Source organism: Dermochelys coriacea, chromosome 3, assembly GCF_009764565.3.
Source record: "Dermochelys coriacea isolate rDerCor1 chromosome 3, rDerCor1.pri.v4, whole genome shotgun sequence".
NCBI classification, from domain to species: Eukaryota; Metazoa; Chordata; order Testudines; family Dermochelyidae; genus Dermochelys; species Dermochelys coriacea.
The window spans coordinates 67635006-67707094 of NC_050070.1; the positions used below are offsets into that span (position 1 = coordinate 67635006).

The 72089-nt window shown below is 42.2% G+C and overlaps 1 protein-coding gene across 1 annotated transcript; it reads left to right on the plus strand.

Annotated features, from left to right (window-relative positions):
• Positions 1–9883: 9883 nt before the first annotated feature.
• On the plus strand, positions 9884–53094 carry HTR1E (5-hydroxytryptamine receptor 1E). The gene is made up of 2 exons (XM_038396430.2): positions 9884–10305; positions 51483–53094. Exon 2 carries the CDS (start codon positions 51663–51665, stop codon positions 52755–52757), a length of 1095 nt encoding a protein of 364 aa, XP_038252358.1. The 5' UTR covers positions 9884–10305; positions 51483–51662; the 3' UTR covers positions 52758–53094.
• Positions 53095–72089: the final 18995 nt, after the last annotated feature.

The window sequence follows — 72089 nt, forward strand, 5'->3', positions numbered from 1 at the left end:
CAAGGAGTGGGGGGAGTTCCTACCAGGGGTATGTTACCAGTTTGCAATTTCTTCTTTAAAGGCTGGCCAACATTTGAAGAACACAGCAGTGTTCAAGGTACCAGAATAGAAGAGAGGTGACTTTCCAGTCCTCTGGGAGAGAACCGGCAATCTATGCCAGAGGAATGTTTCTGTTAATGGTCACCCCTCTACGTACTGGTGAATGGAGGGGTTTGGTCAACTATGAAGATAGACCAAGCAGATTTGCACTGCCGTTGAACCTCAAGACCTCTGTTTTGTCTGCTACACCAGAAATTTGCTGAAATATGCTTATAGGACTGGGGGGTCATTCAACTGGAAATTGACTATATTCTCAGCTAGCATAGAGTTTCCGTGCAAAGGGAAATGTGAACCAAAAAAACAGCGCACCCCAGACCCACGGCATTATTAGACAATCATGCCCTTGTGTCTAGCAGCGGTGAAATGGACAGGGAAAGAAAGACACCCCCCAACTTTATTTCCTCCCTGATGTGTCAATAAAGCACCACAAGCCCCTCACCTCTCCACACAAAGGGACACCACACTGTGTTTATTCAGCCTCCAGACTGGATCCTTCTCCCACTCCTGTTTCCTCCAGCTTGTGCAGCAAGTCTAATTGTGGGGAGAGGGCAGACACAAGGGGCATGGACAGTAACAATGTTATAATCTTCCAAGGGAGAAAGGATAGCTATGACTAAACTTTCCTCAGACAATCAAAGTTTTCCCCTCCCCTTCCCGGACTTAACCTATACCCTCCATCACTACCCCTGTTCGACATGGCTCCCATTTGTAAGAGGATAGTAAGATAAGAGATGGTGGGTAGAAGCACTGAAACTGTAATCTTCCAAGGGACAAAAGACAGCTGTTACTAACTTTCAACAAACTACACGTTTTCTATAACTGTCCCATCAACATCCAGGACTTTGTCACCCACCCCTTCCACTCCCCCAATCCGCACAGCCTGGGACCTTTGCTACCTGTCTGCTGGCTGAGAAATGTACAGACCCAGAGACACAATGATTGTTCATTAATAATCTGTTGTATAGCTTCTGCCCCAAGCATAATAGTGGTTCATGGGAAATCAATAAAATCATTGGTTTATAGCAGTGTCTTGCTCAGAGATCCTTTAAAGGTTGAAGCAGAGCAGGGACTGGGGTTAAAATCAGGAGCAAGAGGGAACATTAGAAAGCAGTGTGGTACCCATTGTAATGTACAAGCCTTGGGTTCTGGTTCCCCAATCAACTCCTCCAGGCAGAGGTTCAGAATCATGTACTCCGCATCCTCCGGGTTTTCTGGGGCTTCTTCCACCATCCCTGCTGCCTCCTCACTTGCCTCATCAGCATCCCATCAGACAATGAGGCCGGCAGGATTGAGGATGGGGTCATGGGCCACTTCAGGGTCTGTACTGGGAGCCCTTGACTGCACCTGGGCCAGCCCATGGTAGAAGGGGCATATACAACGAGCCCTCCGGGAATGACTGTTTGAGTCTTTTTCCCTCCTGTACAGGATCTTCAAGTACTTGGTGTATTCCTGGCACTGGGCAGGTGTCTGTTCAATGCCCACCTTCTTCAACCTCCATGAAATTTCCCAGCACAGGTAACTCTGGGAGGAGTCAAGGTAGATGGTGTGCTCCGACCACACATTGATCAGCACTCGGTTGTGGTTGGTGGGCCAGGCGGCTGCTCTCAGAGCCGGATCCACGTTCACCTGTACTGATCAAGAATGCAGCAGAAAGCTGTTCTGAACCAGTCAGCTCAGCTCACTACTACCAATGAAACTACTACTGTTGAAACTTGAGCCTTGATACATGCCCCTTGCCCTCCTCCACACTAGCAGGAGTATAGGGCCATGCCACAGTCTGAGGCATGTATTTACCCACATGCCTCTGGCATCCTAACTTATTCACCTTCTACTTGCTTTCAGACATGTGCTTCTGGGGTTTGTATCTGGGGAATAGAGAGGTTATGGCACAATCTTATGCATGAATACATGTACAGTTGCTAGTGCAGCCATAATCAAAGATAATCGCTAATTGTTCCTCTATTGTTGTGTTGTGAAAAAAGTTGATGTGTGGATAGAATTTAACCATGTTGGTTGCAATCCAATCTATCAAGAGTGTCAAACTATTTACAAGAACACCGACTTCCCATCAAGTACCACATTCTTGACAACTTTCAACTTTCAGCTGCTTTTGCTATAGCACCATTAAAAAAAAACACTTTTCCCACTGTAAAACTAACTGATTCTTTTTTCCCCAATATCCCATATCTTAAAAATAAAACCATCTTTGTCACAGACCTCCACATGGAAAACGTCAGCCAAAAGTGAGCGTTTCTGAAAGGCACGGGCTTGTGACTACTGGATATGATACTGGAATCTTACATTCATACAGCTTTAACTATAGTAAGCATGAGCAGTGCCTACTGCTCCAAATACAACGAAGGAAGCTGTTTTGTTAATTGGCTTGTGGAACAGTGAGTGGACAACAGTAAATTATTAAATGCTGAGGGTTCACTATTTCTAGATCATTCTTTTACATTAGATAACAGAGAACTTCTTCTAACAAAGAAAACTGAACTGAATCCTAGGATCATTCTGATTAAAGAGATGTGACTACACAGGAACATAAGAACTGCCAAACTGAGTGACAGCTGAGGTCCATCTAGTTCAGTATTCTGTGTCTGACTGTAGATGACCCCAGATGCTTCTGGGGAAGGTGCAAGATACCCTGAAGTGGACATTTGAGTTAATCTCCTCCTGCTGAAGAATAAGATTCTGAGTAAGAGAGTAAACTTTTGGAGATCACATAGTATATGTATCGTATCCATGCATACTATATGTATGTGATCATGTGCAAATGCATATTACATTGAAAATGCTAGAATTTTTTTGTACATTATTTCTTTATCCCATCTTCTTTCAGAATTTGGTTTAACTTGCTAGCTCAACATTCCTCTTATTCACTAGGAAATTGTAAAGGGGTTCAGTTTTGTGCTAAGTTACTGAGTTATTTGATATGCAGTAAAGTTCCACTGGAATCTAGTAATCTTTGATAGCTAGTGACTACAGCAATAAGTTACAAGAAGACTCCCATAGATTAATCGAATGACCTTTGAACTATAGTATGTTAATCTGCGAACATATATTAAGAAATTAATAAAGGCCAACAAAAAAAAAAGAAGGCTGGATGAGTCAGGACATTGGAACTTGGATGAGGAATATTAGGGCTTTCACTTAAAGGTTATGTCTATATTGCTATTTTATTTATTTCTAGTAGTGCCCACAATGTGCTAGCTACCAAAATTAAATGTTCAATAGAAATGATATGGTTGTCTCAGTGCTGTTTATAGTACAGCATCACATTTAACAATAGTTTGGCACCCTTGTTCGTAAAGTCAAAGGATTGAATGAGTATGCAGAATAGAATAGCCTCTTGCCCCTGGAAGTAGTCCCTCCTAGTTGGGGTTTAGGCACAGTGACTTGCTGGAGAAGAAGCAGCAACCATGAACACAGAAGAAGGGAGTGGGATGGGAAAGGAACAATGAAAAAATAGAGATAAAAAGAGAGTGTGTGTGTGTATGAGCGCACGTGTGTAAACTAGAGCCATTATCTCTTTGCTAGATTTTACCAGCTGAGAATTAAATGGATCTAACTCAGAGGTTGTAGCCTGAAGCTCTGGAACCTCAGTGAATAAGATTAGCATAAACCCAAGTACAGAAGACAGCACATTTTCCATCCCCCTCATATCTGCCATGGATCTGCCATGGTGGTAGCCTCCAAGTAATCTATGACTGAATGAATGCCTGAATCCAAGCAATCTTATCTGACAAGGAGATTTCCCTTCATAGTGAGAAACACTTTACAGCGTATCTAAAAGAAGGTGCCTCAGCTTCACCACGTTGTCCAGCACCCATGTACAAATTCACTCTGCCAAAGACTGAATATGCACAGAAAACAAACGAGATCAGGTTTAGGGTACATTGCTAGGGCTATATAGGAATGGTTTGCCAACACTGCCCATCTAACATGTGGTCCTCATTATTCTAATATCTGACTGCCTCACAATAATGTCTTCATTCTCACAACAACGATTTGAGGTAGGGAAGTGCTATTATCCCCATTTTACAGATAGAGAACTGAGGTGCACAGACTGAGCAGCTTGTCCAACATCACACAGGAAATCTGTGGCAGAGCAAGAGCATCAAACTCAGGTCTCTGATGTCCCAGCCTAACATCTTAACCACTGGTCCATTCTTCTTCTGACAGAACAAGAAGCAATGGTCTCAAGTTGCGGTGGGGGAGGTCTAGGTTGGATATTCGGAAACACTATTTCACTAGAGGGTGGTGAAGCACTGGAATGGGTTACCTAGGGAGGTGGTGGAATCTCCATCCTTAGAGGTTTTTAAGGCCCGGCTTGACAAAGCCTTGGCTGGGATGATTTAGTTGGTGGTGTTCCTGATTTCAGAAGGGGATTGGACTAGACGACCTCCTGAGGTCTCTTCCAACCCTAATATTCTATGATTCTTCTGTATAAATGTGATGAGAATTGACATCCGATTTCAGTAACTATAGCTGTCTTTCCAGCATCTTTCATAACAACTGAAATTCATTTAATCTTTAAAATGAAGAAAGGATAATTACAAGACTTAATTGGTTAATGATGCTTTCTTGACAGCCACTCCACTGTAGCTGTGAGATGCTCTTACCCGTACAGCTCTGAATGACTTGATATTTATTCCTTTCACTGAGATTCCATTGTCTGGGTACAATGCTTCCTTGAATACTTTATTTGCTTAATATTGCTCTTTCACAATCAGGTAAGTTCTAAATTATATTATAACTATATTTTATTGTCCACCACTTTGAGAAGTTTGGCTTGAAGGCTCTCCAAAAGTAAATGATGGGTGAATCCACATACCATCCTCTAAAGTAGTTAGACTGAATTGGGTTGAAATCATTTATTGTAGCTGTACTTGAAATATGACTTGGGAGGGAGGGTAGGATGCTGTAATCACTACTTGGGAAAGATGGTATTATGTAATTCTATGACAAGCTGTCTCACTCATCCTAATGAGCATCTAGATAAATATTACCTTTTAAATAGATTATTATTTGTATTTAGGTAGAGATAAAGGCCCCAACTGAGACTGGATCCCCAGGTGCTATGCACTCTGAAAGAACATGGTTTGAACATTGGTCTGCTAAACCCAGGGTTGTGAGTTCAATCCTTGAGGGGGCCATTTAGGGATCTGTGGCAAAAAATTGGGGACTGGTCCTACTTTGAGCAGGGGGTTGGACTAGATGATCTCCTGAGGTCCCTTCCAACCCTGATATTCTATGCAAGTATCTCATTGTAACATAATATGAAACACTCCTAATCCCCAAAAGTTTACAATCTAAGTAGACAAGACAGAAAGTGCTGTGAAAAGTACTGAATGTTAACTTCATAAACTATGTTGCTAATGATAAAAAAAATAAAGAATATTTTCCAGTTTAATGAAAACAAATTGCATGATGGAATTTGCTTCTCAGCTCTCACTTGGTGTCACAGGAAGAAAAGGCACCTGAGTTGGATACTTGCTTATTTATGAGTTATTTTTTTAAAGAGGTTCTCAGTGAAAGAAAGGAACCAGTTCTCAGGCTGGGGCTTGGAGCCCAGGCTGTTAAGGGTGCCACAGTCGCAGAGCTAGCTGCATCTCTGACAGAGCCGGCGCTAGACATAAGCAGACTATTGCTTAGGGCCCGAAGCAGCTCAAAGGCCCCACCCATTCACTTTTTTAGTATGTATGGGAGGGGCGAAATATTCTTGCTGAGGGTCCCCAGTGGGGTAGCACTAGCTTTGACCCCATCTATAGGCTCTGGTGCACTCCCTCAGGTCTCACACCTTCACCTCTCAGGGTGGAATCCCACAATTCTCTCACACTCAGACTGCACCCTAGGCTACAGTACCCTGTGTATCAACTGTTCTTTCCCTTCAGGCCTGACTGGGTTCAATATCTGCAAGTCTTCCCTTTGGGAATCTGTGACCAGTGCATTACTGTGACCCAAAGCAACCTTCTTAAAACAAAAGTATTATTTATTTAACTAAAGTAACAAAGCACAGCAGAAGAAAAAAGGATTTTAAAACGAAAGGTTTCCTGTCAGAGGAGGGCTCACCCCTTTACATGAAGCAGGTCCAACTCCCCTGGGCTAGAACAGGTGTCCCAGTTTGGCCAGTTAAGAGGGCAGGGCAGCTGGGGCTATAAAGAGCCAGGCAGTCAATAAGCAAGGGGCAGTAGCGGCAGGGAGTTCCTAGGGAGAGGTGGCTAGAGGTCCCTGGGAGGGGGAGGCAGTGGGAAGCTGCTGTGGGGAAAGGGCCTGCAGGGAGAAAGCCCTAGGAAGTGGTGTTCACTGAAAAGGGCAAGAAAGAATCATTCAGTAGGCTCTGATGCGGGAGGGACTGAGAAAAGCAAAAAGGGGAGAATCCTCTGGGAGCTATAGCCCAGGGTGGGCTGAGGGACTGGTGATGTGCCTTGCCCATGTTTGGAAAATAAAATTGTGCCTGGAAAGAGACTCTGGGTGTGGCAGTGGGTCCTTTATTGGCTGGGTACAAACCAGCTCCATACATCTATACACACCTCTGTTTTACCTATATTCTAATCATCCTCCAGAGAGGGACCCCCAGTAGGCCTAGCTTCCCTCCATATTCCCACAGCAGGCTTTGGGGTCTCCTTAGCCCCAAACCCTGTGTGACTCCTGGAGGGAGTGTGTGTCTCTCTTTAAACCCTCCTGCACCTTTTTTACTGCCTTCCCACAAGGACCAAGTCAAACAGGGGAAACTAGTCTGGCAGGCCCAGCAGGGGGCTGAGCCAGGGCATCAAAAAGTGAATGGTTCTTGCATTTTCTCGAAGGTTGCTCGCTGAGGAGAGTCTATAAGGATCTACTACAGCTCTCTCTTCCTGGGCACATTTCCTAAAAATCCTGCTGTTGAATTAACTCAATAGAGGCATATGGTAAGCACCACAAGAAGTCTCTAAGGTGCCACAAGTACTCCTTTTCTTTTTGCGAATACAGACTAACACGGCTGCTACTCTGAAACAAGAACTCAGTTACAGTATCCGTATACCATTACAGGCCCCTCCGAAGCCATCACAAGGGGACCTGCTATCTTACTGCCTCTGTTCTGGATCCCTGAGAACAGAGCTTTAAAGATACATCTACACTTCCAGCTTGAGCAGACATACCCGGGGTAGCTCAGATCGAGCTAAAGTTCTCAAAACAGCGGTGTAGCCGGGGTGGTACACGGAGCAGGAGGGTCTAGCCATCCAAGGAGGATCCTGTCTGAAATCCTCAGTACATATTTGGATAGCTAGCCCCTCCTGCAGCTGTGGCTACATTTCTACTTTTAGCATGTTAGCTCAATCAGCACTAGCGTGCATATGCCTACCTGAGTTGGGAATTGCACCTCCAAGCTCCAATGTAGACGGACCCTTAAAGCAGCCAGGCTAGCTCACTGTTACCCTCTGTGGGGTGTCTGGAACCCTAGCAGGAGCAGGGAGTGTCCAGCAGAGACTGATCTTGCCCGGATTGAACTTGCTTTCACCACCGCCTGGGTATGTTAAACCCACATGGAGGTTACAATGCAAAGTGAAGATGCAATGAAGATTCCAATTGCCAAATGGCATTCTCAAAAGAAAACAGAGTTCATAGTTTGACCCAGACATCCCCACAGTCTGTAACTGTCACAGATTTCTCTAAGGTACTCCTTCTCCCACCCCTTCCATGCTTACTGTCCATATTTGGCTATTATTAGAGCAAGTTTCATCCCATCCATCCCTCACAGTGGAGAGAAGGCTATGGTCTCATATCTTCTGTCTGAAATAAGCATGACATTTCCAAACATTATTATGTATATAAAGAGCAGAATGTCCCTAACACTGTTTCAGCTTTCTCCCTGATTTCACTTGGCAGTATACCATTGAGATATGTTTAAATTTCAGACATTATGGTTATGAAACAGAACAAGTAGAACCTGGGCTGTTTATCAAAGGACAAATTCTATCCATAGCTACATAAATGTTGCTCACGCTGACTTCAATAGGAACTGCACATGAGTGCCCATCAGCTGACTATCATCCTAAAGTGTTGTTATAAAACACTTTGACAATTTAATTGTTTATATCCATCAAAACATGATAATTTCATCACAAATTCAGATACATCAACTTGAAACAGGTCCTGTAATGGAATGGTAGAAAAATCACTGGGTAAGCAAGAGTAAGCCAAAATGTCTAGACACATAAAAGTATTAAGAAATTGATCAAACTACAAACACAACAGATGTAAAATAAATTAAAATAGCCCCTAATCATTTTTTTAGAAAACTGGACAGGAACAAAAAATATGCTGAGTAAAACAAAGCAAGCATTACTCATTGGTTCAATTAGAAAGTAAAGGGGCACTTTTGTTCCCGATACAGTTTTTAGTCTTATCAAAGATGAATACGTTATTTTCTTATAAAACTTATTATTTTGGTATCTATTGTAAGTACAGCTATGTTACCTAATGTTCTTATTAATCTGATCTTTCCAATCTACTTTTTAAAAAATTATAGCAGACGCTAGTCCAGGAAGGGTCTAACAAGGTTTTTTAGGTGCTTTAGCCTGGTTTACACACTGACCCTAGAAATCCTGTTTAGCCAGTGCTAGTAGAACACATTTTTAAAACAATATTGGGCCATATTCTCAAATACAAATCAACTTCCATTGATTTCACTTCAGCTGAGCACAATTTCTGAGTCCTGTCTTTGCTCATTTCCCTTCACTCACTCAACCAACCCTCCAACTGAACTGTTGTCTTTGCCAGTGATATCATTTCGTACCTAGACGAAAATCCTGGAGGATTAGGAATAGCTGCATAGATACCAAATTTAGATGGTAAAACTGGGGAGTATGCAGCCAAAAATCAGCTGAATTCAGCAGGATACAGGTGCCAGATCAAAGTTTCCAGGATGGGCCCAGGTCCAGTTTTCTGTTTGTTTTGTTTAATAGTAAAAGCAACACTTGTTCTCAGTTTGATAGTTCAATTTACAATGTCCCGGTATGATCCAAATTTGGCAGGATCAGGCAGATGCCAGGTCCAGGTTCTCGTGGTACTGCTCTGTGGAGGGGGGTCCGGGTTTTTAAGATGCAGTAGGGATGGCTAGAGACACAGTCTGTGGCTTAGGCACGCCAATTTGGGGGAGGGAGGTCAGCATCTAGCGGGACCCAGATAATGCATTTGTGTGCAGATCATGTAGCTGGAATAAGAGAGGCTAAACTCGTTCCCCGTTGAAGCAGTGGAATTGGGGAGAGGGGAGCCCTAAAGTGGTCAGGATCCAGCTGCCACTCAACCATGGGTTTGCGTCGGGGGGACTGGAGTTGGTGGGCGCACAGCTGGCCTGTTGCTGACTTAAGCCATGGAATCTGCGGGGCTGGGGCAGGGCCTGGGAGGACCCTGCTTTGATCTTCCCCTCCAACCAAAAATCTCCCTCGCTGTCCGCGCTGCTCAGAAATAGTCCATAGGTTATAGCCCAATGTTTATATTTCAGGGCGATCCACTTAGAACTGGGATCTCGGTCCTTATGGCCTCAGCTTCCCCTGGATGAAGCCTCAAGCAGATCAGAGATTCAAGCGGCAGCTTTGCATTCCCTGCCCCCGGGGCAGCCCCGCTCTGTTGCAGGCACCGGCGCTGGCCCTGCCGCTCTCCTCCCACCCGTATTGAATGGAAGCGGTGCCCCCTAGTGTCCACGGTGGGACTGGCAGCAGCTGGTACCGGCTTCCCTGGCGGACTTTTCCCGGCAGCCGGAGCAGCGAGAGAGAAGTCAGACCAGCGGCTGCCCAGCTCTGGCACGCACATACCTGCACTACCTCGCTCTTTCCTCCTCCTGCTTCTTTGCCTTTCCGCGCCCACCCATGCCCTCTGTCCCCCTCCCGCCCTGGCAGCTGGCTCCCGTTTCAGACCGGGCTTGGGATCCGGTTACACTGTGCTTCCCGGCCCCACTGCTCCTTCCCAAGGGGATGTAAAAGGCATCCAGAAACCTAACGCGCTGGAGGAAGCTCTACCAGCGGCTGGGGCTGCTCCTGCGGCGGCTGCAGCATTAGCAGAGCCTGGGAGGTCCTGCTCGGAGGGATCTGGCTTTGAGAGGCTTGAGCTGAAATCGGCAAAGAGAGGACACGTCACTTTAGCGGCCGAACGGATCGTGGCGTTGGGATGAAAGCAGCGCGGCTCAAGCCAGCGGGACCCTTGAAGAGCCTGGGCTTTTCGGAGGTGAGTAACATGCGGTGTGTGCAACGTCAGGCAGGGTACTGGGAAAAGCTCGTGGCTTAAGCAGCTGACACAGCTCTGTGTAATCAGGCAGTGTTAGTGCGTGTGCTGCTTGTCTGGGGAGCCTTCACGCATCAGACATTTCACTTGCCATAAAGTTCCTTTTGCTCGTGGCCTTATGCCTTGATTTGTGAGGCAGGATTAGTGGAATTAATGTGGCATCGAAAACTCAGCCGAGAAAACGCTGCTGAAAGTGTGAAAGCTTCTCACTGGCAGGGAGGGAAGCTCCTTGAGCTAATAGGGTTTGTCTTTTCCCACCTCGAAAGTCAGAGGCCCTGTGAGATGGGAGGTGTGAGGAGACTGCACTTCGATAATGCTGAATTTGTAACACCCGTAACCAAAAAGAGTCGGATAACTCCAAGTTAAGAAAAGGAGTACTTGTGGCACCTTAGAGACTAACAAATTAAGGGTGACACTGAGGTCCTCTTAACTGAGTCAGCCAGGAAGCAATGGAATGTCAGGTCAGTTTTACCTTGCAAGAACATGCAAGGGCACATGGGTTAAGGATGGTTTGTCAGCCTCAGGTAATTATACTGGAGCGGGGCCACTATCATCTTGCTTCACTTTGAGAGAATTTTTACAAGATTGTTGAATATAAGGTTGTTAGAAGTTATGAAAATAACGTGCTGGATCTGTATGTACAAAGAGAACATCCAATAACTATATCTGAATCATAAACTAACACATGCAATTCTTATACTGTACTCATACTATATATTTATCTAATAGAGTTGATACATAGGATTTCAGACAACATAGACACTTGTATTTGGAATGGGCACAAAACCAGACAATAGCTGAAATTAATATAAGGTGGAAAGAGACAAAAAATACTGCAAAATTGAATTTTGCTCCAAGAGGTATAAATGGCTTTGTTTATTATTCTCATCAAGGGGTTAGGAAAGAAACGCCAGGAGAGGATAATAAAGGCATAGCTAATGGTCGCACCTTTGAAACCACTGTGAAATTCTCTAGCTTTGCATCCATTCAGCTGCTGCAAAAATACTTCTTTGGTCACAAACTATAGGGGACAAACTATGAGTCCATTGTTAGCCCACAGGCTGCATTGCAATTTCCTTTGAGCAGTTTTTATTCCATTTTGTTTTAAAGTGGTGGCTTGCCTATTCTTATACCTAGATGTTGTGATTATTCGATTTGAAAAATAAGTGACAGTTTTCCTTTAATTGCACATCCCTACCAGCATTGGGACCTAGACAACAAAAGTGAAATAGCTGAATGATGTGCACCAGGTGAAAATATTGATACCATTGCTCTAAGTACTTTATGATCCATATCGTCCACTTGAGCCATGAAGGAATACGAAGATGAAGAATGACATGCAAAAATGATCCAAAATCTGTTAAATCCGAAGGCCCAAAATGAGCATCATCCCCCACTTCCTCAGACACTGTGGGGATCATTTCCTGGTAGCACAGAATGGGGCAGAGGGGAATCTGTGGATTTAGCAGGACATGGATGTATAGGGCAGAGTCTGGACTGGCGACAATTTGTTTTACATTCAGTATTGCCAATCCTGTATTCACAAATCATGAGTCAGGCTCCAAAAATCATGAGGTTTTTTTAAAGGTAATACATTTTGGTTTCTTTGTATTTGCCTTCTGGTTTTTGAGCCCTTAAGGTTCACATTTTCAATCTTTTCTGACACTTTTAAAAAAGAAAGCTGAGATTATCATGTAGTCACATGACTCCAGGAGCTGGGGCTTTAAGAAAAACACCAAGTATCACAAGAATCATAAGAACTGGCAACACTATACATCATCCTATGAAAAATCCACAGGGAAATACTTCATGCCTAACGTGTATTTTAAGTACATGTACATTAAGCACATCCTTAAGTCCTATTGACTTCAATAGGTCTGCTCACATGCCTGAAGTTGAGCATACACTTAAGGACTTTGCCTAACCAGGGCCTGAATCCTAATCCTATAAGCATTAGTTCCTACTCCACGCATTCAGAAGCTCTTGACAGACAAACTAAAGACTAGGCATACATGGGACAGTATTGCCAGCCTGGTTACATATGGAGCAGTACTGTCAGAGGTCCTAGGAACTGGTATGAAGCAGCAAGCCGTCAAAATAGATGCTGTGGATTTTCCTTGCATATCTTAGGACACATGAGGGTGTTGAGGACCATGCTCCTGACCACTCCCTGGGGAAGAAAACATTATCTCTATCCCCACTACTACATGATTTCTTGCTGCCAACAAGCAAAGCCAGCAAATTGTTTCCTGCATGATCTATCCCGGTAGACCTCTTATTTCATAAAATTAATCTTCACAATAGACATACAAATACCAGCCATAAGTTAATGTCAACAATCTAAATACCTGACAGTTAATTTTAAAGGGACACTATCAAAGCTGACTGGCCCAAAATGTAACATTCATTTCTAAATCTCCTGATTCTGAAAAGAAAGCTATAAGCCCCTCTAAAATTAAAATTGGAACATTATTAACCTGACTTCTTTTTTCCCACTCATGAACAGTATGTCTGGGATCCAGAATACATCTGTGATTCCTTCCAAGTCTCACCCCACTTTTCCCAGATGCTCCATTTTGGGGATCTGACAAGATATTAAAAATCAGAAATATTGCAGACTGAAACCAAAAAAGAAAAAAATTTCTAATTTAAAGCATTTCACATAGAGTTAAAAAAAAATACAAGTTAGAAATAAAAGCAGTTCGGCCATATAGAAATGTCATCTGTATAAAAATATCCTTCTTTTTCTTGGAAATGGCCAAGATACTCACTGAGACAAATTCACTATTAGCCTTAGTGTGTGCAACATTTTCACTCAGGGACCTCATCTTCTTAGTGTCTGTAAGTGTCTCACACACATTTGGGTACTTATAACAGGATGGTCTTCTGCTGTCTCACCCTGTTAACGCGTGCCAGAAGAAACCTGCATAAAGCTACTGAAATGTTGATGACTGACTCATTGTGGCAAACACAACTCCATCCTCTCACAGAGGAGAAGGGGAAGTACCAGATGGAAATCCTAGGGCCAGCCAGGCTCAGGGAGGAGGTTTAGGCTGAGGTTTATATTGTGTTATTGTTTTTGCATTCCTGAGGAAGCCAAAATCCAGAAAGGGAGCAAGTTTAGACACTGATTCAGGGGAAAGAACAGGGATTCAGTCCATTCACAGCAGTATATTAATAACAAGAAATATTTTTATTATGCCAAGAGTGAATTTGGCCAACTACATCCCTCTTACCCACTTCACAGCTGCCGTATGTGATTTTGGGTTTGCTCCTGCATGCTTGTGCACTCAGAATGTTCACTGGAGCCAATGGGTATTTTGGCAGCTCTAAAAATACTGGAGTGAACTATTAGTGCATCTTTAAAGGCAGCTCTAAGAATGCTAGATTGAATTATTCGTGTATCACTGGAAGAGGACTAAGCTATAGCTAATTATATCTTCCCTAACAGCTTTACTTACATGGCTATTTTTATAGATCTACTGGTAAGATTATTAACTTGTTTTTTTTAATATACTGTACATCTTTTCTTATAATTTGGGGAGTTTAGATGTATTTGGGCCCAAGCTCTTTCAGGTCTATTCAGATTTCAAGATCTTGTTGCACACACTTTCACTGACAAGCTCATTTTCCCTAGATTGCAAAGATCTGATACAACCTACATGTCCTGACAATTAATATACCAATATCCATCCCTCACATGTGCCTCCACTGATGTGATATGGTTTAGACCAGGTGAAGTCAATCCTGCCTTCCCCTGTCCTACACCTGTGAGCATGGAGGGCCACGACTACTTCTTGTTCCACTGAGCAACATTATGTTGGGATCCGATACAGGGAGCCCACAACCCCGCTTTTTCACAGAGTGCCGGGGGGTTGCATGTGCTCCAGCTTATAGGAAACTAGAAAGGAAGGTAAGTGGAGAAAGAAAGAGGGGCCAGCACACCTGTGATTATGTGGCCTTGGAGTTTATACTCTATTGTAAAGCAAGCTTAAAAAGAGAGTTTAAAATGAGTTTGTGTTATCTCATTTTTTTTAATGTGCAGTGCAGCTTCATTCTACCTGTTCCCCTGTGGTTTCTAGTGAAATGCATGTTCTAACCAGCTATTTTATAGGAGATTAAGTGCCAAGATAAAATAGTCCTATCAGAGCTAGACTTGTAGCTGAGAGCCTTCTCAGCAGCACCATGTCAGGCAATGATTTTAATAAAAGGCTGGCATTTACAGTAATAGAATTTCCATAATTTCACATCTGAGCTTTTGTTTTGCAGCTAGGCATCCAATGGGCATTATACTAGGAAAACCAAAGGATATTATAGGTCTCATCTTAAAACCATTACATATTGTGTGCATGCGATATCTGTTCTTTAAAGAAAGGCTGTGTATATTTAACCCCAAGCAGATGTTGCTATCAAAGCCTGTCTTCAGTCTATTATATGTGTTCTCTTGGAAACTGAATTTTACATTGATAAGTGCTACCTTCAATAAGCAAATCATGCAAGTAATTTTTATTTTGGGTCTCTTAAGCAGATTGTGCATAAGCTGTCAGTGCAAGAAAAAGTCACATTTTATGTATTGGCCTTTGAAGAACCTTACTAGCTAGTACAGCTATAGCAACAAGTTTTCATTCTCGGCTAGATACTAGATACTATCTTAAGTTATTGGTGAGGAGAAGAAAGCTTCTATGTACATTATGGCTAAATATGTATCCCAGGGTAAACTAATGCAGCATGAATTTTAAAGTGATCCTGAAAATGTATAGGCTCAAAGTTTCATTTACTTCGGAATTGCTATAGTCTGATAGGGAAAGGCCACTGGATTTTAGGAGTCAGTTGATTTCAAAAGAAATGTGGGATATGCAAGGAATGCAGGATTGAACCCTAAATTGCTAGGACCCGATTCTCCTAGGATCCATGGGAGGCTAAGGCCATTAGCCTGGAGGCCCTGTATGCTGGCAGCCTCCTCTTTCCCCCAGCAGTGTAGTTCCATTGAGCCATGCTGCCAAGAATTCTTCCTTAGCTATGACGGCTCTGAGGGACCAGAGGTGAACTCAGTGGAAAAGTTAATACAGCCTTCTACCTGAAAGAACATCTGTGACGAAGCTGGAGGTAGGACAAGGTGCATGTGCCCTCTCCTCTGACCTGACTCTACCCCTTTCTTCTGATGGAGCCTGGACCTTACCGAAAGCTCTCTGCAGGGGGCAAAGGGGGTGAAAAGAGGAGTGGATGGGGCCTCAGCAGACTCTCCTGTAGAGAGGAGGCGGGGTACACATATAGAGGACTCCTCCATGCAGAGATCAGAATGAGCACAAAAGTGCTGCTTTCACGGCACTTCCATGCCATTTCAGAGAAACTGCCAAAACTGCCACTAGATTTAGGGGGGAGGCCTTAAAAACACGTTTCTTTGTATCCCGTCTTCTGGCTCCTTAGCAGTTCAATGCTATTCACTGCAGAATTTAAACAGGTATTTTCACAAGTTTCTCCAAAGTGCTCGCTCTTCTGAAAATTGTTTATCCAGCTTTCTATCTCGCTGTCAGCAGTATGATGAAGGAAGAGCTCTATCCACATAAAGAAATACTCAAGAGCATAGTATAAGGGAATATTTATAAAACATGCAGTTACTAAACTACCTTAGGTATCTGGACTTCACAATAACCCCTTCATCTTCAAGTCTCCATAGGAGCAGTGGGGGCACAACTACCAGCTGCAGAGGGCACTTCTCCAAAAACAGCTCTGTAATCACCTACCACTGCTCACTGGGGCAGGGGGAGACAAAGCCATGGTTCCACGTTACCCAGACACCCCCTGCTAGGTCACTGAGCAGTGCTAGTAGCACCTTCCTTGTACTCAGGTTGTTCACGCTATGGGTGAACATGCAATAGCCCACTCAGACCAGCGTCAGCTACAAGGCACTTGATAATTTAATCAAAGTAAGGTGTGCTCCACTAATTCTTGTTAATAGCTGGCTTGTTGACACAATCATGGAATTCAACTAAAACCTCCCTCACTGAAACAGTGGGAAGCATTCCTTGTAAACTGGTATCCATAAGGAATTAATAGAATTAATTCACTCTCCTGTGGCCATACTCTCTACTTAAAACCCAGCACGACAGATTAGCCAGCCCATTGTGACATATTCCCATGACCTGTGGATGCTAACTCCAATTTGTATGCTAGTTTTTGCTCTAGAAATGTTGCTGCTGTTTCCCCTAACTCCCACCAGGAGAGAAATAAGGGCTGACAGACAGACACTTGAGAAATGAATGAAATCATTCAGGTGCTGAAGTGGTGACAAAACGAAGACTTGTTCCTAACAGAAAAACTCATGAGCAGTTTTCAGATGTTTCGTTTGGTACCAGCATTAGTATCAATTATCCTCCTTTGTTGGTAATACATCTTTTAATAAGGTTCAGTAATGTCATAATTTCTCAATACTAATCTGACAAGCAAAGGCCTCTTCAAAAGCATTGTCTTGCCACATCAAGATTTCTAACATTTCAGGCTGTCAATTACTGAATGATATCCCATATAGACAATTCCACTAATCTCAAGTGTCTGTATGTCAACTCTTTCTCTTTTGGTGGGAGTCTGGGATAAAAGCAACAAATGTTTCCAGAGCTAAAAAGTATCATTATGCATCTTAAAGTCCTCAGGTCAGAGGAGCCATGTCAAAGTGTGCCGAGTAATCTGTGGTGTTGGGCTTTAAGGAGCAAGCATGGCTGCAGGCAATTGAATTCATTTTCAGGAAAGAATTAACACTGGGTCTGCATCAAGACTGCTACTGCTTCAGGTCAGAGCCACTGTTCTAAGCACTGAATTGCCCATCCTCTTTATTTCCAAAGGTGTAAGATTGTCATATTCAGTATACTAAGGTGCAAAGCCTGCTGGTTTTATAAGATCTGAGTTGTAATCCTAGCACAAACTTCTTTGGATATTTAACAAGACCTAGCACTCACTGGGACATTTGGTTTTCCCCATGCTGAAACAGGCTCTTGCCAGCTTATTCATGGTATGAGCTCACAACCTCTGATGCCCTTGGTCAGGTATTAAAATCCTTGCTTCGCTTCTGACTCAGCCTCTTCTGAGCTCCAAGTTCAGTTCCTTAACGGATCCTCCCAACTGCATTGTACCCAGTTTAACAACCTCCAGCTGGGATTTACAAAGCTGACTGGGGAATTTAGACACAAAAATGTATGTGTCTAAATCTCTGAAATGGCTTTGAAAATCCAGTCTCCACATGCAACTCTAGTGATTTTCAATAAATTCATAGAATCATAGAACTGGAAGGGACCTTGAGAGGTCATCTAGTCCAGTGCCCTGCACTCATGGCATAAAATAAAAGCAGAATTTTAGTGGCACGTTGCAGATGAGAACACCAATAGAACAAATAAAGTGTGAGTAAGCATAACTATATTTACTCAGTGGATGTTTATGTAGCCCTCTCCTTGAGCAGCCCTCCTCTCCAAGCCTGGTAGAGTCTACTTGCTCCTTTGTGGCTCTGTGGCCCATCCTGGCAGCAGTGGGCTTCGGGCTCATTGTTCACCTGGGGCTGATGGCAGGTGTTACTCTTTGCTTACTGACCATTGGAACTAAACAAAATTTTTAGTGTGTGCTGCCTCCACCTAGTGGCCAGACTTGCAAAGGTATTTGTGTGCCTGGTGTGATTTTCAAAAGCGCCTAAATGAGATAGGCACTTAACTCCTATTGATATCCATGAGAGTTAGGCACCTTAACTACTTAGGTGATTTTGTAAACCCCTACAGGCACCCATCTGCAGCTCTAGGCATCTAAATATCTTTGTAAATCTGACCTTTTCTTCTGTCTCAGGCAACTGAGCAGACAGATCTCCCAGGCCCTTCTCTTCTCTGGTATCTCCGAAGTACCAGGCACTACACTACTACCCCTTACTCGGATGAAAATATGGAGGCTAAATTATGTTGCTCCTATTGAAATTAACTGTTGGTTTCAATGGGAGCAGAGTCAGGTTGACAATAAGCACTTTTGAATACTCCATCCAAAGGGAATAATGCATATTATCTTAAAATTCACTCCACCGAGGCACTCCTTTTAAACGCCTTGTGATGGACAGCACCAGTGCAGATTGCCAGCTCTTAAGTCAAATAATGCCCTGTTGTGCAATGCAATACAGAGCCTATATGGGTTCTGTGGTTGATGGACTTGAAACCCTGTGCTACCTGGTAAAGTTCTCAAGACTGTATAACATATATTTTAAAAGGTTACAAAATCCTGCATTTTTGCATAAAGTCCAGATGATTGAAGGCCCTGTAGGCTGGCACTGAAATCCTGCAGGAGACGTACATCTGATATAATATCACCAGCAGAGTGCACTGTCGAGGAGTCATTCAGAGTGTGAGCTGCTACTACACAATGGGCTTGGGTGGCACAACAAGAAATAGAAAGGTGTGTTTAAAATCAATTGCGTGCTGAATGCCCCTTCTGATCTGATTATCTGGAGCATTCAGAATGTAATTGTGAGCTTTTGGTAAGGTTTGGGTGCGGGAAGTTACTGAAACATTTGCAGGTCACCTTTAAGAAAGGCTGAAATATCCTGAAATTTACTTTACAAGCTTTTTAGTGGACTCTGTGTCTTCTTTATCCTGTCACACCGATCATTTGGTGTAATGATGAGCAATGGAAAATGTCAAACGCTCCCAATAACAACAGAAGTTTTCATGTGATGCACAAAGATGCAATTCAATTCATTCAAGATGCAATTCAAAATCTGTCCTGAAAAATAGGTTCAGGGTGTCTGATCACCTGGGATCTGCCGCTACATCTCCTGAAGGACACACAAACGAGATTGGAAGGTATTTGGGGAAAGGATCATGTTTTTCTTTATACAGCACCAAGCATTACTGGGCCTCATCCAGTAATCTTTGACATTTCCTCCCCTCAGCACAACTCATGCCCAGTTATAGGTTCAGCTTCAGCAAGGCATTTAACACATGCTTAACTTTAAGCATATAAGTAGTTCCATTGACTTCACCTGGAATTACTTGCACACCACAAGTTGAGTACTTGCTTAAGAGCTTGCTGAATTGGGGCCACAGTGCAGTAAAGCTCTAACCCAAAATTCAGTGAAATCAAGCAGAGTCTTTCCATTGACATCTGTGGGCTTTGGACCAGAGCCCAAGAGAATATATTAGGGTGACAAGGTGACCTGCTCAGCATTTCTGAAAATCATGCCACTTTTTTGGAGGTGCCTTAATATGAATTCAGGTGCCTAACTTTAGGTCTCAACTTTGAAACATTGTCTTAAGTCACTTGGCCCATGTTACCCCATAAGTCAATGACAAAGTTGGGAACAACCCCCTAATCCGTCAGACTTCATCTGCCTCCACTAAAAATGAGCTTGGATGGCCAAAAATTAAATTCATCATCCCTGGTTGACTAGTAAGCTCTAATATTCTTCCATTTACATTCTGTAAGTAGTTTTATGTTGTCTCATTTTCTTGTTCCTTTGTTCTCAGAAATTGAACTTCTATGACAGAGAATTGGAGTGGGGAGATTAAAGACATCATAGTTCCCAGCTTCTTATCACTGACAAGAGAATTTGAACAGACTTAGATACAAGTAAAAATTAGGAGTAACTTGCGAGTCACAAGGTGTGGCTCCACTAATTAGGTGCCTGGACCCTGGGGAAGACACACATGTAAGGTGAGGTGGTGGCCTTGGGGGAATAGGGGGCAGTGGGATGAGGGGTTGGGGGGTATTTGGGACGTGTAAGGTTGCGGTGTCCAGAGAAAGAGGTGACTTTCCCCAGCTCCAGGGCTGCAGTTGCCGGGGAGAGACGGCCCTCCTTCCCAGCCTCAGCTTGGGGGCTGCTGTGGCAGGGGAGAGACCCCCTTCCTTCCCAGTCCCAGCTCGGCGGCTGCCATAGCGGGGGAGAGAGGGAGAGACCTTCCTCCTTTCCAGCCCTAACCTGGGGGTTTCCACGGCTGGGGAGAGAGGACACATCCATCACATTAGTAAGGTCAGACTACTGATATTAAAATATGAGTTGTGTGCTTTTATTTGTAGAACAAAAAAAACCCTTTAAATATTAAGGGTTTTTAATATATTTATATATATAGTGCTTTTATCCAAAGTGCTTTACAATAGTTAGCTAACAGTACAAACAATATTTGGAAAGATCATTAAGTGGTCCACCAAGATTCTCAGCAATTTTCAAATGGTTCGCAAAAAGAAAAGTTTGAGAACCACTGCTTTAGGATAAAGGGGTCTGTTCAAATGAAACCAGTGCTGGAACATCCCATGGAAGTGCACACGTACTACATCACAGAAGACAAAGGGGCCACTCAAACTTTGAAGGTATTTCTATGCGCTTATTAAACTTTTTGAAAACAATTTGATAACACAGTATATGAAAATCATCAGAATTATTAACTAGCGTTCTGTATGTGATCATGCAGGAATCATGAAAAGTGACTTCTTCAAGAATGAGATCAGCAAGGAAACCAGTCCCATTTGTAAGATGGTATGAAAATAACTAACAATCTTGCAGATTCTTTCAAGGTGAGTACTACCTAATTCATACGCAGTCAGGACTCCATGGGAATATTAGGAGTGGTACAGCTGTTCATGCTTCCAAAAAATATTGTTAATGTAATAAAAGCACACAAAACATCATGACTGGTCTCCTGAGGTGCCTAATATTTCTGTTACAGATGATTGGCCTTTTGGCCTAAATAAACATTCGATACTGCATTCATCACTGAAGGAAGAATAAAATGGGTAAAAATTCCACCAGAGTGAGTATATAGCCAGCATACCATTACTAAGTGTTAGCAATCACTGCAGCATTCCTTATTCTCACTAAGCAATTCTGTTTTAACAGATCACCAGACTGGAAACTCATTGAAGTGGTTTGGAACAAGATGCACCACCTGCATGCACATATTAAACTACTCCACAGGGTGGTTGGGTGGTATCCACAAATATGGGAATACAATTTTAACTTGGGAATTTGTAAACAAGTGCATGGACCTAACTGACAAAGAACTGCCAGCAAAAATCTAAATCTATTTCTCAAGAATAAGAAAATATGCCAGCTGCTTCCCCAATGTCTAGCTTGTGTCTCACTAGTCTCTTCCCGCCCCCCCCCCCCCGAACTATTGCAGCACAGATTTTGTTATGCAGCCCAGAACACAAAGCCCAGTGGGGGTCAGGGGAGCTTTAAAGTACCTTTGCACCCTTCTATCTGGGCTGCTGCAGAGTTTGGTCCCCAGAACATTTTGGGTAGCCCTACAGGGCTGCCTAAATTATGGAAACCTGTCCCCAGCTGCCTCTGGGTGGAAGCACCACCAATATTAGCTGCAACACTACACGCTGTAGTCTTGGCCTTACTTACATCCGAAACACCCCTCCTGGCCCAACCCCCATGCCTGATATACCCCCATGCCAGGGGCCTTGTTGGACAACATAAGCTGTTGTGTGCAGAGCTGAAGCAGGGGGATTTCTCCCTTGGCCAGATCCAAGGCTGTAGAAACCCAAAAGGGTCCTATCAGTGGGAGGATCCTTTCCTGTGTGTCCTGTAGCATTTAACAATTAATATAACCACTTATCTGCTAGTCTAAAGCTGTGGCTCTCAACCTTTCCAGACTACTGTACCCCTTGCAAGAGTCTGATTTGTCTTGAGTCACCCCAAATTTCATCTCACTTAAAAACTACTTGCTTACAAAACCAGACATAAAAATACAAAATTGTCACCCACACTATTACTGAAAATTTGCTTACTTTCTCATTTTTGCCATATAATTATAAAATAAATCATTTGGAATATAAATATTATACTTACATTTCAGTGTATAGTATATAGAGCAGTGTAAACAAATCACTGTCTACAAAATTTTAGTTTGTACTGATTTCGCGAGTGCTTTTTATGTAGCCTGTTGTAAAACTAGGCAAACAGCTAGATGAGTTAATGTACCCCCTGGAAGACCTTTGCGTACCCCTAGGGGTACGTGTACCCGTGGTTGAGAACCACTTATCTAAAGGGCTTATTATTAATGTAGCATATAAAACTGCTTATTATGACTTTCAGTATTTAACTTATTGTGGTGGCTAAAGGTTATTGAATCGGGTATTTCAAACACACTCTTTAAAATGTGGCTCCATAGTCTATGAAGAGCAACTGCATAAATGCAGTCAACAGGCCTGCTCCCTGTAGCAGTTATCAGCTGGTTGTGAAACTTCACCACTATTCCCAGCTTGTGCCTCTCCAGGAAAGGGTTAAACCACCCTTCACACTTTTAAGTTCAGAAAAAAGTGAAGCCACTCCAAGGACAAGCTGAGGGAGGGGACTGAGGAGTCTCATGGTCAGCAAGCTTTGGGCAAGAGCTTTGCTGACAGCACCTGCAGAAAGTACAAAGGATGAGACACAGAAGCCTGAACTGTCAGTGCGTAGCACGTCCTCTGGAAAACTGCTGCAACACAAACCATAACACAGCATTGGCTTGGCAAAAAGCCCATTCCTTGGTGATTCCTCAAGACAAAATGTTCCCTGTGACATTTCCCAGTTTGTAAGGGATATGATTCCCTCGTCCCCAGCAAGCCCTCTGTTCTGCATGTGCCTCGCTGACAATAAGACAGGCAGCAATTCACTACTGCTGGGGCCCAGGAATAATGAGAATATTCACTCTTCAGACAGGGTGGGGATTCACTAAGTCCCTATGATCAGCTGAGTAGGATGTTGAGTGCCTCACTACCTGGGAAGGTGCGGTGGCAAAATCGTGATTCTTGGGTTAATTGCACAAGGCTGTAAGTGACTTGGAGAGAGCTCATTCCGAAGGAAGAGTTTGTCTGCATGGGGACGTTTTACCAGTTACTCTGATATAGTCATAACCCCCAGGGGACATTTATTCTGGTATAAAAGTAGCTTTTTGCAGCTTAGCTTAAACCCCTTCCCAAGGGACATAAACTACACTTGAAAAAAGCCACTCTTCTAAAAATAGAAAAGAAGTACTTGTGGCACCTTAGAGACTAACAAATCTATCATCTTCTACAAATGTTCACCTGGGGAGCTATACCATGTGGGAGAATGCTCTCACTGCTAGCATACCTCCTCAAGGCTGGGTGTGGAGTAGCAGACTCCTTGCCTAGTGCCCCCTGCTGACTGCTGGCCCAGCCCTGCAGTTGTCTGCCTGTTCTCCTGACTCAGCCCTCCACTCAGATCATGTTTAGTCCCCAATTGGGGTAAACTAAGAGTCCAGTAAACTAAACTCAGCAAAACATAACTCTTCAGCCCTAGCCAGACTCATTCCTCTGCAGACTATTCATCCCTTCCCAGGCTCTGCAGGGTTGTCCTGCTCTTGCACAGAGCGACACCTCTCAGGGCTTTCTCCCAGGTGGCCCAGCTCCAAAATCAGCAGTCCTGCTTCTCCCCCTAGTGTCAGCACCACTTTTCTCAATGGCCAGTAGGGGAGCCCACATCCGTCCTCGCCTCTGGGTGCCCTGTGGTGAGCAGCTACGCTCTGCTCTCCCTGACTGCTCACTGCCTCCTTGGACTTCTTCCTCTCTTGGCTTTCTTTCAGGCCCTTTCCCACAGCTCCTCCCAGGGCTTACTGTTCCTCTGCCTCTCTCTAGGCCTTTCCTCCACGCTGTAGCAGTCAAAGAGGAACTGCAGACTTCTTCCCTTTTCTCCCTGAAGCCCCATTCTCATCAAAGCTTTCTTCCCTTATGCTCACCACTCAGCTCCTCTCCCAGTTGGGAACTGTCTTCACTTGGGCCTGGCCAACCCTCCAGATACAAGCAGGTGCCTTCATTGAGCTCTCTAGCTCCAGCTAAGCCTTTTAGTGCCACTGTGGGGTATATACCCCTCATACACCAGTACAACTGTAGCAGCTGGAACTCATACCTTAAGTTTAATTGAAAAAAACTACCCTGTGTAGACAAGGCAAAAGACTTTGTTTCAAAATAAGATCGGGATGGGGATAGTTAGTTTGAGATAACTCAGCAGCTTATATATTTTCTCAATACATGTGAAAGTGACTGTCATGATTATTTACCTGTAAGCTCAGCGAGCTCAGAGGAGAGCATGTGAACTGGGACTCACACCCTGAGCTTGTAGTGTACACATAACCATAGAGGGCACTGCAGAAGCTCTCCTATCCATTTTCCCATGTAAGCTAATCAGTTATTACAAATACCATACAAAATATTCCTAAATCTTCAGCCTGTTAACCCATGTTAGTCCAATCAATATTCCCCCAGTGGTGTGTCCCATAGCCTATTATGTGACTAATATAATCAAAGACCCTCTGCCTCCTTTGCATATAGGGGAGTGGCAAGAGTGACCCAGCAAGAGAGAGGAGGACAGCAAATAGGGAAGGATTCGAGGAGCACAGAGTATGGTCATCTTATCTCTGCATTTCCTGAGCCTTGTGGGTTTACAACTTTAATGCTGTAGATTGCAGGATTGAATTCACTGTTGTAGAGGTCGTCTGACACCGAAGGCACTCCATGTTCCAGCACAACTTTTCTACATCCCAAAGCCTTTTTAGAAGTGTATTCCTAGGGCTGTACCTTTTCAAGGGTTACCCAATTTACCCCAGTATTGAAACCAAATTTCAGCTACTGTATGTTGGAAAGTAACAGTGTGTAAAAGTGGGTCTGTCTCAGCAACAGCTAAGTGCTCTCAGGACTTTTATTGCAGTTAGTAGCATCCAACAATAATAAACTTATTTGCTTGTTTACTGGGATGCTCATTATTATTATCGCATGTAACAACTATGCTGCATATAGCATGATTCACAGTATTTTACTTACTAGGCTTATGTTGAAAGGTGGTTGAAACAGGTGTTTCATACATGCTTTTTAAAATGAGATGACTGTGAAAAGGACTGTGTAAAAATGGTACCTTTTTACTCCAACCCATCTGCATCCTGAGAGTATTCAAAGGGATATGTGTAGACTTTTGATAGCAAAATAAATTGTTGTTTTTTTAAATTCCTCTTGCATTGCAGAGATAACACAGCTAAGGGAGAGTGAGCTGGACTCTAGCCCTTCATATGCATCAATAGAATTGTTTTCTCAATTCTAATCAGTCACACCTGTGTAAACCCACTGCTGGCAAACGGGGTTGTACAGGTGTCACTGAAGGCACACTGATGTACGATTTCAGATCCCAGGTGCAGTTTGCAGGGTAGGTAAGAAGAGAAAATCTCTTCCTGTGAGCTGAGCACATTTGATATGGAAATCAGTGAAAGACAAATATAGAACCTGGGGTGCTGCTCTTATCAGAGTTAGTCAAATAGACAAGTGAGGCACAAAATTATCCAGAAAAAATAGTCAACATTTGCAACCAATTATTCAGCTGGCTCTTATCTTTATAGTTAGTTTCCAAAGCAAGACTACTCTTTCAGTGTTTAAAAAAAATGAGTGAAAAGTAATAAATGTATTTCTATTAGTTTAGAAATCTAAATAAATAATCACCGGGTGCCCATCTTGTGCTCTTATAAAATTTAAAATTCACATGATATATAATATATGCAGGTAAGAATGAATCATGCAGACACTTCACAGAGGTGTGATTTCTAAGGCACACTAAGGTGTTGTGCATTAATGGGCCCATGTAGACCCCGCTGGTGTGCTTTAATGTAGTGCTGTTTGAACCACTACTACATTAAAGCTTTAGCGTGCACCAGCTGGGTCTGCACAGACCAATCAATGCACAACTCATTTGTGTCCTTTAGAACTCAGACCCCGATAGAGCACATTACCTCACCATGTAGATAAGCCTTAAGACAACCCCACCATTTTTATGACATTCTCATTCTTTTTAGTGCCAATATTTATTTTCTGTATTCTTTGTTTTTCAATATTAAATACACTGTTCAAACAGAGTCAATATTGCCTGTTGTTTATTTACTTCAGAAATAGCCCAGCTTGCTATGGAAGTCTTGGATTTGTAGAAAAAACATTTTTTCTCTGTGTTCTAAATCCCTTTATACGTGGGTATACACAGATGGGGTGAGATGCTGTACCTCTAAGAAGCGCAGCACCAATCTTTCACCCCAAGAGGGGTGGGCCATAGTGGCTTTAAGCCACTTTGCATCCCCCTGATCCTGAGCTGTTCTGTTGAGTGGCCCCCTGTGAAACTTAAGACAGCTCTGGGGTCAATGTAAGTTAATGCAGCTGCTCCCCAATTGGCTATTAGGCAACAACATTGCCCACAATGTCCACAGTGCTGCACGCTGCTCTCCTGATCCCAACATGCCCCCCTAGGGGCTTCTCATAAGACAGCTTTATGATTGTCTTTCAGAGTGCATCTGCCAGGAGAATTTTCCCTTATTTGGAATTTGGGGCTTTAAGGACCCCTTGCATGGCTCCCTCCCAGAATAACCAAATGTATAATGATGCATTTCTAACCATCAGAGGAGTAAAGTTCTGGAACAGCCTTCCAGGGGGAGCAGTGCAGGCCAAAAACCTAACTGGCTACAAGACTGACCTTGATAAGTTTATGGAGGGGATGGTATTATGAGAATGCCTGCAATGACATGTAGTCAATCTGTGTATGCTAGCAGCAACTATCTCCTGCCACCAGTGATGGGACACTAGATGGGGAGAGCTCTGAGTTACTACAGAGAATTCTTTCCCAGGTGTCTGGCTAGTGGGTCTTGCTCACAAGCTCAGGGTCTAACTGATCATCATAGTTGATCAGTTAGACCCTGAGCTTAATTGGGGTTTGGAAGCAATTTTCCCCCAGGTCAGATTGGCAGAAACCATGCAGGTTTTTTGCCTTCCTCTGCGGCATGGAGCACAGGACACTTGCAGGTTTAAACTAGTGTAAATGGTGGAGTCTTTAACTTGAAGATTTGAGGACTTCAGTAACTCAGCCAGAGGTTAGGGATCTATTACAGGAGTGATTGGATGAGGTTCTGTGGCCTGTAATGTGCTGGAGTTTAGACTAGATGATCATAATGGTCCCTTCTGACCTTAAAGTCTATAAGTCTAAAGGGGGGAGTGAGAGTGAGGATCTCACGCTTATGTATCATAGCTTGATCCTGCAAACGCTTATTCATGTGTTCACAGTTAAGTATTTGCATAAATATTTGCAGCATCAGAGCCTATATGGATGCATGATAAAGTGAAATGGAGTTAATTCAGATGTACACTAGTTTAAGTGGTATTAGTGTCAGGCCCAAAGTGTCTGCTAGTAACTTACCCCTATCCAGAGGGCTTGCCCAAGGCCTATTCTACCACAGGAGATCCACTTAATCCCCAATTTGAGGAGGTGATCCTTGGTTTAAAACTAAAAACAACTTCAGTATACAGAACTTTGCATCCATGGCAGCATGCCATTCAGCTCTTAGTATTACGATACTCAGTGTTGCCATTCCCACCGTTTTCTTGTGAGTTTTGCAATATTTGTTGTTTTTCTTAAAGCCACAGTGCCTCAAGTCATAATTATGTGGGACTCTGAGCTTTCATTTTTTTAAAGAAAGTAAGTTTCTAGACTTTGTGGCTGTGGAAAAAAACAGGAACCAAGTGCCCCCTCAGGCTCAGAACCCAGAAGGCAAAGAAGAAGAATCCAACCTGTATTATTTTTTTAAAATCTCAGTTTTTAATGCAATTGCATGATTTGGGGGACTGGATTCATGATTTTTGAATGGTTGGGGTTGGCAATGCGGAACACATAAAGCATAATTAATTTGATATTTAGGTATGTTTTATAGATTCACGGGGTAGAATAGTAATAATGATCTCTGACTCAGGCTCTTCCTGACAGATAGGCATGGAAGCAGCCGGTTTTTATTGGTGTACATCAGTAAACATCGATTTTACCCCCCACACACACACACAAACCGACGGAACCCTATTTCCAGCAATAATAACCAAAATTACAGACAGACAAAGTAAGAAAAATGCTGCTTGAGAACTGATTACAGTTTGATTTAAGGATATTTACTTTGTACATTTTGACATATGATGCTGACAATTTGTGTTTTAACAGGTATAAAGCTTTCACTTTTTGAATCTCAACATCTACTGTCATTAAACAATTATTTAATTTCCTGCAACTGTGAAAACTTAAATTGATAAAAATGGAAAAAAGGCTTAAAAATAAATATTGATATGATCTGTAAATATTATGAAAAAATTGAATTCTGCCACGCCTGCTGATGGATAAGAGCTATCTGGACTAAAGGCACAGAGCTTTAGTTATCCCAGCTAGTCACTAATTGCTGGAAAATGCCCTTCCCATCAGTTTTTATTGATGAATCTGGTTTTCATTTCAGACTATTTCCTTGTCTCTGTGTCACCGCCTCATCACTACATCATGAGTGTCTCAAAGCTAAATTGCTCTGGCCCTCCACAGACATGCAGGGTCTTGATTTACAGAAATTCAGGCCTGTCTGCATTTTGTGCATCTATTTGACATGTGTGTTATTGAATGCGCATGTGCACACTTAATATTTTGCATGCACAGTTGACCGTTTGGCCCTGTGTCTCCAAGCACTTTATACAGCACACCCACCCACACAGTCTACTCAGGGCTGGAGTCTGAAAATTAGGTGCCCCGTGAACATTCTTGGAGAGAGAAGAGAGAATGTAACTCCATCCCAGGCTATTTTAAGCTAGTACTTAGCACAATAGGACCTCAGACTAGACTGGGACTTCTCTATGCTACTACAATACAAATTATTACCAGTAATAATAATAAAAAATATAAACAAAGTTAGATCAATGTTTAAACTGGATTTGATTTAAATATGCACTCTTGGTAGAGAAAAAGAAGTGAAGGGGATCTTATGTAGAGTCTGATCTTGGGTCAGTTCAAACAACATATCGGTTTTATGGTTGTTTCACGGGGGTGGTGGTGTTTATGGTGGTATGGTCGCCTGAAAATCTGATTGTATTGCAAGTTAACTTTCCCTTGATGGCAGTAATGTTCAGGATAATGCAGCCCAGCCCAGCATCTTGTGAGAAACTAGATAAGATGGCAACGAGTACACAGCATACATGAAAGCAAGGTATTTGTGGGCATCTGCAAAATGTTATTTGAAATCACTACTGTAAAATGAACTGGGACAAGATGCCTTATATTACAATTATATTCCATAATGCAGATGTTCTATAGATTCAAATATGTGTTTCTGGGCCACTGATTTTCAGTGCGAAAGATAACAAAACTAACAAAGCTTGAATATAACAAAAGGGTTTCTCTTTTAAGTCAAAGCTGCATGAAGCTCTTTCTTGGAATTTCACAACATGATGCAACTCACAGGCAGTGTTTTAAAGCTGTAATTCATAAATGCAATCCACTTCTACATAGAGCTGGAAAATCTCTCTCTCATGGTTATGTTCAGAAAAAGAAGTAGAAATCTAAAATAAAGTCACCCTCCCCTGTGTCTACATAAATATTTCATTGTGTACTACACTGAATCTTAGGCATTGTACAGGAGTTAGGTCATTTTGTAGAGGTTACAACTTAATGATATCAAGCAGGTAAGGACATTAAGGAAAATAGTAGTTCATTTTTACTTTTTCAAGTATATTGAATTACTCAACTTTTTTAGAACAAGTGTGCTGCTGACTTTTGAGAAAAGAGCCTTGCATTTGATTAGAAAGGTTGTCATTATGGTTGAGATGTGATTTCTAATCTAACTTTTCTCCCTGCAATTCTTCAGCTGCTCAAAACTTTCTGAAACAAACTCCTTTGGGGGCTGGAATTTCCCATGTTTGGTTTCAGGCCAAAAGCAATTTTTTTTAAGTTTGAGCAAAAATTTCAGCTCCTTCAGTTATATGAACATGGAAAAAATACACTTCTCCCAGATTTTACAAGTTAAAATGTTGTGCTTGCATAGCTCCAAAGTGTCTGATGCTAGAAACTTCAAACTTACTGCATTTTATACTCCCTACTGAGGAAGGACAAACAAGGAAAGTTGAAAGAAATCAATTCTGCAAAAACATTTTTAAACTTAAAATCCTAATACAACAAAATATGCCTTTGTCTTTCTTCAAGGTTATGATTCTATTCCGGATTCAAGATTCTATTTATTAGACATTTGACACTAGAACACAATTTTTTTTCACCGAGGGTAGTTTGATTTCAAGAGGGAGTCAAACTGTTCATTGTTGGGTGCTGGGATTGTGGGCCAGTTTTTCAGAACATGGCCTCCATTTTGGCAACATCCGTTGTGGGCACAAAAACTGTGGGTACAGTTAATATCGCTTGGCTGTGGAGGTACTTGATTTGAAGCTGCTTCCATCCACCATGGCATTGGGGAGATTGGGTGAACAGTGTCCACACTCGAAAGAGTAGTATGGATGTTCGCCCTGGTAAGTTGCCTCCCAAGGAGTCTCAGGATCATTGTTCCGACAACGCACAGCATGGGGTCTGCTACTGTACACCCCACTAAGTTATCTTTGGCTGCAAGGCTAAGTTACTTGGGAGTTAAGGCTCAGTGTATGTTATATGGGGGAGTCACACTTAAATTTCAAAGTTATTAAATTCAGCCCTTGTTGGGGGTTCTGCAGTATGTGGATTTTTGTTTTGTTTTTAAAGACTTCTTCATATGTTTTATCAACTCAGGGTCAATGGGGCAGTACAGTTTTAACTGTTATCAAAAATATTCTGCATTTATCAAAAATTATTTAAAGAACTGTTTGGTCAAGAAGAAAAACCATAATAATCACCATTAAGTATATTTTCGTGATATTTTGGAGGCATTTACTAGTAGATGTTGGTATGAGCTTATTAAGATAGGAAAGCACCCAGCATTAATTTAAACATGAATTCCTTTATTAAGTCCAAAGGCCAAATGGTATTTTATACCAGTGGTTCTCAGCCAGGGTCCCTGGTGGGCTACAAGCACATTTCAGGGAGTCTGCCAAGCATGGCCGGCATTAGACTTGCTAGGGACCAGGGCAGAAAGCCAAAGCCCCATTGCACAGGACTGCAGCCCCGGGGCCCTGAGCCCCACCACCTAGGGCTGAAGCTGAAGCCTGAGCAACTTAGCTTCATGATGCCCCCCATGGCATGGGGCTCCGGGCAATTGTCCTGCTTGCTACCCCTTAATGTTGGGCCTGGCTTTTATATGCAGAAAAAACAGTTGTTCTGGCAGAGGTGGGCCATGGAGTTTTTATAGCATGTTGTGGGAACCTCAGAAAGAAAAAGGTTGAGAACCCCTGTTTTATACATTTGTGCTAAACATGGCTAACAGCTTGAAAATAAGCAGTCGCTACACTTAATTCAATAACAAAGTATTCGTAAGTATGTGATCAGTATACTTACAAATAGGCCAGACCTAGGGAAAACTGTCTCATCCTGGCATGCTCGGGAATGATCAAGTAGGATCTGACAAAGAATTTTCAGATTTATGGCTCTCTTTGTGCCCTTCAGTTAACTTGCTAGCTTTAGCAAAAAACTCAATTTGAAGCAGTTCATCCTTGTTATTTTCCTTTCTCCAAGGCCTTTCTTTCTTATCTCCTCCCTGCTTGTTGCTTACCAGTAGAACAGTGGGAAGGTTTGTGCTTGTTTCTTTTAAGACAGTTTTCCATTGTCCTATTACTGCAGCTTTTCATTTCTCTCAGTTACTTTTTGAACCATTCATCCTTCCTACTACAAATAATAAGTAATACTACTAATTATTCTCACAACCTTCCTTTACTTGCCGATTAGAGTCTTTTTCTGCTTACTAGCCACAAACTATAAAGCAAATATATTATTTTTAACCAATCTTAATATCACTTTAATTCTTTGATTTCCTAACTATCTCTACAAAACTAGAGCATGCACTTTATGAATTTTTAAATCATACCATATCTTTTTTTCAATATGATTATAGTGCATTAATGAAAAATACAACTTTGTTAACTTTGGCCTTGATCCTGCAATGAGTTCTGTGCAAAAAGTGAGCCTCAGTACCGACTTAGAATTCATGGCAAGATCAAGGCCTATCAGCAGATTGATGTAAAAGAGGATGCATGCCCTGACCCACTCCTTTCTCTCTGTCTTGTACCTCATGCCTCTCATTATTTGCTTTCTGAGGACAGGTAAGCTTTATTTGCACGTGATCAAAAATACTCATTCCAAGAACTATTAAGAACAAGAAATGTATAACAACCATAAACATTACATGCACACTACATACATTTAATGTGTCTTGTGTTCTCAAATTTAGTGTCCCAAATGCAGAGACAAGGCATATGTTTCTTAAGATTATTTATTTGTTAACACAACACAGATCTAACTCTGAACTTCGCCAGCAAAACAGGAAGATTAACATACATACTAGCCTCTCTAAGTTGAATTCAGTGGTAACTATGGTCTCAAGTTCAACCTAGTAACAGGATGTCATGTGATCAACATATAGTCATTTTTGTTCAATACAGATAATATACTGTGAACAAGTATAAAATGTTTTGTGTTGTCTCCACTGTGATTCATGGCTATACCTAAATAATACATGAATTGAGATTTATAGTAGAAAAAACTATACACTGAGTGTGAGTTGGTCCATTTTTCAGCACATGGGAGAACATTTCTTTTTACCAGAAATAATTAGGCTGTGTGCCAAATTCTGTCCTCTGATACACAAACACTGCTCCCCCACATCAACACATATAACAGAAGGCAAAACTTGGTTCACTGAGTTTTATTATATCCTTTAAAATGCTGCTTAATCTTTATGATACAGTGCCTCTACATCTGTCATTACACTATAGCTACACTGGAACAAACAGAGGCTATACTTACTAGATGGGAACTACAGGCCAGTCAGCCTCACCTCAGTCCCTGGAAAAATCATGGAGCAGGTCCTCAAAGAATCAATCCTGAAGCACTTAGAGGAGAGGAAAGTGATCAGGAACAGTCAGCATGGATTCACCAAGGGAAGGTCATGCCTGACTAATCTAATCGCCTTTTATGATGAGATTACTGGTTCTGTGGATGAAGGGAAAGCAGTGGATGTATTGTTTCTTGACTTTAGCAAAGCTTTTGACACGGTCTCCCACAGCATTCTTGTCAGCAAGTTAAGGAAGTATGGGCTGGATGAATGCACTATAAGGTGGGTAGAAAGCTGGCTAGATTGTCGGGCTCAACGGGTAGTGATCAATGGCTCCATGTCTAGTTGGCAGCTGGTGTCAAGTGGAGTGCCCCAGGGGTCGGTCCTGGGGCCCGTTTTGTTCAATATCTTCATAAATGATCTGGAGGATGGTGTGGATTGCACTCTCAGCAAATTTGCGGATGATACTAAACTGGGAGGAGTGGTAGATACGCTGGAGGGGAGGGATAGGATACAGAAGGACCTAGACAAATTGGAGGATTGGGCCAAAAGAAATCTAATGAGGTTCAATAAGGATAAGTGCAGGGTCCTGCACTTAGGATGGAAGAATCCAATGCACCGCTACAGACTAGGGACCGAATGGCTCGGCAGCAGTTCTGCGGAAAAGGACCTAGGGGTGACAGTGGACGAGAAGCTGGATATGAGTCAGCAGTGTGCCCTTGTTGCCAAGAAGGCCAATGGCATTTTGGGATGTATAAGTAGGGGCATAGCGAGCAGATCGAGGGACGTGATCGTTCCCCTCTATTCGACACTGGTGAGGCCTCATCTGGAGTACTGTGTCCAGTTTTGGGCCCCACACTACAGGAAGGATGTGGATAAATTGGAAAGAGTACAACGAAGGGCAACGAAAATGATTAGGGGTCTAGAGCACATGACTTATGAGGAGAGGCTGAGGGAGCTGGGATTGTTTAGTCTGCAGAAGAGAAGAATGAGGGGGGATTTGATAGCTGCTTTCAACTACCTGAAAGGGGGTTTCAAAGAGGATGGCTCTAGACTGTTCTCAATGGTAGCAGATGACAGAACGAGGAGTAATGGTCTCAAGTTGCAATGGGGGAGGTTTAGATTGGATATTAGGAAAAACTTTTTCACTAAGAGGGTGGTGAAACACTGGAATGCGTTACCTAGGGAGGTGGTAGAATCTCCTTCCTTAGAGGTTTTTAAGGTCAGGCTTGACAAAGCCCTGGCTGGGATGATTTAACTGGGACTTGGTCCTGCTTTGAGCAGGGGGTTGGACTAGATGACCTTCTGGGGTCCCTTCCAACCCTGATATTCTATGATTCTATGATTCTATGATGGGGGAATCTGTCCTGGGAAGCAGTGTTTATGAAAAAGTTTTGGGGGTCGTGGTGGATAATCAGCTGAACATGAGCTCCCAGTGGGATCCTGTGACCAAAAGAGCTAATGAGCTCATGGGGTGCATAATGAGAGGAATTCCGAGTAGGAGTAGAGAGGTTATTTTACCTCTGTATTCGGCACTGGTGTGACTGCTGCTGGAATGCTGTGTCCAGTTCTGTTGCCCAAAATTCAAGAAGGATCTAGATAAATTGGAAAGGGTTCTGAGAAGAGTCACGAGACAGATGAAAGGATTCAAAAACTTGCCTTGTAGGGATAGATTCAAGGAGCTCAATCTACAGCTTAATAAAGAGAAGGTTAAGGGGAGCACCCACCGGGAAATATTAGTGGGTGCTCTGCATCCACTGGCAGGCAAGCTCCCCTCACCCCCCCACCCTATCTCCTCTTCCTCCCCACCCCCCAAGCACGCCGTGTCCCCATTCCTCTGCCTACTTCCCAGAGCTTCCCCCCAGCAGCTCCTTCCCCTCCCTCCCAGCATACCACCAAATAGGTGTTTGGCGGCATGCTGGGAGGGAGGGGGAGAAGCAGGAACATGGAATGCTCAGAGGAGGAGGCGGGGAAGAGGCGGGGCCCAGGTGGAGATTTGGGGGAGGGGCAGAGTTGGGGCAGGGACTTTGGGGAAGAGGTTGGAATGAGGGCGGGGCAGGGGTGGGAAGAGGCGGAGCAGGGGCAGGGCCGCATGGAAGAGGTGAAGTGGGTGGGGGCCAAGGGGTGGGTCGAGCACCCAGGGGAAAGCGGGAAAGTCGGCGCCTATGGGGTGACTTTATTACAGTCTATAAGTACCTATATGGGGAATATTTAATAATGGACTCTTCGGTCTAGCAGAGAAAGGTGTAACATGATCCAATGGCTCGAAGTTGAAGAAAGACAAATTCAGACTGGAAGTAAGATGTACATTTTTAACAGTGAAAGTAATTAACTAGTGAAACAGTTTACCAAGGGTGATGGTGGATTCTCCATCACTAACAATTTTTAAATTATAATTGGATATTTTTCTAAAAGAAAAAGCTCTAAGGAGTATTTTGCGGGAAGTTCTGTGGTCTGCATTATACAGGAAGTCAGACAGGGTGATCACCGGGGTCCCATCTAGCCTTAGAATCGCTGAATCTAATAATGTATTTATGCTGTAGTTATACTGTGCTTTTTGATAACAAATTACCACTAATTCATATAACTGGTTGGTTAACAATACGCCTGAATTATTTATTTTTCATTGACTTTCATAATCACATATTTTTAGAATTCAGGTTCACTAACTACATTGTATTTACACTGAAATTACTCCAGTCATGTGGGCACCATATCAGTTATCTGAGTTTAGTAGCAATTAAAAAAAATCAAAAAGTGTAAATATAGTTTAATTACGGAAAATGGGCACTCGTAAAAAGTTTATTTTTGTTTTAGAGATAACAAAGGTTTCAGAGATATCCCCTATTTACATGTGGACTATCACTAAAACTGAATAGAGACTGGGAATGGATGAGTCATTACACAAAGTAAAACTATTTCCCCATGGTATTTCTCCCCCCCCCCCCCCACTGTTCCTCTGATATTCTTGTTAACTGCTGGAATTAGCCTACCTTGCTTGTCACCATGAAAGGTTTTCCTCCTTTCCCCCCCCTGCTGCTGGTGATGGCTTATCTTAAGTGATCACTCTCCTTACAGTGTGTATGATAAACCCATTGTTTCATGTTCTCTGTGTGTGTGTATATAAATCTCTCCTCTGCTTTTTCCACCAAATGCATCCGATGAAGTGAGCTGTAGCTCACGAAAGCTTATGCTCTAATAAATTTGTTAGTCTCTAAGGTGCCACGGGTACTCCTTTTCTTTTTGCGAATACAGACTAACACGGCTGCTACTCTGAAACCTAACACTAAAACTAATAAACTCTAGCACCAAAATGAATTTTAAATTATCCAACTTTACACTGCAGTGTAATTATAGTCATTGCATTATAACTAAAATATCTTTATGTGCTGCCAACTTCAATTATGCTCTGATGAGGGTTCATAGGATCAGGTGGCCTTTGCTATTAATAGCAAAAAAATAGCAGCTGCTATCTTGGATATATTTTTACATTTATAAAAACTTTAATTTACAGAACTTCCCTTCCCATTTATTTTACAACTTTGTTTTTATGAAGAATGTTGTTGGGCACTGCACTGGGGAGAGGATTTTAATACTTTTTCCACATTGCTATATCAGTGCGAGCTGATGTAACTCGATTAATGTCAGAGTTCTAGCAGCTTTACAACAGAGAAGAGAATCAGTTCCTTCCAAAACAGCAGTAGCAAATCAAGGTGGAAATGTGTTGCATTCCACAAAGTATGGAATAAGTTCTATATGCAAGGTCTTGCAGCCCTATATGAACATCATCATCAGTTTTTTGCCTGTGTTCATGTGACAAACTGTATTTGCATACAGACATCACGGTCTATCTTAGCACTTTTGTATCAACTATGACAGTATCTGAATGCCTGGGATTGGCACCTTTGGCAATGAGAGCACAGATCTTTAATATTTGAGATAAAGGTAAACACATTAGTAACAAATCTGTCTCAATCTTTTAAGGGTATTTTCCCCTCCTTTGAGTTGTCAATAACTTATTTTCCCTCTCAGTTTGCAGTATGATGTTTTTGGCCATATTACAACCTTACTTTTCACTTAGCACTATTGGCTTCATTGGCATATGGTACTATGAAGTGTGAGTAGGGCATCACAATGTGACCCTTTACCACTACGGTAGAGTAAGCAATGGAACCGTTTTTATCTGCAATAGAGTCATTTTTCCTCTTTCAATATAAATCGAAAGCCATTCCATGAGTTAGCTGTGTTGTTTTATCCAACCAAAATTAGATATATACTAAGGTTTAATCCAACACTCAGAGCAGTTTTTAAGTTTAGAAAAGTTAAAGCTTTAGAATCATTAAAACACAAACTGTCAACATCATCTCAAAATATACAAAGTAAATATTCTCAAATCAAACCCTAATTAGTTCTCAAGCAGAATTTTTCTTACTTTGCCTATCAGTAAATATCAATTATTATTGAGAGAAATTATTTTTCTTTGGTTTGCGTGTGTATGGTGAAATCAACATTTACCGATAAAAATCTAATCCTTCCAAGCCTATTTATTTAATTATATTAAGAAGGTTAGCCTGTCTAATTTATACAGTTGGAGCTTTTAATAATGATGGAACCAGAGCTGTGTATTGAACAGCATGTGTGGTCTAATAAATCATGTGTTAAAATTGTCCTTCAACCTCCAGACATAGAATAATAAAGATATAAGAAAGAAACAAACATTGACTTTAAAAACAAGGCATACACCGTGACATTTAGCTTGTACTAATGATAGTATTCATGTAAATCCAAGTTGGACCATTTCCCCAGAGATGAATAAATAACATTCACTGGTTCTGAGGTAAATATTTATGTTCAACATGTCTCTAAGCAGCAGATAAGAAGTGAAGTGGAAAATGAGTTCACAAGAGAAGGTTCCCACATTAAAAATGTATATGTCATTAATATTTTGCCCACAAAAGCTAAAAGCATCTGGTGGATTTGGGATAGCAGACTAGGATACATTTCTTTTATTAGTGGGTGGTAGGGTGATCACCCATCCTGAATTGGATGGGACAGTCCCAAAATGCAGAGTTCAAGTCCCAGTCATAGGTAGAATGACTCCAGAACAGCCCCTTTCCCCACTAGGCCCTGCCCCTGCTCCTCCTCTTCTCCTCGAAGACCCGACCCCAGCCAGGCTAGAAGCTGGAGCCAGGCCATGTAAGAGCCACCTAGGGAGCCCAGATAGCTGTGGGGAACCATGGATACTCACCTGCGTTGGGTGGCACACCCTGGGGGGCTACTCTTGGGCACGTCTGAACCCCATCCACAGCAGGTGGAGGGTTTGAGGGTCCCCACAGGGGTCCAGGGTCCCTGGACAGGCTGACCAGGAGACGTGGCCTTGAGGGGGGAAGAGAGAGAGTGGGCGTGGAGACTTGGGTGGAAAAGGAGGAGCTGGGGCTATGGAGGAAGTGGGGCTTCTGCATGTGGGACTTTTGCCTTTTCAAAGGTGGTCAGCCTAGTTGGTGGCTTAAGTTGAAAATAACTAAAGTCACGTGAGCTCTCACTGCTAGTGTCATGATCCTAGCACACAAGTTCAGCTATAGTGTAAGGACCCAATCGTGAAAACACTGTGGTAAAATTTTCAAAGGTGCCTGAGTGACTTAGGAGCCTAGGCCATAGTGACTTTCAATGAGACAGACTCCTCAGTGCCTAAATCACTTTTGAAAATGGGACTTAGGGCCTTTTGAAAATCTCACCATTAGTATGGGGAGCAGTGCTTACCAATGGGAGTCAGTCAACCACACCAGTAAGCGGTATATCTGGTAGCAAGTGGCTGAAGTATTGAGCCGTCAGTTGGTGCCACTAGTCATCATCATCATGTTCCTATTACACCTCTGGCGTATAGGGCAGTGATTAAGCTCCTCCACTCCTGTCTGTTTCTGGCAAGTCTTTCAGTGGTTCCCCAGCTGTGCCTCAGTTTTTCAGCTTGGCTTCCAGAGCTCTTCACCATGTTGTTTTTGCACAGCCGCATTTTCACTTGCCTTCAGGTGTCCATCTTATTGCTACTCTGGTGGTGGAATTAGTTTCCATCCAAAGTACATGACCGATCCATCTCCAAAACCTCCTGGCAATGTTTCCTGATGGTGCTCAGATCCTCTTGGGTACACTGTGTCAATAGATCTTGGTTTGAGATTGTTCTGGGCCAAAAGATACAAAAGAAAGGAACTCTCAGTGAGTGTAATAACTGGCATGGTATCACACTTTTATCTGTGCCAAGCAAAGTATTGTGAAAGATCATAATCCAGCATATATCAGAAGCAGTTGATAGCATTCTCAGAAAAGAGCACGCTGATTTTTGGAAAGGGCGTGGATGCACAGACCAGATCTTCACTCTATAAAACGTAATAGAATGGCAATGGCAACTCTACATAAATTTCATTGACTTTGAGAAGGCTTTTGATAGCATTCACAGGACCAGCCTATGGTGCATTCTGTGGGCATATGGAATTCCTTTCCATATAATCAACATCATCAAAAGCTTCTATTTCAACTTTACATGCAGTGGTGCCACAAGTGTGTGAGGCTTAATTCATTTCTGTAAAGTGCTTTGAGAACTTTGGATGGAATGATGTATAAGAGAATACCATTATTAGTGACAGAAACTTGTTCCACCTCATAACTCTTGCTAGATATGATTTGGCTTCCAGAAAGTTTAATTTGATGGTTGCCTTTCAAAGAATTAGAGGGGAAAACTAGGTTTTAAAGACGCTCCACTGATGTGGTTTAACCTTGGGCTGTTGAACCAGATTTGCTCTTAGAAGAGAAGAATAACCCTTTAATACATTTCTTTCACCATCCATGATTGCACTTCCACCCAGTCTCTCTCTCTCACGCATCCCAGCACGTATTGGTTGAGGCCCAAGCAGGTGCTTTGCTCAGCAAATAGAAAGCACCTGGATCTCTTCATCCTATCAAAAAGGCTTTCAAAAGTAGGGAAACAAATCTAAAAATTACACTATTCTATTCTGTATAGGTTCTTATATCATTCTCCTCACTGTAGTATCTGAGTGCTTTCCAGGAGTGTATTAAGTGAAGTGACTCACACCTATCACAAGTGGTTTGATTGCACTAAAGTTGTCGTACAGATTCAGCCTCTTCCCCACCTCCAGAATCGTCCTCTCCAACTGAAGGAGGAAAAATGTTGGCCTCAAAGTCCAAAAAGTTGGAAACAGAACCCCAGATTATTTTTTCCAAATTACTTAGACAACAGGCTATGCAAAAATAGTGAATATTTTTCATTTATGTTTTCCTGACATCTTCATGAAATAGTGGGATCTGTATCAAAGCATGTGTTTGTGTGTACTTTTCAAAGCTTTGTTCAACAATAGAACCATTAATGAGTGGAAATGGGCCCTTTTCACTCAAAATTGTCCTTATTTTTGACCCTAAAAAGAGGTCCCCTGAATCATTCCTGGACTGATCTGTTTACAACATGAACAAGAGCACTTTTCCAGAAAACAAAGAACAGGCAAAGTTGGCAACACATTGATTATGTGTGGCTAAACATAAGAACGTGTGAGACTGGGCCGTTTCTTTTTTCTAGGAATTAATATCTGCTGCCACAGGATGTCATCTGTACATAGAAGCTCCTCTGTGATTTCTGAAGACACAAATGTTTGTAATATCCTTAATTTGGGGAAAATGCTCTCTGAGGCAGGTAATTGATGGATAAGCTCCTTTGCCCTCTGTCTAGTTGACTGACAGATTCTGTCTCATCCAGACACTGCAGTGAAGGGACTGACACTCCCTCCCTCCCCCCATTGAGGGTCAATAGATATTAATTTCTGGAAAACAAAATTGACAAGAAAGGAAATTTCATCTCTCTCCTTTTGGTGCATGAGTGCAAACGCACATTGACAGTGATGTGAGTTATATGTGCATATTGAAGAGAAAAATAAACCCTTTAATGTTTGCATCCTCACTCTGCAATTTAAACGTATTAGCAAACTGTCCCTTAACTCTGTGCTCCAGATGGATCCGTCAAATATAGTCTCCTCTGATCAGCTCTGTAAGTAAGGAAGATGATACTCTCTCTATGAATTACACTAAGGGAGTTCAGAATTTAGCTGTTAGCAGTGATGAGCTGCCAAATCTTAACAACAGGTTCCCTCCTCACCTCACGAGGGGGTTGTTGCCCACCCCCGCCCCCCGGGACTCCTGCCCCATCCAATCCCCTCACGTTTCTTGACGCCCCCCCTCCCCTGACTGCCTCCAGAAATGGGCAGGAGGGTCTCATGGGCCACCGTAGTGGGTGCCCACCCCCCCCAAGAGCCAGAGGGACCTGCCAGGGTGAGGTGGGGAGTCCTGGAGGTGCTTACCTGGCGCAGCTCCCAGGAAGCAGCCGGAAGGTCCCTCTGGTTTCTAGGGGCTGGGGAGCGTAGCTGGGGGGGAGCAGGGGAAACGCTTTTTATTCCAAGAAAAAAAATATTGTTAAAATATTTACTTAAAAGCTTAACTTTGGTTTAAGTAAAAAAGTAAAAAATATTGTTAAATATTGTTAAATAAAACCTTAAGGAATGCACCTTAATAATATGGTATAGTTAAACACACAAAAAATATCTGCAAGGTAGGAAGTTAAAAAAAATCTTACTTTAATCATTAAAAAATTGTCTGTATAGAAATGCAAAGTTAGGATAATGCAACCACCTTAACTTTAGGTTTTGTTTAAAAAGATCATATTAACAGTATAACCGATCCATGGCTAACTATCCACTTGACAGCTGTCACTACTGCACACAACAATCATTCAGTACTTTGTGGAAGAAGCTGGGATAGAAACGAGATCTTCCTGCTCAGCAAAATCATAGGCCTCTACCACTTGAGCTGAAAGAGCAGCACTCATAGGTTTCCGTAGTATAGGACCTATCAGACAATTGATCTCTGTTAATTCTGTACAGCAGATGCCACACACTTCATCAGTGCATTATAAAAGAAAAGATTACATGGAAGCATTTTTTTCTTTTGATTTGAACATTCCTCTTCAGTGTTCGCAGCCTAACCACTACACCAGTGTGGGTTCATGAGAGATGACACTGCCTAAATGAAATGTGAAAGGTAAACTAATATTTTGTATGGTGGAAAATAAGTTAGATTTTTAAATGTTCAAATTAAGTAGTCTAAGGTGTTATCAGAGGTACAGAATTATTTTTAAATGATTTTTAATCTGACAGTCTCTGACTCGCTAATAATTAGAAATGGGGCATCTGCTGTACTTATCTACTGGCAATGTGGATATTTTACCATCTGTGAAGAATTGTATCCGTTACATACAACATGAAATCTGGTGCATGTTTATGTCAAATTGCAGCTCATCACTATCTGATGGGCTTGCCTGAGATTTACTAATGTTTTCTTAATAGAAGTGGGTAAAAATGAGTACTGTACTTATCTGTGAATGAGAATTGTGCTGCTGCCCATGGAGGAAAGTGTGGTTTGAAGAGCAACACTAATTATTGTTTCTCATTTGCATGTGACTAGATTTACCTAGGAAATGTTTACCTGTTATAGTGGAGTTCTGAAAACAACTCTCTAAAACTGGTGTTATGGATCACCTTGTATATTGTCTTTCAGGGACTCCAGATCAGATTTATTCAGGCCTAGTTTACACAGATTTGCACCACTCTAATTACAGGTGCTTTTTTATACCAATTTAGTTAAGCCAATGCAATACTCTGCGTGAATGTTCCTGAATCAATTTACACCTTGCTTACCTCAATTTAGCTTACACTGATTCATTAGGAAATGCAGCTAAATTGATAGAAGCCTGGTTTAAACTGACTTAAAGGTCTCCATGTAGGGATTTTATATCAGTTTACATAAATCAATTTTTAAACAGCAGCTTGCATGTAGATTGGCCCTTAGTTTTTATATTTTCTAACTCCAGCCCTGTGGATGTGCTTGGGATCTCCGTTCTTTGTGTCTTGTGTGTCATCTCCAAAAAAGATTCTGTTAAATGTAAAGATTCATAATTTTGTTGATGATGGAAAAAAAATCCAGCCCACCTTCTCACAGCTGTGTTAGCTCTGCAGGGCTAACAGGACTTGCACATTAAAAATGTTGCTTTTGTCAAAAAAGTAAGCAAATATAAGCCTGAATACGCATGTGTTTGGCTAACAGGGGACAAATTTACATAGCCAATTTTCTGAACATAATTTCTGTTTAAAGTTTTTTGTTTCAAATAACCATACATTGAATGTTAAGTCTGCACATACTCATCTGCTTTATATAGGTCTGTATTGTTTTAAAAGGTTTGTACATGTGACAAACCGTGGCTGCGTGCACATGCCATCTTTGTCAGCAAGGACGGAAGCCAGGACTTTCAGCACTAAAATCGCAGACAAATTCTACCACTTCAGCTAAGGGAAAACTCCTTGGCTGTACAGTCACAGAGCTCAACCACTACATGCTCACAAGGATTAGGCCAGTGTGTTAAATACTCCTCCTAGACAATCTTGCCCAAGCATCTGAGGTCAACAAAAATTCAACTCCTGATTGGGGTGCTTTTTTTTTTAAATGAACCATAGCCACATACACACACATCCCATAATTGTCAGTAGGTTTCAACCTGGAGCCCTCAGCACCAGAAATACAGGCCTGCTACTTTGGCACCATAGCAGGGCTTAGTTTTTTTAATGTTGAAGGTCCAGTTTCAGTCCCTGCTGACAGCGAGGCTATCTGTGCGTTTGGCCACAGTTTGCTACATAGGTACCCTGGGTCCATGTGAACAGTGATTTGTATCCATCTAAAACTGATATAAACAATTAAAATTATGTTTTAAAATAGAGAGGGGCAGACAGAGCATAGCAAATGACTACAGATAAAAGATCAAATTCAAGGAGCAAATTAAAATATGGTAAGGACTTCACTTTAAAAATGGAGCTTGTCATACGATCTGCAGTGAAGGACCATGGACAGAAACCAAGCACACATTTAGGACGCTAGCTCTGTGGAATAGTAGTGACAAAGTTAGTGTACCGCATTGCCACTCAATAATGACATTTTGTAAATACTGCAAAATGTGTCTAGGCTCCAATAGTGTTCTATAAGTCATTAAAATTAAAACATAAATGATCTGTATTAATGTGATGTGTTGTGACGATACCAAACCCAATTGCTTCTGTCTTTTACAGAGGAAAGTCAGTATGTCCTCATCATTATATAAAACACACAATAGCAGGCCACACAATACCAGAATTATTATGTACTGCATTATAGCAAATTGCGTACAAAGAGAGAGTGAATTGATTGGTGATAGTCAACCCCAAAGTACTCAGCCCTTCTGTATAGATAACCAGCCAATAGGCCAGATGTTCCTCCAAGCTGCTTTATTAAGGCTGTGCCCCCAGGCTTTGGATTTGCACAGTGTTGGTTCAGTTCTCCAGTTTGTACCCTAAACAATTTAACTTGAAAACTAGGACCCAACGTTCGCTATGGTTTGTGCAAACCTCAGCGTATTTTGCCACTGACTTTAATAAAAGTAGGTTTGAGCCTTCATTGCAAAAGATTCATGCTGCCCTAACCTGGAGTCTCCATAACTGAGCTAGACATCTCAAGACAGGCTCTTGTGACATTTCTGTTACATTTCATTGATCTAGAACAAAAATAACCTCTCTATTTATTACGCTCCTGCAGTTTTACTCTACAGTAACGTAAACCACACCAGACCCTTTCACAGCTTGTTTTCATTTTCTCTACAGTACAGCAGGCCCCAAAATCTCACTGTATAAGGAAGGTGGGAATGAGATGCAAGTTTACAGGTTTAGCTTGCTTTACACCCCTGACTATCCCCATTATCCTAGCTGCTGCACAAAACTTTTTGAATACTATTTGTTCAATATGAGGGGAAAATACTCTATATTGTGCAGTCAATTAAAAAGGCTATGGTAGCATAACTCCAGTAGCATTCAACTCTATGGGAGTCTAAAGAAGACTAATGCCCTAGAACAGGGGTGGCCAACCTGAGCCTGAGAAGGAGACAGAATTTACCAATGTACATTGCCAGAGAGCCACAGTAATACGTCAGCAGCCCCCACATCAGCTCCCCACCTGCTCCCAGCGCCTCCTACCCACCGGCAGCCCTCCCCACACCTCCCGATCCACTGTTTTATGACATGCAGGAGGCTCGGGGGGTGGGAGGGTCAAGGGGAGGGTGAGGAAAAGGGTGGAGTTGGGGCAGGGCCTGTGGCAGAGCCAGGGGTTGAGCAGTGGGCACCCCCTGGCTAATTGGAAAGTTGGTGCCTGTAGTTCCAGCCCCGGAGTCAGTACCTATACAAGGAGCCACATATTAACTTCTGAAGAGCCACAGGTTGGCCACCCGTGCCCTAGAATATAATACATTTTAAAAATCAACTGCTTTCAATTAAGCTAAGCAATAGGACTGGCAACTAAAAAGCAAACTGAGAAGACCAGTATGGGTTTTTCTGAAACAGAAATTTCTCTGAATTTCTGGTTCACAGGAAAAATTTTTTAAAAATGATTTTGTTCCGATTTGGAGTGAAACCAAATTTCTAAGTATCATTTCTTGTGAACTGGAAATTCCACATTTTGGCCAGTTCCAATATTGAGATTTAGTTAACATTTTACAGTACTTTGAAAAATATAGTGTTATATAGGTGCTAAGCATTATTTTCCACAAGATAAATCACATTTTAATAAAGCAGCAATATTTTCTTCCCATTCACAGCTGCAGTCACAAAAGGGCCAGCAGGATAAAGTACTCAAATCAAGTCATGTTGTAAGGGAGATGCTTCAAATGTGAAGGGAACAGAGATGTATTGTTTGTGTACTGTGGACTCATAACCTGGAGTTAATTTTAAAACAAACATCAAGGGAATCTGGACTGTCACTCTGGACAGTTCCCAAAACAAATCTTGCTCATCTGAGAAGATGACAACTTTGGAGAACTTTGAGCATGTGAATCACTTTTGAGACAAGATAGTGGGCTAGATTCTCCATTGTTCTGCCACTTGTGGAGTCACTTACAACAGCGCAAAGTGGATGTACAATGCTACCAAATCAGAATGGTAACGATTTACATGCACTTCGCACTGCTGTAAATGAACCCAAGGTGCAGGGCCATGGAGAATCTGGCCCACCATAATCAAAGCAAGTAACAAAGAATTTTAGAAAACTTAGACCGACTCCAATTTAAGAGTCACGGGGGGTGGGAAGAGGGACGAGTGGGAGGGGACACATATCTGGCAAGGAGCTGAGGCTGAGGGGAGAACTGGGGCTGGTTTGGCAAAGGGATTGGGACATTGAGCATGGAGACTGGAACAATGAACCGGGGGACTGAGATTGGATGGGGAGCCTGGGACTGGGAGCCAGGGGGCAGGAGGGAAGAGACAGACAGGACAAGGAGCCAGGAAAGGAGAACTGAGATTGGCTGTGCAAGGCAACTTGGGGCAAGGAGTTTGGTGGCAGGTTCAAATTGGGACTCGCTGTGCAAGGAGACTGGGACTGGGCTGAGGAGTGGTGACTGGGACTGGGTAGGTGAGGAGAATGGGACAGACAGAGTCAGGGCAGGGAAGAGACAGGACTGGGACAGGTTGGAGCGGAGGGAGCAGGAGGGGTCAAGAATGGTGGTTCAGGCAGCAGCGTCTGTGTCCTTGTGATGGGGTTTTCACCCCACACGTGCTGGGAAAGGACCCGAGACATCCATTAACCTGCCTGTTCACCCCTGGAGGGTGGGCCAGGCTTAATTCAAAATAAAGCCCAGCTCGGGGAGAGCAAGGTTTGTCTTCATAAAGAGCAGGGTGAGCCCAGCTGTGAGGAGGAGAACACAAGAGAAGGCTGAAAGTTCAACCTCTCTGGGAAGCAGCCTGAAAGAAGGGTGAGAAGGAGATCAGACCAGACAGGCTACTCCAGGGGTGAGCTGGAAGCCTGAATGGAGGCAGGGCCCCTGAGGGAGCTGTAGCCTGCCTGAACCTTGACTGAGGGAAGGAGTGTGCCAGCCCCTGGGCTGTGGGGCTGAGCAAGGCACAGAAGCCTTTGGGTAGCCAGGAGGCCAGTAGAGAGCAGCAGAGGCATGCCTGGGATGTTGTGGCTACCAGCTGAGCCCAGCAGGGCAAGGCTTGATTTGGTTATGTTGCTGCAGGACTTCACATAAAGGACTCTTCAAAATGGTCTCGCTGGAGGGCCAGAACATTTTTATGGCCAGAGTAGGCCAAATTACGGGGCGGGGGAAACTGAGGCAAAGTTGCTACAGCCGGCCAGCAGGGGAGGGAGGTGTTGGTGCAGCAACTTTACTACAGTCCTCTAGAAAATACTCCCCTGCAGAGCCTGGAATGGAACTCAAGATTCCTGATTCACCACTCCTCTGCTGTCACCAAACATCAGTAAAACCCACCGGCAAAGAGTTAGTCTCATTCCCCACTAGGGCTGGTCCATATAGACCAGTGGTTCTCAAACTTTTGTGACCCTTTCACATAGCAAGCCTCTGAGTGCGACCCCCTTATAAATTAAAAGCACTTCTAAATGTATTTAACAGCATTATAAATGCAGGAGGCAAACCAGGGTTTGGGGTGGAGGCTGACTGCTCACGACCCCCCCATGTAATAACCTCGCGATCCCCTGAGCGGTCCCAACCCCCAGTTTAAGAACCCCTGATACAGACAATAACAACCTACTATCAGTTATTCCATTAGCTCAAGTGGCAGAGGTCTGGGTGGTGGCTCTAAAAGCTCCAAACCCGTTGATGGCCCATCAGGGTGTCAATATGATGCCACATGATGGAATTTCTGTTTTGTCAGTTTGCTTTTTTAAAACCTAGGAAAATTGTTAAAACAAAATTATTCAGGTTGCAAGGTCAAACACTCAAAAGTTAGGAAATACCAGAACTAAGGTTACCTGCGCAACCTTAATTTGGCCCACCTGTGCATATGCTTTGTGACACAATCTTTAATTACATGATCACATGTTTTTTCCATAGGACCCCCGCCTCATTTAATGCACAGGATGGACTTACTCTGGGGATGAATCTGAGTTGTGTAGTAAATGAGGCGGTTGGTTGTAGAACCCCTACACCATTTGTTGACGACATGGGAAGGTGTGTAGGGAATGAAACAGGGGATTGCAGGAAAAAGAAAGTACAATCTTATAATAAAGGCAGTTGCATGCTGGCCTGGTGAATTGATTCTGTTCCTGCTTCTTGTACAGAGTTCCTGTATGATGCAAGTCAAGTCACAGAGGCCAAACTTTTCACAGGTGGTCACTAATTTTGTGTTCCTCATTTTCTGGGTGACTGACATGAGACCCTAGGGTTTTATTTGCAGAAGTAATGAGCACTCCGAGCTGCAGCTGAAGTCAATAGAAGCTGTGCCTGAATATATGAAGTGCTGTACAATGCTAAGTGCTCTGCAAAAAAAGTCAGGTTCCTGGAGTCTCAGATTGGGCCCCCAAAATTAGTAGAAACTTTTGACCTTAGTCTGTCTCTGCTCCTCATCTATAAAATGGGGAGAATACCACCCTATAGATAAATGTAGGTTTCTGAAGCACTCGGACACTAGAGTAATGGGCACCAGAGAAAAGTCCGTAAGGAAGTTCATAATTCTGTCTCCAGAGCAGGGTTTAATAGTGTGCAGTAAAAAAGGCCTGGGCTGTACATTGAACATTCAGGAGAAAACAAAATATTGAAAAGCTTATCATTAAATGACAACTGTACATTCCGGACACTGAATGAGGCAGCGGTCCTACAGATAATATAGTGTGGGACCACGGAATTCAAGGCCATATCGTAGTGCATGCACATAAGGGAGACACATTGAGGTTGTACAGGCAAACGTCATTCTGGCATTTCCTAACTAGTGACTGACTTTGCAGCCTTAATGCTGTTCTTTGAACAAAGAAATACATATTACACGCAAATAGCTATTATCCCTCATGCTCAAAGTTCATTCCAAACACTGAGCGCAGGTACTGGAAGCAGCTTTCACAGCTATGGATTTTGACAGGAAGGAATCAGAACATTGTTGACCTGAAACTGGCCTCTCAGCCTGTTCTGAAGTACCTGCAGATTTATGCTTTATAGCGAGAAGTTTTTGGGGTTTTATTTGGGGGAGGGAGAGTTGCTTTCGTTTGGTTTGGTTTGTTTGCTCAGTCTTCTCAGTTACTACAGTGGTTTCCAGGGGGAAAATCCAATTCCGTTGAGCAGCAAAACACAAACAACCCAGTTGCTGATGTGCACCTAGCAGTATGTTGTGTTCTACTGAGAGCATTTGCACTTGTGCCTATTAAACTAGGATAGTTTACTTAAGCACATTATAATAAACAAGAAAAGAATGTACTTTTAAAGGCAGCTATTGGATGCAAAGAGAGAGAGCTCAAAGGCTCCACTCCCTAAAAATAAATCAAAGTGAAAAGCCATTTGAGAAAAATTGCAATAAGCAGTTCTTATGTCCATTAAACCCCCTCAGACAGCCATGCTGGGGGTTATACAGAGTTGTACTGTCCCAGGAGATGCTCCAGGAGCCATGTGCCTCAAGGAATCACAATGTGCCCTGGATCTCCCAGGGAACTAAGGATAATAGGAAGGGAGTACATCCATTGCACCAAGGTACTCCATGTGCTCCCTTCTACAACTGGCCAGCTCCACAGGCTGGTGTGGAGGAGGAAGGAGGCTATGTCCCACTGCCATGGGGGTGACTGTGCACCAGGAAACACTAGCCAGGTATTTGTACTCAGAAGAGCATAGGAATTGCTATTGTGCCTGGCCTCGGTGCAATGGGATGGGTGAAGGCTCTTTGCATTATCCCTCTCTTGCATAGAGAGGGCAGCCACACTCTGGCCCCAAACTAGCACAATCGGTTATCTCCAAAGACTTGTCTTTCGGCTTATTCCAAACAATCATTTTAACCCAACCACACCACAAATCTGATATGTGAGCTTCTATCATTCTTTTCACACTTGTTTTTAATTAAGAGAGCTGGGTAGTTATATGAGAGGAGAGAACTTAGTTTTCAGGAGGTCTCTTTTGCTTTCATTTAGACCAAACATTTAAAACTCTTCCTATTTTGTTTTTGTACAACACATAATATTATAAATCCATTTTCCACCATTAGGGTTGGATCCAGGTCCTGCTGATGTCAGTGGAGTGTTTCCACTGACGTGATTTAATGGAGCAGGCCTTACATTTGCCATGTCCTCTGTATTCAGCTTAATTATAACTGGTGCAGCAAAGTCACTTTTAAAAGCCTTCCTGGGAATCTAGAGCTGCCTACTGCAGCTGTTGCTAATGTAACACACACAGTGCCTGGGAGTGGTGCTGGGTTCCATCTAGTGGCACTGAGACCACTTAGGTTAATGAATCTGCTATAGCCTTAGCTAAGAGCCTCGTGGCTTTTAGCTCATGCAGTGGAGACTCGTACACTAAGCTCCAGAGGTCTCAGGTTCTATTCCAACAACTGGGGTCTGTCAGTGTTGCACTAACAGCAAAGTCAGTCCTGCACTTCACGAATACCCAGAATTCTCACTGACCCCAGTGGGCTTGAGATGGAAAAGGAATACGGGGTAAGGTCTGCAATTGTCATTTGAACTTTTTCAAAATAAAGTACTAAAAGTTTTGTTTCAAAATAGGATCTTTTGAGATTTCTTGGCGCTTGTCATCTCACTGGCTTGTGTGACAGTAAGAAGTTGATTTAACCCTCAAAGCAAAGGCATATGCTTTTTGTCTCTCTCCTCCAAAGGCATGCACAGTAGGATATGGCAAATGGCAGCAGTAATTACACACAACTGCATAGCCTCTAAGCAACACTAATGTATTGTGTGATGCTGAATATGTGTTATGAAACTTTAAACATTTGTTTGAAAGCTGCTTATTATACAACAATCCGGGTTTTTTTTTAAATGTGCTGTTTCAAGGATATTAAAGACAGACATGTGAATATGAAACATGAATTGAAATCTATGAAAAGCTAGTAAGCATTAGTTGAAATGGGTTTTTGTTTTAAACAAGATATGCAGGAGTAATGTGTTTTAAGACAGCAATTAAAGTAACAGGATAGATTTTCTCTACTCAATGTTTTGGAATTTGACTTGCAAAGAAAGAAAAGAACTGGATCCTAAGAGGATATAAATTGGCATAGATTTACTGAAATGAATGGAGCTACAACAGTTTATACCCACTGAGTATGTAGCCCCAAAAGTGTTCTTTGGGACTAAGCAGTAGTGGGAAAAGTGAACAGCAGTGAGGGAGAAATGGTGGGGGGGGGGGAGGGGAGAGAGAAGGAAGTTACCAACATTCTTGTTTGGGGCAATAACATTAAAAGTCTAGGATTTTTACAGAAGAAAAGTTGGATTTTTCTACATTGGTTAACTGATATAATTTTTATCTTCTAGGAACACTGGATGTTCTGAGCAGAAGGAAAAACTGGATGTTCTGAGCTGATCTAGCGAAAATGGGACAAATAATTTGACATCTCAAGCTTTTCTCAAATGGAGGAATTTTGAACAGGAGCCATTAACATCTAGAAGTGGCAGTCTTTTTCTCTGTGTATCCTGGGGCAGAGGGAGGGGGGAATGAATTTCACAAACTGCACAACAGAAGCCAGCATGGCTGTCAAACCCAAAACAGTCACTGAAAAGATGCTTATTACCCTGATCTTGGCCTTAATCACAATTTTGACTATGCTGCTGAACTCTGCTGTAATTACTGCAATTGGCACCACCAAGAAACTACACCAGCCTGCAAATTACTTAATATGTTCACTAGCTCTGACAGATCTGCTTGTTGCTCTTTTAGTCATGCCCTTGAGTATTACATATATAGTGATGGATACGTGGACTCTGGGATACTTCATCTGTGAGATATGGCTTAGCGTTGACATGACCTGCTGCACGTGTTCAATTCTTCATCTTTGCGTCATTGCACTGGATAGATACTGGGCGATCACAGATGCTATTGAATACGCCAGGAAAAGAACAGTAAAAAGGGCCGGGCTTATGATAGTCTCTGTATGGACTATATCCATTTTCATTTCGATGCCACCTTTGTTTTGGAGAAATCATCACAGCGTCACTATTCCCAGCGAGTGTCGCATTCAACATGATCACGTGATCTACACTATTTACTCCACTTTTGGGGCATTTTATATCCCCTTGATGCTAATACTGATCCTCTATTACAGAATTTACCACGCTGCAAAGAGCCTATACCAAAAACGGGGGTCAAGCCGCCACCTAAGCAACAGGAGCACGGACAGCCAAAATTCTTTTGCCAGTTGTAAGCTCACGCAGACGTTCTGCGTGTCAGACTTCTCAACATCTGACCCAACCATGGAATTTGATAAAATACATGCGTCAGTGAGAATTCCTCCTATTGATAATGACCTGGAGCTGGCTGGTGACCGTCAGCAGATTTCCAGTATACGGGAACGAAAGGCCGCTCGCATCCTGGGACTGATCTTAGGGGCTTTCATCTTGTCATGGTTGCCATTTTTCATTAAGGAGCTTATTGTGGGCCTGAGCATTCACACGGTGTCTGCAGAAGTAGCTGACTTTTTGACATGGCTTGGCTATGTCAACTCCCTTATCAACCCTCTGCTGTACACTAGTTTTAATGACGATTTTAAGCTGGCCTTTAAAAAGCTTATTCGGTGTTGGGAAAATTCTTAAAAGCACCTAAAGGTAGATATAACATGACGCCCTGGCCTTAAGAATGAGTAAAATGAGCTGAATTTGGCAACATTTTGCTTGGTAAAGGGGATTTTTGTGTTTGTCTTTATGCTTGACTTCTCTTTGGCCTGTAACTTGTTTTGCTGTTTTCTACCTCTCGTGTTATTATGGTACATAGTTCCAAACACATATTATATTGAGGCAAGAATTCTTGAGAAAATAAACCAAAAACCCCAATTATCCATTCATTTTTAAAATATCTTATTTAAGCAACAATTTAAAAAATACATATTTATAAAACAAATGGTTGATTTAACTTGCACTATGACATGAAGGCTTATAATCTATATCCACATAATTACTTATCTGGTTAAGAATAAGCTCTTGATCATATCACTTAATGAGTGCAAAGTGAGCTGTAAACCTGTAATGTGGTATTCAGAGAAAACCAGTTATTTTCCTTCTGAATGAATGGTAATTTTCATCTTAGTTTATTCCCAAATAAACCTACTCAGAATACATTCTGCTCTCCTTATACAATAGCTAATCTGGAGTAAATCCAGATAACAGAGCAATACTTAGCTCATTCCTTCTAAAAAAAGGAGCCTGGCATATACTCAAAGAAAACGTTTTGTTTTAGTTGGTGCCTCTTTAAAGTCACACAGCTAGATTCACACAGCTAGGGAATCCAGCTACAGAACTACTGAATTATTGAAAATGCTTCCTGTGTGGGCAAAAGAGTGGAGTCTCTGACTGCCATCTATTATATTGTCAGAAACCTTGTCTTCCAGGCCAGGGCCCCCCCAACATGGAGACACCAGAACATCTGCATTCTCTTTCCTTTTCTGAATCACTTTAGACATTGTGGGGAATAGGAGACATGTATATAGCAATCTTCTGAGCCATGGCTGCAAGACCACATCTGTGGCTACTGCTTCCTGATTCCCTCCATCGGGAATAGTACCCTGGAACCCTTGTATTGTTCCCAGAAGCAAAGAGGCCAAAACAGCCAATAATCTACTCAAATACCTTAGGATACAGACAACACCATCTATCACTTGTCTGCTTAGCTAGCCTGCTTGGACGTCCAGCTTCCCTTTTACGTGCAGGGCTCAAAGGGACAATAGGCTGTTCTCCACCCATCGGAAGATATAAGTTCCCTCAGAAAGTGAGGAGGGTATGATACTTCCTTGTTTGTCGATACAAACCACTGCCAAGGTATTGTTGGCCATAGCTAGCACAGCCTGGCTGACAAGGTTGGGCACTAATGCCATTAAGGCATATCTGGCTGCTCTGAACTTGAAACAATGGATACGTTGCTGGAACTCCCTTCTTGTCCTATATGGACTTGGTCCCCTTGAGGATGGCACTGGTTGTCACCACAATGCTCTCTGACTCTGAAATTTCTCCTGCAGCTGCCAAAGCAGGGATCTGGAACCTTTTTGGCACTGGCATCAGGGAGTCAGATGACTATTTCTGGACTTCACTCCTTCCTGGCAGGACAGGGGTGCTAATCACATGGCCCTGTGCCAAGGGGGCCAGTGTGTCCACTGTTTGTCCCTAGGGCTCACACATCAAAGAAGGGTGCTCAATGCTTTACATGCAGATGGGCTCCAGAGGTGGCCTTTTGATAGAGGCTCATGCCTTGGCCATTGTGTCCATACTCCCTCCTCTTCTGGTGTTTAGAGCTGCACCAGCTGTCTGAAGGGCCCCAGCTGGGCAGGGGTCATGGGCAGCTTACACAGCCATGCCCCTCCAGACTTTCTACTAGAGGGAACCTTTCCAATACTAACATAGGGGCAAATATAGCCTGTTTTAAATTCCACACACACCTGTTCACTTCTCTCTGCCATGAGAAGGAGAGGGGAAAGGGACTGAAGTGGCTGCACTGGGAAGAGGCACTTCAACAGGAAAGAACTCAGAGCATTACCTAGGCCATTGACATAAGAGATTAACCTACCAGTGCTATCTCCAGAATGTGAAGAGCTTTACTTCTCATGCAACAGTAATTTCTTGATATAAAGTATTAGGTGGCTTGTTCTGTTACTTGTCTAAAGAGAGAAGTCATGCTAGAGGATAGAAAATTTGCTAATCACTCTTTTCCGGGAGCTATTGTAGGTATGCAGGTGGCTTCTGAAACAGATACACAAGCTGTAAAAATTCAAGAGCTGCACAACATTTAGCAAACAGAGCTCTAAACAGGGGAGTTTGAGTGGGAGTTCTGTTGGAGGAGAAGGTAGTTGTACTTGGTTTTGTATTTTTAGTATTTGTGTGTGTGTAGGGGCTTTGTGCTGGGAGAGCAGCTGAGCCCTGATTAGGGGGTGGGGCTTTGTGCTGAGAGCAGCTGAGCCCAGCTTAGGGGGTGGGGCTTCTGATTAGGGGTCCTATAAAGGTAGCCAGCCAGTCAGGCAGTGGCACAGACAGCTGCAGTGGCACAGGAGCTAGCAAACAGAGCTCTAAACAGAGGAGTGGGAGTTTGTATTGTGGTGCTTGTTTGGGGTTTGCTTTTGCTGGGGGGGTGGTGGTGGTCTTTTTGGTGTGTCTTGTGTTTCCCAGATTAACAGGATTTAGGTGGGAAGGTGATGACAGATATGGAGGCAGCTGTGGGAGTGACTCCTGTAGTGGAAGACACATTGAGGATGACTGGATGTGGAAGCTATGGTATGTACATGATCCTGGAGGGGGGAACCGGTAAGAGTTTTGTCTGCATGAAATGTCGTCTGATAGAGCTGATGGAGGAAAAGATCCGAGGTTTGGAGATGCAGGTGGAAAGTCTGGTTGAGTTTAGGAAGGGGTTTGAGCAGATGATGGAGCAAAGATATGAGATATCTGAAGGGAAAAGCTCAGACTCACAGATGGAAGCAGGGCTGGGGAATTTTGAGGGGAGACTGGGTGAGGAAAGTGGTCAGTGGAAACATGTGACTCAAAGAACCAGGCAGAGGAAAAGACGGGCTAGTGAAAGAGAAATAGAGCTTAGGAACAGGTTTGCAGAGTTGGAAAATGAAGAAGGGGCTCAGCAGGTACTTGTTGAAGGTGGAAGGGTAAGGAAGAAGAGAAGAGAGGCTAGTCCTATAGGAAAAGCAGAAGAGTCAAGGGAGACTAGACCAAATCTGAACCCCAGGAGGATACAGGATGGGTTGAAGAAGATTATAAGGGAAAATAGGAATGGAAAGAACTTGCAGCCAGAGGGAACAGGGGAGAGACTCGAGAATAGCACAGTCACCAGGAAAAGGCAGGTCTATGTGATCGGGGACTCTTTATTGAGAAGAATAGACAGGCCTGTAACTAGTGCTGATCCAGAGAATAGAAGGGTGTGCTGTCTTCCGGGTGCTAAGATACGGGATGTAGACCTGAGGTTGAAAAGGATCCTAAAGGGAGCGGGAAAGAATCCCCTAATTATCCTTCATGTGGGAACAAATGATACAGCCAGATTCTCGCTGGAAAGTATCAAGGGAGACTATGCTAGGCTGGGGAAGACGCTTAAGGAATTTGAGGCTCAGGTGATCTTTAGTGGGATTCTTCCTGTTCCTAGAGAAGGGCAACAAAGGTGTGACAAGATTATGACTGTCAATAGATGGCTTAGGCAGTGGTGCTATAAGGAGGGCTTTGGGATGTATGGCCACTGGGAGGGATTCACAGACAGAGGACAGTTCTCTCAGGATGGACTTCATTTGAGTAGGAAAGGAAATAGACTTCTAGGATCGAGGCTGGCACAACTGATAAAGAGAGCTTTAAACTAGGAATTAGGGGGAGATGGATGGGAGATGTCCAGGAAATCTCCACGCCAGATTTTAGCATTGAGAGGGAAGAAGACTAAGTAAGAAAGGATATAGCCGTGGGTAGGAGAATGTATATAAGGAGCGAGGGCGGTGTGGATACTAGTCTAATAGGTTATACTGGCTGTAGAATGACTGTGCCTAATAGGGTACAAAATGTGAGCGAGGCCAAACAGCAAAAATTAAGATGTTTGTACACCAATGCGAGGAGCCTAGGTAACAAAATGGAGGAACTAGAGCTACTGGTGCAGAAAGTGAAACCAGATATTATAGGGATAACAGAAACATGGTGGAATAGTAGTCATGACTGGACTACAGGTATTGAAGGGTATGTGCTGTTTAGGAAAGGCAGAAACAAAGGTAAAGGGGGTGGAGTAGCATTGTATATCAATGATGAGGTAGAATGTAAAGAAATAAGAAGCGATGCAATGGATAAGACAGAGTCTGTCTGGGCAAAAATTACATTGGGGAAGAAAACTAGTAAAGCCTCTCCTACGATAGAGCTTGGGGTGTGCTATAGACCTCCGGGATCTAATTTGGATATGGATAGAGCCCTTTTTAATGTCTTTAATCAAGTAAATACTAATGGAAACTGCGTGATCATGGGAGACTTTAACTTCCCAAATATAGATTGGAGGACCAGTGCTAGTAATAATAATAGGGCTCAGATTTTCCTAGATGCGATAGCTGATGGATTCCTTCATCAAGTAGTTGCTGAACCAACTAGAGGGGATGCCATTTTAGATTTAATTTTGGTGAGTAGCGAGGACCTCATAGAAGAAATGGTTGTAGGAGACAATCTTGGCTCAAGTGATCATGAGCTAATTCAGTTCAAACTAAATGGGAGGATTAACAAAAATAAATCTGCAACTAAGGTTTTTGATTTCAAAAGAGCTGACTTTCAAAAGTTAAGGAAATTAGTTAGGGAAGTGGATTGGACTGAAGAATTTATGGATCTAAAGGTAGAGGAGGCCTGGGATTACTTTAAATCAAAACTGCAGAAGCTATCGGAAGCCTGTATCCCAAGAAAGGGGAAAAAATTCATAGGAAGGAGCTGTAGACCAAGCTGGATGAGCAAGCATCTTAGAGAGGTGATTAAGAAGAAGCAGAAAGCATATAAACCATGATTTAAGGACTTCAATAGCTCAGACATGGGTGAGGTTTTTCCTAGGAGTGGGTGGGTGAGATTCTGTGGCCTGCACTGTGCAGGAGGTCAGACTAGATGATCAGAATGGTCCCTTCTGACCTTAGTATCTATGAACATTCATTTCTTCTCACTTCATCCTCTTCCCTCCAGCAACTGACTGCCACAGCCACTCACACTACCAATTAGTGTTGGGCTTAAGATTTTATTTAATTTTAATACTCAGATAATAGTAAAAACAGATAGAAACATAACTTTCACATTTTCCTGTTAAATAGCTGACTAGAAATTTCCTAATTAAATCATCAGCTAGCCACAGAGCTACATTTTCTAACAAATGATGAAGACACCACATTGATGAAGACATCCTGTACATTTGCCCCCCACCCTCCAGCAACCAAAGTTGAAAACGGTTCCATGGACTGTTTATTTACAACAGTTAAACTAAGCATTTAACTTGCTTGGAACTAATTGATGCAAATAAAAACATTCATTAAACATGACACCACTGTTTGGTAACTTCATTTTATTTGTTTCAATCTCCGTTGATTTATAAAGGGGTGCAGGAAAATTGAGAAGTTTTTGCTGTGTGATCTCTGCAACCATTGCTTCAGGTATTTCCTGCCAGTTCCATCCTGGATGCTCTCCAGTCAGGCTTCCAGCCATTCCACACCACTGAAACTGCTCTCATCAAGATCTGTAATACCACTTCATCGGCAAATCCCAGGGCCCCCACTCTATATTCATCCTCTCTGACCTCTCTGCTGCTTTTCACACTGTTAATCACATCCATCTTCCTTCAAAATCATGTCCTTTTGTTTTCATTATACTGTCCTTGGCTGCTTCTCTTCCTACCTCTCGTGTGATTCTTTCTGCACCTATTTGGTTGGATCCTCTCCCATTTGTCTTTCCTACTGTCTGAGGGGATCACACAGATCTGTCCTTGACTCCTTCCTCTTCACTGCCTACACTCTTCTTTGGGTGATCTCTACTTACACAGCTTCAACCACCATCTTTACACCACCAACTCACAAATCTACCTTTCCACTCCTGACTGTTTCTAACCAGTCCCATTTCTCAGCCCATCTCTCTCACATCTCTTCCTGGATGTCTCTCTGCCAACCTAAATTTAACATGGGCCAAACAATGTCTGATTTTTCCTCCCAGGCCTTTCCCAATATCTTCCATTGTTAAAAGTATTACAGTACAACAGTCATTCAAGCCTGGTCAAGTATACAGAAAAAAGCAAATTCATGATGAACTCGAAGCAGCCAACTGGGCATTATAGTCTATAACAAAATAGTTCTCTTGATGTTAGGCCCCTGACTGGGCCAGAATAGGACAAGGTTCTGGTTTCACACAAAGATAGCCCTTAGCCTAGTAGAAGCAGCCAGTCCTTTTTATCTGGCCTGCTGGATTCGGATTGGCCTCTGCCTGCCCCCAGCCCTTCTAGGCGCTGGAGGACCAACTCTCGCTGTTCTGCCTAGCTGATTATGGGAGGCCTCTCTAGGCAACCTCTGGAGATCCAAACTCACTATTCTTCCCTTCCAGCAGGACACCTTTTTATGACAGGGTGCTCCAAGAGGGCAGAGCCTCTGGCAGGGGCAGCAAACGTGTGGGTACACCCCATCATACAATAGTACACTGAAGATTATCATGCTGATCTTCAAGGAGACAGATGATGATGAGCCTGGACCTTTAAGAGACAGTTAAAAAGAAAACCCCTGCCCAAAAAAGCTTGAAGTATAAAAGGCTAATTGTTAATATCTCATTACCAATCCTCTGGGTCACCTAGCCCCCCTTAGTTGTCATACACTATTTTTCCACCTACATGCAGCCTTTTTCCTGTACATTTAATAAGGAGTGAAGCAAACTACTGCCAGAATCACTGGGTTCATTTTGACACTAGATGTTAAGAGAACAAGTATTTTTACTAATTCTATTTCCTGCTTTTACAGACCATTCCATTTTATCTGTATTTAGTTTCCATTATCAGAAAAACAAACAGTACTACAGTGTTGACGGGAAATACAATCTTCCAGTACAAACAGAGAGACTGCTTGTGTGCTTTATGTAGTCTGTTTAATCACTTCAAACGTCAATATCAGAGATGATGTTTTAGTTCACATTTTACACATCTAAGTGATCTGTGGGAAGAATTATCTTAAATTGCTTTATTGCTTTTGTGGACATAGTAGATATAGTGATATATTTTATTAGACTAGCCAATAATTTACAAGCATGTATTACATAAGAATTCAGCTGAAAACAATATTCCCTTTGTAATTACTATCTATTCTACTCCTGAGGCTGACTAATTTAAAAAAAAAAAAACTTTCCAGCTGATAAACTAGCATTTAACCGACTAATTTTTAAAAAAAATAAAAATTAAAATTTAAATAAATTAAATAAATTAAATTAAATAAATTAAAAATAAAAATAAAAATTTAAAAATTTTTAAAAAAATTTAAAAAAAATTAGTTGGTTAAATGCTAGTTTATCAGTTTATCAGCTGGAAAGTTATTCTTTAAGGTGCCTATGTGTTACCCTAAAGATGAACATGTGATACTGACAACATCTACTTGTTTTTCCACAGGAACTTTTTCACTTCTTTATGAAACTGCGTGATCATGGGAGACTTTAACTTCCCAAATATAGATTGGAGGACCAGTGCTAGTAATAATAATAGGGCTCAGATTTTCCTAGATGCGATAGCTGATGGATTCCTTCATCAAGTAGTTGCTGAACCGACTAGAGGGGATGCCATTTTAGATTTAATTTTGGTGAGTAGCGAGGACCTCATAGAAGAAATGGTTGTAGGGGACAATCTTGGCTCAAGTGATCATGAGCTAATTCAGTTCAAACTAAATGGAAGGATTAACAAAAATCTGCAACTAGGGTTTTTGATTTCAAAAGGGCTGACTTTCAAAAATTAAGGAAATTAGTTAGGGAAGTGGATTGGACTGAAGAACGTATGGATCTAAAGGTAGAGGAGGCCTGGGATTACTTTAAATCAAAGCTGCAGAAGCTATCGGAAGCCTGTATTCCAAGAAAGGGGAAAAAATTCATAGGAAGGAGTTGTAGACCAAGCTGGATGAGCAAGCATCTTAGAGAGGTGATTAAGAAGAAGCAGAAAGCATACAGGGAGTGGAAGATGGGAGGGATCAGTAAGGGAAGCTACCTTATTGAGGTCAGAACATGTAGGGATAAAGTGAGACAGGATAAAAGTCAAGTAGAGTTGGACCTTGCAAAGGGAATTAAAACCAATAGTAAAAGGTTCTATAGCCATATAAATAAGAAGAAAACTAAGAATGAAGAAGTGGGGCCGCTAAACACTGAGGATGGAGTGGAGGTTAAAGGTAAGCTAGGCATGGCCCAATATCTAAACAAATACTTTGCCTCAGTCTTTAATAAGGCTAAAGAGGATCTTAGGGATAATGGTAGCATGACAAATGGGAATGAGGATATGGAGGTAGATATTACCATATCTGAGGTAGAAGCGAAACTGAAACAGCTTAATGGGACTAAATCGGGGGGCCCAAATAATCTTCATCCAAGAATATTAAAGGAATTGGCACCTGAAATTGCAAGCCCATTAGCAAGAATTTTTAATGAATCTGTAAACTCAGGAGTAGTACCGAATGATTGGAGAATTGCTAATATAGTTCCTATTTTTAAGAAAGGGAAAAAAAGTGATCTGGGTAACTACAGGCCAGTTAGTTTGACATCTGTAGTATGCAAGGTCCTGGAAAAAATTTTGAAGGAGAAATTAGTTAAGGATATTGAAGTCAATGGTAATGGGACAAAATACAACATGGTTTTACAAAAGGTAGATCGTGCCAAACCAACCTAATCTCCTTTTTTGAAAAAGTAACAGACTTTTTAGATAAAGGAAATGCAGTGGATCTAATTTACCTAGATTTCAGTAAGGCATTTGATACCGTGCCACATGGGGAATTATTAGTTAAATTGGAGAAGATGGGGATCAATATGAACATCAAAAGGTGGATAAGGAATTGGTTAAAGGGGAGACTGCAATGGGTCCTACTGAAAGACGAACTGTCAGGTTGGAGGGAGGTTACCAGTGGAGTTCCTCAGGGGTCAGTTTTGGGACCAATCTTATTTAATCTTTTTATTACTGACCTTGGCACAAAGAGTGGGAATGTGCTAATAAAGTTTGCAGATGATACAAAGCTGGGAGGTATTGCCAATTCGGAGAAGGATCGGGATATTATATAGGAGGATCTGGATGACCTTGTAAACTGGAGTAATAGTAATAGGATGAAACTTAATAGTGAGAAGTGTAAGGTTATGCATTTAGGGATTAATAACAAGAATTTTAGTTATAAGTTGGGGACGCATCAATTAGAAGTAACGGAAGAGGAGAAGGACCTTGGAGTATTGGTTGATCATAGGATGACTATGAGCTGCCAATGTGATATGGCTGTGAAAAAAGCTAATGCGGTTTTGGGATGCATCAGGAGAGGCATTTCCAGTAGGGATAAGGAGGTTTTAGTACCGTTACACAAGGCACTGGTGAGACCTCACCTAGAATACTGTGTGCAGTTCTGGTCTCCCATGTTTAAAAAGGATGAATTCAAGCTGGAGCAGGTACAGAGAAGGGCTACTAGGATGATCCGAGGAATGGAAAACTTGTCTTATGAAAGGAGACTTAAGGAGCTTGGCTTGTTTAGCCTAACTAAAAGAAGGTTGAGGGGAGATATGATTGCTCTCTCTAAATATATCGGAGGGATAAATACAGGAGAGGGAGAGGAATTATTTCAGCTCAGCACCAATGTGGACACAAGAACAAATGGGTATAAAGTGGCCACCAGGAAGTTTAGACTTGAAATCAGACGAAGGTTTCTAACCATCAGAGGAGTGAAGTTTTGGAATAGCCTTCCAAGGGAAGCAGTGGGGGCAAAAGATCTATCTGGTTTTAAGATTCTACTTGATAAGTTTATGGAGGAGATGGGATAATGGGATTTTGGTAAGTAATTGATCTTTAAATATTCAGGGTAAATAGGCCTAATCCCCTGAGATGGGATATTAGATGGATGGGATCTGAGTTACCCAGGAAAGAATTTTCTGTAGTATGTGGCTGGTGAATCTTGCCCATATGCTCAGGGTTTCGCTGATTGCCATATTTGGGGTCGGGAAGGAATTTTCCTCCAGGGCAGATTGGAGAGGCCCGGGAGGTTTTTCGCCTTCCTCTGTAGCATGGGGTATGGTTGACTTGAGGGAGGCTTCTCTGCTCCTTGAAGTCTTTAAACCATGATTTAAGGACTTCAATAGCTCAGACATAGGTGAGGTTTTTCATAGGAGTGGGTGGGTGAGATTCTGTGGCCTGCGCTGTGCAGGAGGTCGGACTAGATGATCAGAATGGTCCCTTCTGACCCTAGTATCTATGAATCTGACATGATTGTCCAACATGCTAAAAATATTAAGTCTTCCTCTCCCTACAATCTAATACTGCACTTGCAAAACTCATCTCAAGATGAATTAAGAATGAGGCGTCTAATCATATCAACAAGATCTTGTGAATAAATCAGTAAGATTTAACATAATTTAACCTGGGTTCTAGCCCAACTATGTAATTCAATAGGGACCACTACTTAGTCATTGTGGATCTGATCCAATGCTCATTGATGTGAAAAGAAAGAATCCCATTGACTTCAGTGAGCATTATCAAGACTTGGAAGCATAGTTTCCTCCCAATTATGCCATCTCTCATCCTATATTTTTCATGGGCAAGATCTTCAGATGATATAGCTGCATTGAATCAGTTGATTTACACCTGCGGAGGATCTTGCCCAGTGGTGACTGGAGTTTATTTTATATATTCATCTTAAATATTTCTACAACTATTACTCTGAGTAAAAATATAACTACCATCTCATTGAAAATATGTACTGGATGACAATATGAACCCTTATTTTTATGATCTAAAGAAAATATTTTTCACATCTTCCCCTCTTAATCACTAATCACGCTACTCTCAGATTCTTTTGGTATCTTCTTCCTCCTTGATTTTCACACACTCCTAACTTTTAGGAGAAATAAATCATTATTAATTATTTGTATTACATTAGCATTTAGGAACTGTAATGAAGGCCCAGGGCCCCATTGTGCTAAGCTATCACATGCTAGCTAACCCCTACCTTCTTCCTATTGTAGCTACAGGGTAACACCATGCATCTTAATTTCAGGCAGTGGAGTTGCAGGTTAGGATCCTGTTTCTGAACCCAAACTGTACTGTTGTGTTGCTGTGCATGTCCCAAAATATCATGTAGTTTTCTGAAAAATGACACTATTTCAGTAGTAAAGTGATAGCCATATACTGTATGTGATTTGTAAACTGCTTTGTGATCCTTTAGAATGAAAGGTATAATAAATCATTAACACTAACAGTGGATCACCATGGCCCCATACCTCATAAGCTCACTGCGGTATTTCTGTAGACAGAAACTACAGCTCCTCTTGTCCTGCCCTCTAAGATCTTGGATATCTCCTGACACGTTAACCCTGACTGGTCTCACTTCTTCTCCCAAGGTCAGATTCTTTCACCAAGATAGTCAATGAATATCTATGCAGTGAGAGAGATGAGAAACTCTTAAATTCAAACCTAGTTTTGAATCTTTTGGTTTTTTCCATGTGCGCATTTTGATTTCCCACCACCACAAAAACCAACCAATAAAATAGGGCAGGTAATTGTAACACATTTTGTTCCATTCCAATCACCAGCATCATGCTGTAGAGAAAACATACAGAACAGCTACTTCACATTTTGGAGAGTAATTTGTCATGCAGGAAGTTACTTCAATTAGGCACAAGCTCCCACATTCTTGGGGTACTCAAATCTTTTCAAGTACTGTATTTTAGGACTATTTATGGATATTTTTGGATTAGATGAGTAAAAAAAGACGACTACTGTCCTTTCAACTACACTTTATAAACCACATTCCTTTCCTCAGTTCAGAAATAAAAATTTACCTTGGGGAGAAGGAGGAGGGAGTTCCTTTGTAAACCATTGTTTTATACTTACATGACAGTTTAAGTTGGAATGCCGCAACTGCCAGCGATCAGTTTTTAAAAGAGCACAAAGAAATTCATCCAAGACATCACAGGATACAAGTCTGGCAATTTACAGAGGTGACCTTTCCATGAGTCTAACAAGAAGTTATTGTTGCCTTCCAAGATTATCCACAATAACTTGCTCAGAGCAATAAAATGTTCCAGGCAACTGACTCTCTCTTTTGTGATACAACCGGAAATAATCTCACTCACTTATAACTGAAGCAATCTGAGAAGCTACCTGAGTGCATGGATAAGCCCAAACAGGCTTATTATTCTGCTATATAACAAATCAGCCTCACACACGCTGAGAATTTTTCCCATTAGCTTCAAGTTTACTGGTCTCTATTATGTCTTTCTTTATGTACATTTTAATGCTAGCCATCATTTTGTTATTCACACACATTTGAGGGATAAAAAAGTAGCAATAACTCTTGTATTTTGAGTTTCAAATATAGGAAGTACTCTTTCTTTTTGTTGCAGATATCAGAATTTCTTTTTGTGACTAGCCATTTAATCTGAAGCAGCCAGGGGGGAAAAATCCTTCATCTAAATATGGATTTGGCTGCAGACGTTTACCTAGGATTGCAGAAGTGGTTCCCAGGCATGGATGACTTTGTCTGGTGCTTATATACAAGTCACAGGTAACAATCCTTCAATTATACCACAGCCATTGTCCTACTCTCTGGTAAAGAATGGTGTATCAGTACCTGCTGTATTTTCAATAATGATCAATAAAAGACTGTGTTCTGTCCTACAATTTAAAAGAATAGCACATTTCCCCCTTTCCTCCTCTTCAAAACACCTTGTAAACAACTAGCCAAGTACATTAGTGTAGTGTGGCCTGACCCCATGACTGTCTATCCATAGCTAAGGTGATAGCAAGTTTTCTATTATTTTGTAATTTAAAAGAAAATGTAGGTGTAATTAATTTTTTGAAAAATGCTAACTCCTCCTTCCCTCGTGCCCCTAAGGATCTGAATTCTCCTGCTTGTTTTCTTCAGGATCTCACACCCAATAAAGCATCTTTTCCCATCATCCTTAGGTACCTATAAGCTCCCCCATTCCTGTAGTATTTGAGCACCTCACGATCTTTAATGCATTCATCCTTACAACACACCTGTGAGGTAGGGAAGAGCTTGATAGAGGGGGAAGTGAGGCACAGAAGGACTAAGGTCACACAGGAAGTAGGGATGGAGCATGAAACTGAACTCAGGTGAGCACTTGATCCCCTGGGGCAACTGTCTACTTTCTATTGTAAGCAACCACCCTCAGAGTCATTACCTTTTGCCCCAGGAAGTTCCCAGCTTGGGTTTCACCCTGGAGAATTGCTGCTAGAGACCAGACATTGACATATGAGCTCTGCAGCTAGCTGCCTCCTGTCTGCTGGCCCTGCTGCTCCTGTACTATAGTAAGTCAGACTAGGAAAGGAAGAATGGAGGAGCCAGTAGAGCAAGAAGAGGCTGCTGCCAGCTGTAGAGAAGAAGCAGTGGGCAATAATCCCTGGCTGAAGAAGCCTAGAGATGCGGGATTTTAATACAATGCTGTCTCTGCAGGGGTGGAGGCGTAGAGCTCCTCTTGGCAGTAGTATTTTCACAGTGGATCTCCATGAGCTCCCACAGGGCTCTTCTGCCCATTGCTGCATGGGAGAGTTCCTCACTTAACTCATTAGGCATGTAAAGACATGCCCACAAGTACCAATGGGGCAATAGTAAACCATCCCACTCCCATTGTAAAATGACTCTGCTATATATGAGCTCTGACTGTGAGAGCTCATTGTCAGGTCTCCCCATTTCCTAAACCAGGACAATGAAATCTGCTTCACCCCCCCCCCTGAAAGAAACATAAGAGAATGGGAGACTTAGACATTTTTTAAAAAAGGAAAGTATGTGAAATTCCCTGTTCCCATTGATTCTATCTGGAAACAAGCCATTACCTTAATACAAACACCATCACCAGTTTGTTCAGACTAGAGGGTTTATTGACAATACATAAAAGTATGTTAAAGCCACCGAGAGTAAACACAAGCCGTACACAGTAAATCAAAGCAAAAAATGGCAGTGCCAGCTAATATTCCATATTCAGTCAGTTACAAGGTTGCACTGCCAACAATTAAAGAAAGTCTCCTTATGTTGAGAGAAGAGACACCTTCCCAGTGGTTGAGCAAGCCACTGCAGAAGCAATTATTTTGAGAACAAGAGGACATGTTATCAGAAAGAAAGAATCAACAACACCCACTACAAATCGTAACCATTAATCTCAGTGTGCAAGAACTGGGGCTTGGTAGTGTGATTTGCTAACAGGTTTCACATCAGTTACCATGATTCTTGACAACAGCCACTGCCAAGTACTTATCGATCAGTCATCAAAAAAAAAAAAAAAAACAAAAAGCGCACACACAAGGGCAGATCCTCAACCCAGTGACCAGCCTCAGTAGCTCTAGATTTTGGGGAAGGAGAAGGAAAGAATTCTTACCACCGGCAACTGAGAGGCAACAGAGCCACTCCACGGTTATTACAGCCCTGAAGTGCAATCCATCCCATAGCTCTGTGGGGCACCCCTTCACATACCCTCTGGATAGGACGGAGTCTATGTAGCATAGATCCTTCAAACTGTTTCCATGCCACCAAGGTTTGTAGTAAAGCTGTGACACAGAAGAGCTGATAAGACACCGGTCTTTATTTCCAGGCTTCAGTCACATGATATAGGTCAGAGTTATAAAAGATTAGTTCACTTGGCATATGGTAGGGGACAGTATCAACTGTTGCTAGCAGCTACATCTTCCCTTTTTTTTCCCCTCCCACACTTTTTTCAAAATCAAATGCAAATAAAACAATGTAATAATTGCAATTGACCTTGATACTGACCAAGAACAACAAACCCAAAATAGAGACAGTTAAAGCACAAAAAATGAAGACATCTAGGCTGGCAGTCAGAGTAGGCCCCCTGAACTCCCTAGAGAGATTATTAATGTATAGAAGTGCCTAGCATCTCCAACTGAGATTGGGACCCCATTGTGCTGGGCACTGTTCAAACACACACACACACACACACACACACAAAGAGTAGGAAACACCCCTGCCCCAAATCTAGACAAGACAGAGAAAGGAAGTATTATTAAACTCATTTTACAGATGGGAAACTGAGACAGAGATTAAATGACTTGCCCAACATCATACATGGAATATGTGGAATTGGTCAGCAGTTAACCCAAACATCCTGCACCCCAGTGCAGTGCCTTAACCCCAAGGAGAGCCCGTCTCTCATAGGAGAGAATTATTTGGCCCCTTACTGAAGATCTGTCAATAACTGCTCTTTCGGAACCTCGAGAACTTTCTGATAACGGCCTCTTGTTCTCAAAATAATTGCTTCTGCAGTGGCTTGCTCAACCACTGGGAAGGTGTCTCTTCTCTCAACATAAGGAGACTTTCAGCAGTATTCTGGATCTTCTAAAAAAACCACAGAGACACTGTCCTCCTTCATTGTGTTTAGATGTCTTCTGTTCTTTATGTAGGAATTACACCTGTGCATAGCTACACCATATGATTTTGATGTGGAAAATATAGCTGCTAGCTTAACAGGTTGCCAGACACTTTGTCAAACAGTCACTCCCACTGAAAAGTGGAAGAGAATATTTATATTTCAAGCATTCTTGTCACAGTAACTACATGAGAGTTTAATTCAAAAAACTTTTTAGATGTTGAAAGCCATTTTCTGTTTGAAAGCTAACAATTTAGCCCTACGAGATATTAAAAATCACTTGAAGAAATTTTTTAATGATTTTTTTGAAAAAGCACCTCTAAAGTGCACCTACTTTTTCACACTTCCAACAGCCCTCTAAAAATATGCATCCACTTGTGTCCATAACTAAGGATTTCTTCACTCGCAAAAGTAGATTTGCAACCATCCATTTTGCTCACACAAAATGTAAGATTTGGGAATAGATCCAAAGCTCACTGAAGTCAAAGGGAAGATGCTTCACTGACTTTGACAGGTTTTAGATCAGGTCGTTGGTGCATAAATGGATAATAAACACCTACCTCCTGTATACGGATTTTCACCAGTAGATCACAAAGTGATTATGATGGAAGGCTCCGTCATTACTGCCATTTTACAATGGAGAAACTGAGGCACAGAAAGGTGAAGTGACTTGCACCCACCAGGCCAGTGATTAAATCAGGACTAGAATACAGCTCTCCTAAGTCTCAATCCAGTGCCCTGTACACCAGGCCAGACTGCCTCCCTTTTTTGCACCAGCAAAATAATTTAGGCATGTTTTTCGAGGTCCATTGAAACTATGACATTCTAGAATTGTGGTTCAGCAACATTTTCAGTATGCAGTCCTTTTCAGAGCAAGATCCTGTTATGGTTGCATTTCCCTCCCAATCCCGCAGAAGTCTCCAGTTGTTCTGGTGGTTTGTCACAGACCACTGTTTGAGAACCACTAAGAGCAATAAAGAGCAATTCCTTGTGTGACAAAGTTCCTCCTCTACCTTGGTGGGTCTTGTGCTTATTGGCCGATTTGCTAGCCTTGGAGCTTTACGGCAGCCCTCATTTTGGCCATTTTCGTGAACCCACAGTCCAGGTCAACTCCTCCTGTGTCTGACCAGGAGTTGGGAGGTTTGGGGGGAAGCTGGGCCCACCCTCTACTTCGGGTTCCAACCCAGGGCCCTGTGGAATGCAGCTGTCTAGAGTGCCTCCTGGAACCGCTGTGCGACAGCTACAACTCCCTGGGCTACTTCCCCATGGCCTCCTCCGAACACCTTCTTTATCCTCACCATAGGACCTTCCTCCTGGTGTCTGATAATGCTTGTATTCCTCAGTCCTCCAACAGTATGCGTTCTCACTCTCAGCTCCTAGCACCTCTTGCTCCCAGTTCCTTACACACACACACACACACCACAAACTGAAGTGAGCTCCTTTTTAAACCCAGGTGCCCTGATTAGCCTGACTTAATCAATTCTAGTAGCTTCTTGATTGGCTGACGGTGTTCTAACAGCCTGTCTCTCTTTATTGTCTCCAGAAGGTTCCTGATTGTTCTGGAACCTTCCCTGTTACCTTACCCAGGGAAAAGGGACCTACTTAACCTGGGGCTAATATATCTGCTTTCTATTACTCTCCTGTAGCCATCCGGCCCAATCCTGTCACACTTGGCTTGATAGGTTAACACATACAAAATCACAACTAATTAAACTAAAAACCATAGCAAAACTGAGCTCTTGCCTAGAACAGGACTGTGCAAAACATTAGCCTGGAAGCGGAACACACCCCTACTCTGCACAGACTTGCATTTTACTGTTTGCAAACTTTAGATGTTTTCTTAGAAATTTTATACTTTCAAGAAGTAATCAGAACCTCCATGGCATCCTCAAATCAGTATTTGTGAGGCTGCTTTGTTATTCCTGAGATGACAGGGGAAACCAGACAAACCACAACAATGACTGATAACAAATCTATGTGCTGTACACATATAGACATCACAATTTTTTAAACCGGGCATGTGCACTATCACAGATAGAACCAGCATTATCAGTTCCAGAATCACAAGTTCCTGACATATAAGCGGAAGGGAAACCTCCACAAGTAGCTGCACTATTAAGACTTGTATCCTCTATGGGCCAATAACTAATGAGACAATTTTCCCTGAGCAGGGCTGTCATTCCATTCAGCATTAGACAGCAATGAAGATACACATACTTAGCCAGTGCATTACAAGTATCCATTAATGTGGCATGGTTAAACAACAGTTCATCAAACTAGTTTGGCTCATCCTGAGTCCTAACAGGATTAAAATTTGCCTTTAGTTAACAATTAACAAATTTTTTTCTCTCTTGCAGCTGACACTTTTTGTAACACTAGCCATAGTTCTACTCAAAGAAATAGACAACAGTCCTGTCAAACAGCCTGCAGAGTTTAAAAGAATAGCTGACATGGCCACATGCATGTCAGTGTAATGGGTTTCATGGGCTGTGTATAAATGCAGAAGATCCAGATATTCTTCCTCTACGCAGCCCATTGTTTGCTCCTTATGCACAGTGAGGGAAACCACAGCAAGCCGCAAGCTTTCTTTCAGTGAGTTAAACCTGAAAAGTTTATTTCAAATTTAGTAATAGTCTGAAAGCTTTTTAAACAAGCCAGAGTGGGTTTTAATTGCAGAGCAAGTGCCTATTTTCAATGTGCAGAGCCTGGTAAGAGAACTTGGAGAGCAGAAGCATTTTTATCTTAGCCAGCCGGAACAGAAGCTAGTTGACAAGTTATTTTTGATGAATGTGGATCAGATGATAAACATGCTTATATATTGATTGTGGAAGCGTAACATTTTCTGGAACACCACTAGAAATTGTAATACATCAGCCTGTAAGGCAGACAGGCAAATGTTAAATTGTTCATTAAAGTCTATTGCAAAACAAGTCTGGATTTGTAATGACTTTTGGGGTCAAATTATGTAAAGCCATTGATGTCAATGGTGTTCCATCTGGGATGAACTTGTTCCATTTAGTCTTCATTTATGCCAAATTATTTTGTACCTTAAATTCGCTAATTATTTAGCACTGCACATTTTACGTTCATAGTTACTTGGTATTTTATTAACCACTCAGGGCACAAATTGTTTTATAGCTTTTCAAGTGCATTGAAGCATGTAATCCTCCAAACCATTTTTTTCTTAAAGATATCACAGCAGTCTCATGATGCTTTGTATCCATGTACACATTTCTTAAATAAGGTGATTTATAGGCAAGTCTCCTCAAGTAGACAATCTTGAAAGAACAAAGTCCACAGTTTTACGACCTTTGAGGATTCTAAAGCCCTTGCAAGCAGATTTCCCACTTATCTTTTCGTTAGTGCCCATCACCTTCTGCTTTATGTGCCTCCATCTCTTTCCATTAGGACAAGAAATTTAATATTTCTCTTTGTGGAATTTTCAGCAGATTTCACCTGCGAGTTATAAATTCTTATATTTTTAAGGCCAGAAGTAAGAATTATAATAATCTTTAATCTTTATGGTAAAGCTTATACCTTCCACCAACAGAAGTCCAACAAAAGATATGACCTCACCTACCTTGGCTCTCTAATATTCTGGGACCACTTGCCTACAACAACACTGCAAACAATTATGATAATCTTGTCTGTATAACACAGGCCACAGAATTCAATTACCATTTGATGCCTTATGTGAAGTGAGATGGCGTCTTCAGTCAAGTTCCAGTTGGTTCAGACCACATAATATCACCCCCACAATTGAAGCCTACGTTGGCAGCCTCAGAGCTGTCAAGGACTGACTGGGCATGGGGACAAAAAAACTCTTGTATTGTTCACACCTCACAAATTTCTGTATGA

Coding starts and splice junctions, on each gene's coding strand:
- HTR1E (XM_038396430.2), top strand. CDS start 51,663: ATGAATTTCACAAACTGCACAACAGAAGCCAGCATGGCTGTCAAACCC.